The following is a 72,089-nucleotide window of genomic DNA, read 5'->3' as shown; positions in this document are numbered from 1 at the left end:
ACAATTTGACTTCCTCCCATTCACAGTTGCTTCAAAGAGAATAAAATACCTAGGAATCCAACTTACAATGGATGTGAAGGACCTCTTCAAGGAGGTCAATGAAATAAAAGAGGACACAAGCAAATGGAAGAACATTCCATGCTCATGGATAGGAAGAATCAATATTGTGAAAATGGCCATACTGCCCAAGGTAATTTATAGATTCAATGCCATCCCCATCAAGCTACCAATGACTTTCTTCACAGAATTGGAAAAAACTACTTTAAAGTTCATAGGGAACCAAAAAAGAGCCTTCATTGCCAAGTCAATCCTAAGCCAAAAGAACAAAGCTGGAGGCATCACACTACCTGACTTCAAAGTATACTACAAGGCTACAGTAACCAAAACAGCATGGTACTGGTACCAAAACAGCATGGTACTGGTACCAAAACAGCATGGTACTGGTACCAAAACAGAGATATCAACCAACGGAACAGAACAGAGCCCTCAGAAATAATAACCACACATCTACAACTATCTGATCTTTGACAAACCTGACAAAAACAAGCAATGGGGAAAGGATTCCCTATTTAATAAATGGTGCTGGGAAAACTGGCTAGCCATATGTAGAAAGCTGCAACTGGATCCCTTCCTTATACCTTACACAAAAATTAATTCAAGATGTATTAAAGACTTAAATGTTAGACCTAAAACCATTAAAATCCTACAAGAAAACCTAGGCAATACCATTCAGGACATAGGCGTGGGCAAGGACTTCATGTCTAAAACACCAAAAGCAATGGCAACAAAAGCCAAAATTGACAAATGGGATCTAATTAAACTAAAGAGCTTCTGCACAGCAAAAGAAACTACCATCAGAGTGAATAGGCAACCTACAGAATGGGAGAAAATTTTTGCAACCTACTCATCTGACAAAGGGCTAATATCCAGAATCTACAATGAACTCAAACAAATTTACAAGAAAAATACAAACAACCCCATCAAAAAGTGGGCAAAGGACATCAACAGACACTTCTCAAAAGAAGACATTTATGCAGCCAAAAAACACATGAAGAAATGCTCATCATCACTGGCCATCGTTGAAATGCAAATCAAAACCACAGTGAGATACCATCTCACACCAGTTAGAATGGCCATCATTCAAAAGTCAGGAAACAACAGGTGCTGGAGAGGATGTGGAGGAATAGGAACACTTTTACACTGTTGGTGGGACTGTAAACTAGTTCAACCATTGTGGAAGTCAGTGCGGCGATTCCTCAGGGATCTAGAACTAGAAATACCATTTGATCCAGCCATCCCAATCCCAAAGGATTACAAAACATGCTGCTATAAAGACGCAAGCACATGTATGTTTACTGCGGCACTATTCACAATAACAAAGACTTGGAACCAACCCAAATGTCCATCAGTGATAGACTGGATTAAGAAAATGTGGCACATATACACCATGCAATACTACGCAGCCATATAAAAGGATGAGTTCATGTTCTTTGTAGGGACATGGATGAAGCTGGAAACCATCATTCTCAGCAAACTATTGCAAGGACAAAAAATCAAACACTGCATGTTCTCACTCATAGGTGGGAATTGAACAATGAGAACACTTAGACACAGGAAGGGGAACATCACACACTGCAGCCTGTTGTGGGGTGGGGGGAGTGGGGAGGGATAGCGTTAGGAGATATACCTAATGTAAATGACGAGTTAATGGGTGCAGCACACCAACATGCCACATGTATACATATGTAACAAACCTGCACATTGTGCACATGTACCCTAGAACTTAAAGTATAATAAAAAAATTTAAAAAATAAGAACAATTAATGAGTTAAATACTATGGTAGGTTAAAAGTTGGTGAAGCCTAATTCCTGAGAAAACAGGCTGTCAGACTCAGTGATTTGCATTCAGGAGTGTTTTGGAGGACTCTCTTGGGAAGAACAACTAAGAGAACAGAAGGAAATAGGTACAAATAGCCCAAAATGATAGTTTAAGGACTAAGTTTAATGACTAAGAGATGCTCATTGTGCCCCCTGTTGGAAGTTTTCTCCCTCTAAGAATATGACAAGTAGGCTGATAGAATCTGCATTTGGATACTTTCAGACTGATTCTTGATTCAGGACAGGAGAGTTAAGGTAGTGCTGTATGAAAACTGAAAAGTATACTTTTGTCCATTCAGAGTGAATACAAATGGTTTCTTGCCCTGCTGTCTGAAGAGGTGGAAGAGAATACCCTGGCTAGATCACTTATTACATACCATGGACCACAAGCATTGTTAACTGGTTCCAGCAGAAATAGCTTATCTAGCAAAGCAACTGCACCTGGGGTTTCCTTTTAATTGAGTTACAGTAAGCCGTAAACCCAGGATCCATCTGAGTTTTCTAGAGACCTGTTTGGAAAATTAAATGAAAATATAATGCAAGTCGCTAATCTTGAATCTATTATGTCTTTAATAGTGGCAATAATTTGCTTACTCTCCCCTGGTTTCAATAGCAATTCATCGATGACCACTGTGAGGGGCAAGTTCCAGTGACTTTGACTTTTTGTCTTTCCCACCATGATAGCTCTTAGCCTGTGGCCAAAGAACAAATGTGGGGTATTTTCACAATCTAATTATGTCTATTTCAATTGTTCATTCAGAGACCAAGTGAGTCTGCAAACCCAGTCGTCCCAGCGAATCCACCATGAGCCACACCTGGGGCTTGACTCCATTTAATAAGTACCATCCTCTCCCACGCAGGAGAGTGTTGCTGCTTTGGGCCTCCCAGGTATCTATGTCAGCTTGGACCTTGTGTCTAGCAAGTCTTGAAGTATGTTTTTCTTTCTCTCTTACTTCACTGTACAATTACCCAAGTAAATGGCAAGGTCCAATTGGGAGGGACTGGGAGAATCATTACTGTGTACTTTCTGTGGTGTGGCAGGTTTCTTCCTTCTGAGGCAAAAGTCTAGCCTGCAAGCAGCAATTTTGAGGTCTGCAAAACTAGCTCAGATTTGGAATCTGGAAAAGGTATTGAAACATTTTATTTGGGTGACTTCCCTCAGCCTCCTCATCTTCCATCCTTTATTTTGGTTGTATACATCGTGCCTTTGTTGGCTGCACATATGTCTTACTGTACCTAGACATGCTGTATTCTGTTAACCACCTCTATAGCTCTCCGCAGGTTCTCTCTCCTGGCTGCCACTCTGATGTTGCTGCTCATTATAATAATTGCCCCAACTGGTGTCTGACAATTCAGCACTGCTGCCACCTGGTCTCTATTAATTAGGGATCCTATGAGTCCCATTGCTATCAGTGAGCCCAGTTATTAACAGCATCTCTTACCCTCATCCCTGGCTGATAGAAGACAGCCACCACTGAGCTTCTCAGTAATGCCCATGCCCTTCTCACCAGCATATGCCTTTTTCCTTTGGTAAATGAAATTTCCTCTCATGGATCATAGTGGTCTGGTAGGTTTTCTGACCTAGTTAGTGTATCCAGTCTAGCATGCCCACTTCTGTGAGCCCTTTGATCCCTCTACAACTGTAAGATAAAGTAGTTCTGGCACTTCAACCTCACAGAGTGTAGTCCATTACTTTCTCTAAGCTTCTAGGAGTCATCCTAGTACCTTGTTTGCTCCACATCCCAGAGACCTTGCGTAGGTTTTAAATCGTGTAACCTGGAGAGTGTTCTCACATCAATAAACCCTCTTTTATCCAGCATCCTCAGAATCCAGTCCCATGTATACTCTCCTGGATGCTGCCACTATACACTGGCTAGTTTTTGCTTCAGGTTACAATCCCTTTGCTACTTCAGCATGTCCCCTGATGGGTTAGGTTGTGACTTAACCCAGTTATTGGTTTACTGTGTGGGGCATAGGGGATGGAGAGTGGTGGTATATCCTAAAGACAGCACAACTGGTCTCAAAAGGAAGACATCTCAAGCAAAGGTAGGCCAGCCCATTAATTAGCAAAGAGGAATGTATCACTGTGACAGTCTCAAAGAGTTCGAGAGAATCTGGAGATTCAAAGTTTGGAAGTGCTTCAATCCAGATATCCACATCGCAGTTTTCAAAGTTCTACCCTTTTCAAATCAGGGACCTAATCTTGGCATAGCAGATCCTAAAGTTGAGGATTCCACTGTTTAAAGAGTGTGCTGCTCTTTAATTAAATGTTGAATCTCTAGCTTTTGCTCTCCACTGGCCACAACAGACCGTTTTTACATTAGTTGTTAATAACATTCACACTTTTCTTGCCATTCTCCATGTATCATTGGCCTGAAGAAATAGCCATCTAATTCCAAATTTCTTAAAATTACTATTATCCCTGAAAAATTCAAACCCCTGAGATAGCTTACCTGCCAGTGAATTCCTCTTAATGCCTATCTGTTCCCAGTTCCACATCACTGAAAATTTTAATAATTTCACTGCAACTAAATATCTGGACCTAACAACGTTCCATCTACCCCCACTGAAGGAGTTTTTATTGGCAGCTGGCCAAATAAAATCATGAACCTACAAACATCCCATTTTAGATTCTGCTTTCTAGGATCAGTTCTAGTACAAAAGTCATAGGTCAATTTTCATAGAACTCTGATATCAAAAAAGCTATGTACACAAGGAATATTGGATAGAGATGTCAGAAACAATTGCGAGGTATGAGAGGAGAAGAACTGGTCAGAAGGAGAAGCTGAACAGTGCTGCAGTTGGAACAGAAGATTCAGCTAATCCTACAGGAAGTTCTAGAGTTTGGCTGGCCCATTACAGTTATTCCAACGTTAGGCATGGGGGACAGACCATCAAGCCTCTTGCAAAGGCTAATCATTGTATGCGGGCTGCCCCATAGGAGGGACATAAACTTCAGTGAGGCTGCTCTCTTAGGGCAATTGTTGGAGGGGAACTCAGTTTAGCTTTATAAGTCACCACCAGCAATAGGGGAATGAGTGACTCAGTCTACGGGAGTAAAGGAAAAATCTAGGCAGTGCAGCACATTTTAACTGAAATGTTGATAAAATCTATAGGGAAAAAATAATTATGTGCAGAAGATCACAATGCCTGAACTGGGGTGAGAAGAGGAGAAGTGGTGGACTTTCAATAAAGAGTGGTAAAATGTAGGTCTTATTGAAAAAATAACACTTGAGGAAAGACTTGAAGTTAGTCATGCTGAAACCTGAAGGAAATATGCTCCTGGAAAAGGGAATAACCAATGTAAATCTCAAGAAAGGAATCTGTTAAGTGTGTTGGAAAATTTGAAGATGGGAAAACCCTAAAACTGCAAGTTGCAGAATTATGGTCACCATATAATAGTATTGCTATGTATATGTAAAAAATATGTACAGAATTATGTACCCAACCAGAGAGAGACAGAGAGTTTGAGTATAAGTAGACTTTCAAATCTACCTGTAACTTTTGTTTCACTTACTTTTGAAAATTCTAAAGAAATGGAAAAAAATATTGATGTTTTAAAATCTATGTAAAGATTATATTGTATTAATTATATTACTCCCTATTATTTTTAATATACATGTTATATTTCCTAACAAAGAGGAGAAAAATCAATACGGGTGCTAGAAACAGACATGAACATTATACATTATTAGATGAGTGAAATAAGATATCCTGGCTGACCAAGAATTATTTATATGTAGACAGTGCTAAGCCTAGTGATAATTTGTGTAATTAAACTTCGTCTTTTTGTCATCAATTTTGGCCCTACTCTACCCTGTTCTTCTGAGCTACCAGCCACATCCTGGCTTATATATATTTTCAGATTCAGTCTTTGTAAGATTTTTAATAAGATAATAACAGATTATTATGGAACATAATTCATTTTCTATTTATAAAACTTCAAAATGTTAAAAAAAAGTTGTGAAAATTAAATAAGGTATATTTAAAATGCCAAAATTACCACAGAAGAAATTTAAGAATTTGAACCCAAAGCCTATAGCTAACATATTATGAATAAGGGGAATTTTGATTCATCTCCTGGAAGTTCAGAACCAGAAAAGCATACCAAATGTCAACAGAGTTTAAAACACTGGAGAGTCTCTCTCAGCTACACTTGAGGGAGATATTTAATCTTATTTTCCTTATCTGGAAAATGGGAGTTGTTAAGGTATGCATCAAGTAAGGCTATTGTGAACATGAAGAGATGGGTACAGATGAAAGCTTTGCCCAAGAGCTCACTAAGCATTTGCTGTTACTGTTAGCAGCAGATTAACATATACTAATTCTATCCTCTTCATGAAGTTTGACCACACTCACAATGCCTATCATGTACTCTGCATGAATCCAAGAACACATTTCTTAGCATTCTGCTCCTGAGCGGCTAAAAATCCACTGCAAAGGTATACATTCATTTCTTTCAGATTGAATTATCAATATTGCTTTCAACCAGCTTACCCTTCTCTTGCTTACTTAATTGAATTCAAGCCAACACATACTCATTGAGCATTTAATACATTACATATATTAAGTCCTAGACTTCCCTCCTTGCTTTCCAAAGCTAATATTTCAGATATTTACCACGGATTTTATGCATTGAATCTGCCCTCACTTTTGCCAGATACTCCTCACCTCTTGTTTCAATGAAAAAATACAAATAATCAGAATTGAAGTCTGTTTTTCATCCCTGCACCTCAGAATTTGCCTTTTTATTCCCTCATTTTCTCTTTGCTGCTTTAGCTTCCCTTTTTGTTCCCTTTTCAGAGAGAGAGGAGAGAGAAAGATTTATTATGAGAAATTGTCTCTTGAGATTATGGAGGCTGAGAAGTCCCATGATCTGCTATCTGCAAGCTGGAGGCCCAGGAAAGCTGATGGTATCGTTCCAGTCCAGGCCACAAAGTCTGAGAACTAGGGAAGCCAATGATGTAAGTCCCAGTCCAAGTCCAGAAAACTAAGAACCAGGAGCACAGATGTCTGAGGGCAGGAGAAAGTGTATGTCCCAGGTCCCAGTTCAAGAAGAAAGAGACAGAATTCTCCCTTCTGCCGCTTTTTTGTTCAATTCAGCAGTGGATTGGATGATGCCTTCTTGCACTGGTGAGAGCCATCTTTACTCAGCTTACTGATTCAAATGCAAATCTCTTCCAGAAACACTCTCAAAGACATACCCAGATATAATGTTTTACCAGCTATCTATTAGCTCAGTCACTCTGACACATAAAATTAACCATGACAGAGATAAAGAGTAATAAGAATGACCCCAAGATTTTTGATCTGAGCAACTAGAATGATGGAGTTGCCATTAACTGAGAGTACATTTTAGGGTAGTTAAGGGAGAGAGGTGTTCAATTTTAGATAATTTAAGTGGAATTGTAAAGTAATAGATACAAAAGTCTTGACTGGAGATTTACATTTTGGAGTGTCTAGGGCACAGATGAAATTTAAAGCCGTGAGATTGGATGAGATCAGAAAGATTGTGAGTGTAAACAGATAAGAAAAAGTAGTCTAAAGTCTAAACTCTAGGTCTCTTCAGTGTTAGGAGGATAGCAAGGTAGGAGATAAATCAGGGGATTGGTTTTCTAAAAGCCCTAGAAAGAGAACATCAAATGTTGCTAATGGGTAAAAAAAGAGGAAGACAGAAGTTGATCTTTGAATTTAACAAGATACAGTCACTGGAAATCTTGAAAAGAGATGGACTAATGTCGGTTCGACAGATAAGGGAAAAAGGCAAATTGTGACGTTGGTATATACCATTCTTTTAAGAAATTTAACTGTCTAAGGAGTGAATGGGGTGATTGGTAGAGGGAGAAAATGTGGGTTAAATGGTTAAAAATGTATTCTAATGGTAATACTACAGTTGAGAGGAATAGTTTGATGATGACAAAGGGGAAGAATTGCTGGAGTGAGACTCTATGTGGGGTCCAGTGAGAATGGGAGAGTGTGTCTTTAAATGGAAACATACAGAATGTTTCCATTTAAAGACACACTCTAACTAACCTGCACGTTGTGCACATGTACCCTAAAACTTAAAGTATATAATAATAATAATAAACATGCAGAATGTATTCCAGTGGGAGGAAAGGAAGAATGTCTGTATACAGATACTAGAAGATAAGTAGATATGATAGCAGGAGCTCATGGAAACTGCTATTCTAGTAGTTTCTGTGAACACAGTGAAGTAGAAACTTGCATAAAGAACAGGGAGGTGGTATTAGAGGTTTGTGAAGAGACGATATAAAATAGAAAGAAAAAGGAAGAGTAAATGTAATATAATTGCTCTGCAACATTAAAGGCCCACTTGAGTAACTACCATGAAGCTAACATGAGACTTAGATTTGTAAATATTTTTCCAGCCATGTGTGGCTATTCAGGTAACGGAATGGAGCAGGCATTCCTTTACTGTGTTTACTTTGGTTAAACACAGCTTACAAATCCCAAAGTGAGGGTTTAGCCAAGAGATAGCTAAATGAATTGAGGTTTAGGAAAGGGAGTGTTCAAAATGATTGATCATGGAAAATTTAGAGTGTTTGAAAGGGAACGTTTATAATGATTGACCAAGCTGAGTATGTAGGGAAACAGAGGCATGGGAAGAGGAGGGTAACAGTGGCAGGATCAGTGGATTGTAGGTTCAGTGGGAGGGACCACTGAAGGATATTTGAGAGCCAAGGATTTGAGGAAGTGATCTACAAATATAGGAAGTGATGAGTAGACAGTGGGTCTAGAGTGTGACCACAGAGTTTAGTGACAGAAGGGAGGTGGGAGAAAAGAAGAATCAAAGGGAGGTGATCAAGGAGGCAAGAGGACTCGAAGAATTATATGGCTAAATACTGAAAACACTCAGAATCAAGGAAAGAGTTGTGGTGGTGTGAGCCAAGAGTTACAGCTAAAGTTTTCATAGATTGAGGAGAGCCCTTCAGTCCTTTAGATGATTTAAACAAGGAACAGAAGTAGGGAGCATAGTCTTATGGCATTACTGTTACAGCAGTGGAGAACGGGGCTTGAATAGCATGGAACAGTCTGGAAATGACAATGAAGAGCAAGAAGGAACCTTCCCCGTGATCACCATTTGAGAGCACTACAGGGCATGCAAGTGCTTCCCAAAGAACCACATTTCAACAAGAGCAAGATGAAGGGAATTTTCAGAGAAGTTATTGAGAACACGGGGGCTTTGCTGATGGCAGACGCTCATTCTCAAGAATCAACAGTGTCAGGAGATGGCTACTAAAAGGTGGATATATGGAGCTATATATAGAAACTGGAATGTGAAAATCAGCAATGCTCTAGGAAGCCAGGGTTTATGGCTGTGACTGACACAATAGTGATAAAGTGTATAAAGAGATGAGTCCTAATGGTCTTTGGCCAGTATTGGAGGAGGTAAGTGCTGGGGAGTATGCAAAGGTTAGAATTTATGAGATTCTTTTCTCCCATAAATCATCCTGATGACAGTGTGAAGACCAGAAAAGGGATGATCTTGACTGCACAGTTATCCATGTAACCATTAGGTCTTTGAAACTGTTTACTGACAAGTTTTTCTTATTGCCGCATTTATTGGTTTCAATCTGGGGCAAGCTCAAATATGTAGCAAAAGCCTCTAGTTTTTCTGTTTTTCCACATAAAATAAATAATAATTTCCCATAAAATAAATCGTGAAATAACCATAGTTTTGGCACACAAATGAGCAGAAGCCAATTTTGGCATTGTACTCCAAGCAACAGTAGAAATAGGAGTTTCCCATCTCTTCCCAAACCAACCAGTGGTTAAAAACTGCTCTGAACACAACTCTAGAATTGCCCCTAGAAGCTTCTCTCAAGCCTTTGTAGACCTTTCAGCATCAATGGTTCACTCAATTTAGGAATATCCTTTCTTTTGGGATTTTTTTTTTTTTTTTTTTTTTTTTTTTTTGGTTAACATCACCCTTCCAGATGACTTTTTGTGAATCACCCTTCTTGTCCTCTGAAGTTCATCTTTCCTTCAAATAAACTCTAGGTTTTCCTCAAGTTGTCTACATTGTCTCCCTCCTATTCCATCCTGTTGCTGGGATCTTTATCTAAAATGCTGCTAAGGGACAAAATGTCTCACTTCCTCTAAATTCTCCAATGTAAGTCAGAAGGATACTTTAAAACAAAAATAAACAAAAAAACACAAGTGAGCATAGACATCCTGAAATAAACAACATTTATTGGCCTCTTTTTACTCCTAAGCAAGTCTTTTTCCTCAGCACAACCTTAAAGGCTATATGCAATTTAACAGTATTCTTCTTTCTGGGTCTCATTTCCCATCACTTCTCTCTTCTTGATGTCTCATTACTGCAGCTACAATCAACAACATACCATTTCTGGGCTCTGCTATGCACTTGTGTTCCCCCAGCTTTTGCTTACACCCTGTCCTTTATGCCAAATATTCTTTCTCCCCTTCTCTGTTTGTTAGTCATTCCACTTCGAATACTTCTTTTGTGAGGTTTTCCTCAGGAGCATCCCAGACCTCCAAATTATCCAGTCCTTCCTCGTTGCTTTTAATGCACTACATTGATACTTACAATATAGAGATTTTCAGGGTCTGGTTTTTATTACACTCTACTTACTTAAATTCTTCTTTTATAGAAGAGGTGAGATAATTATAATATTAGGCCTGTCTGTGTGTGTTTCCTGTCTGAGTACCCTCTATTAAATTATTAGTTTTTCAAGGAAGTTTCTCATTCCTTCAGTACTTGACATTATGTCATGCATATAACGTGTTCAAAAAATACTTATTCAATTAAAATATGATAAAGAATAATCCAGGCTGGAAAGAAAGAGTAAATGGCTGTTAGTTGAATTAAGATGATAGTAGAATATAAGTTCTATAAGGACAGGGATTTTAACACGTTTTGTCTTTTAAGAATGCTATAAAAATATATTGAACAAAAAAGATTAATTTAGGAGATTTCATACTTAATATTTAACACTTAATCTGGAGCAACATACAGGTATTACATGAATATTGGGGTTTGCTACATCCCAATTAAAATGCACTTTTGAATAAAATGGTGGCTATTTTTCTGACAGTCAATGTTTAAAAAAATCTGAACAGACATAAAGGAGAAAAATGTTTTCCCAAGTATAATACTAGAAAAAATAGCCATTCTTTCTCTTACAGAACTTTAAATTTTAAAGAATGCCTATGTTTCTTAATTCTATTCAATTTTTAAAATCAATCACTCTCGTGCTGAATATTTTTAAATGAATATGACACTTTGCATAGATCCCATAAATAAACAAAACGTGCACAGCTTTGTTTATGTTAGGAACCTTCTGCTAAGTGTTGCTTCTATTTATTTACTTTTAAATTATGCCAGATTTTTGCAAATTTGAGTCAGTTTGGGGATCAACTTGAAATTTTAAGGACTGGCTATTTACTTTGCTTCCGATTACTTGCAAATATGTTAAGGTAATAGTTTTAACGGCCAGTAGAAGGTATACGATGAAAATATACAAGATGTACTTAATTATGGAAATAGATGTACCTTGCCATTTTTTAAATTGTTTCTCTTAATTTCTTTTAACTTCCTCATTCTCTTTGCTTTCTCCTCACATCCTATAGCCCTATGCCTTATAGATCAAGCTCAGATACTCCCTGATTTATGTAACATAGTATAAAAGGTCTGTAATGATGAACATGAGATAAGTTTCAATAAAGATAGGTCAGTAAATCAAAACTTTGCCAGGAAAGCCATGTTGCTAAAAATAAATCCTGCTTATAGGCATTCATAGCTGAAATTATAATTCATTAATTAACTCATAATAAAGAGCTGGCATACACAAACTGACTCTCTTATTATATGTAATCTGGCATGCTTCATGAGATTTAAGGCTGGTTAGTTTTTCTAAGATAATAGAAATCAAGTGATAATAGACTTATACAAGACAGCAGACACTGATATTGGTCTCACCAACAACCATCTAATCCCCTATCTTCTTCCTTCTTAACCAAATCATGGCTATGTTCAGGTATTTCCTATCCTTCACACTGTCACGTGTTTCAGAATGATTCCACCTCTAGTTCCAGGGCTGGTAGATACTTATTAAGAATAAGACAATCTCATTCTCTTTGAAAATGGTTGGTTTATGTGTAGTCACGTAACCCTATTTTGGGTAATTGGATCTTAGCAGAAGTCAGTGGTGGTGCTTCTAGGAAAATTCCTCACTCTAAAGACACAAACACATAAAAAAAAAGAAAGTCCTTTTCTTTTCCCGAATGGATTATGATGTTGGAGCAGTAACTGTGAGGGAACTGCTTGAAGGAAAAATAAGATAATAGGAATGATGAACAAAGAGATGGAAGAAGCCTATATTATGTGTGACATCTATAAGTCACACAGGTTGTTCCTTGCCTGGAGTCTGCCCTACAAGAGACCTCATCATTTAAGCCAGTTTGAGTAATTTTCTCTCACATGTACTCAGAATTCTCGAAACCTTCTTTCTATCTATTCTTTATTAAAGAATAAAGTTATTTTGTTTTCCATAACGAATGAATATACCTGTCTGGATTTCCTCTGCAAGGAGATTAGCATGCAGTAAAATATCTAGAGGCTAGCTTTTGTTGGACATTCTTCAAGTTTTGGACTCTTGATACTTGGTAAAGAAAGGTATGTAAATCAATCAGTGTTCCCACTGGGCAACAGAGTTGTTTCTTTTTCACTAATATAAAGTAGCCAAGAATTACAGGAATAGGATATGTTTTAAAATAGAAATATTTTAAAGGAAATGCCATCATATCATCATGCATTTTAAAAGAGCCAAGTTACAAATAGGTAAAAACAACTGCTCTTTCAAGCAGTGCTACCATTATAAAATGTTAGCAGATAACAGAAAGGAACTGGGGTCTGAACAGTGTCCCTCTCTTTTTAAAGAGTAGTTATTCCCAAAGAAAGAAATACAATGTTATTACGACTATCCAATTCACATTACTAGTCATTTTGTTGATATTCAATGAAATATAACTCCTGATTCAGTGGTAATGAGTTCATACAATTAAAAATTTCACATTATTTACATCCTATTTGAAAATTAGTTCGTATTGGAATATGTTTTAGGTGAAATCAGTTCACAAAAAAGGGATAAAGATAAAATTGAATATGGTTTTAATATTAATCTAAATATAATCTTGTGGGATATAATTTCAAAGATGAGATGCTAACTTTTTAATATGAATAAAGGTGGTTGCAATGTTCATTGCTTTACTTAATTGGCCTATAATGGGAATACTGATAAGGCCATTTCTAGCCCCTAGAATGCCTTCTTTGCAAATTAGACCCACCAGAACATGGCTTGGCAAGCAAAGCAATGGGCTGGCTTCCAGCTCCTACTTGCCCATTTGGCCAGGCATTGTCGTGCAGTGAACAGCTAGCACAAGTGTACTTAGATGCCTTGAGTTACAAATTCCAATGCTTAGGTGGGCAAGTGTCAGACAGCAGAGAATGCTAAAAGTGCCAGCAAACTAGAGACTCCATCACTAATAATAGCTACAGCTACTATTTCCAGGATGGAATGTAGACACAAAACTTTCAGAACTTCCAACTTATGAAAAAAACTGGGAGTCTAATTCAGTTTGTTTAACACCATGGATCCAAACAAAAGGTGTTTGAGAACCAAATTCAAATTGTTAACTGGCAGTTTATAACTGGACTTAAAGGAAGTATGTAGCCACAGCTACTTGCTCAGATACTACTGTTAATCCCAATCCAGTTAGATTCAGAAATGTTGAGCTCCTGGAGGTGATCGTGCAATCTCACAAAAGTGGGACAGAGCCTATGTTTTACATCCAAAGTAAGTCTCAAGTAGCAAAGACCATAGATGTAGATATGGAGGGGACAGAAAAAAAAAACAATAAATGTTAAATTAACTCTGAAGGAGAAAGAAAAGGAGTGTGTAAAATTAAGTACTAGTACTATGTGGGGAGAACATAGTTGTGATTTTCAGGTAGTTTGCTTTTTATAGTACTGTTCTACTAAATAGCTACAACACTTTGCTAACATTAATTAAACCTCACAAACCTTGTGAGATAGGTAATTACTATAATTAAACCGATATTCCAGATCGGTAAAATGAGAGGTAGAATGCCCAAGATCATAATGATTCTATGACCCAGGTTGGCAGAAAAACTAGGTGTTCTTACATCATGTTACTCCCCTAGAAGGGGCTCTCTCTCTCTTTTTGCTCTCTTTCTGTTTCGATTAAGAAGATATAATGATAGGATAAATAAACTTGATCACTGAGAAGTTAAACTGCAAGTTGGTCAGGGAAGCTCAAAGACAATCTAGAAAAATGCCTAAATGAATGATCTGTATTCCATAAATAACATATATAATGTGCAAATTCCATTTCAATTAATTGCATTTATTTAAAAAATTGCCATTCAAATTGCTGGTTTAGCTAAATGCATCAGTATATCAAGAAATCAATGCACGTAAAGCATTCCCCATACTACACAACAGCATATAAAAGACTGTCATTAGTTTGGAAAGAGAACACAACAGACAGACAGAAGGAACTCTTCTTGTTGCTATAACTACGGCATAACAAAGGTCAGCACTGGGAAGGAAAAAAACCTTTCTGGACTGAACGTTAACAACTCAGGGATACTATCTTGAATTCTTCCTCTCAACAAAGAAAAATAGAACTCCTTTTTTAAAAAGGGAGTTAATTGAAGATAAACGAAATGGAAACACGCTTTAAAAAAAAACAAGCATGAAGAGTGGCTTTGATTTCAAATAAAATATTGAGACTAATATTAAGAAACCCGAACTTTTGCAAATGGAGATATCTAGGTTACACTGGAAGTCTAAAATCTCCAGGGGAAAAAATATAATTTTTGTGTTCACAACAATTTTGTAAAAATTTCTTTATTCTACTTAAAAATGGCAAATTCGAAAATGGTGATATTATAAAATAGGAAATGGTTTAAGACAGATTTAATTTTGGAGTTTCACAGAGCTTAACAATATGACTTTTATAAACCTAATTTTATGTCTTTACAAGGTACATTCTTGGAATAACTCTATTATTAAAAATTGAAGATTTTTTTTTCTAACTGGGTAAGTCCTGTCTAGCAATTTGAAGATTCAGAGGCCTCTTAATAAAATGTCCAGTGTCTGCATGTAAGCTTGTTTTAAATAAAAGATCCACTTCTTCCTGTTGAGTGAAGTATTAATAGAACATTGGTTTCCTAAGTTACTGAGTTTGGAGTTTTGATAGAGAATAGGAAGAATTGAGATAGGGGACTATGTTACTTGATTTCCAGTGTCCTATAAATTCCGTCTAAGAAGACTTGCGTGCAGAAGAGAATGGCCGACAGCAGAAGGAAGTGACACCGCCACATTCTGGACTGCTGTCAGGGGAACACGGACTACTGGCACACTGAGCACTGTGGACAAAGTGTTTCCTGGTTAGCTCTTAACTACAAATTTCACCACAGGATTTCCTCACTTTATATTACTTTACCGTTACTTATCTATCAGAAGAGATTTATCTTTCCAGAAGGCACACAGGTAGTTCTATGATTAAGGAGAATTTTCCTGGGACAAAGGCCAGTATGGGATGCTTTGATTCTGCCAGGCAAAGGAAAAGGGAGACCCCAAAGAACAGCTTGGGGCCCATGTTACAAATCTGCGTTTAGATTTGTTAGTGCCTGGAAGCTATTTACCATCACTTGGTGTGTTGTAGCAAAAGTGACCCATTGTTTCCTTCATGAGTAAATACTTTGACAAAATCTGGAATGTTATTGTTTGTATTTTCTAATAATCCAATGAACAAAGGATACCAAATATTTATGGGAAAGTACAAGGAAAACAATAGCTAATAAAATCAAGCTATGTCAGTGAGCCTGTGGAAGAAAAAATATTCTTCTGGAGTTTTCCCTTTCTAGCCTACCAGAGAAAGTTTGGATTTCTGTGTTTGGGGATAGCACTTTCCATGGAGTGTTAGAGCTGTAGTTTTATAGAAATGAGAATTTATATGATGAGAAAAAATATCATGAGTAAACTAAAATGGGGCTAGACCAAATTTGGTCTTGCAAAGAACAATTCTAAAAATTAATGCCCAAAATAATACTTGGTACATATTTGTCTAGTGTCCAAACCATATATGAAAATATATGAATGTGATAAGCTTGATTAGCTTAGTTGATTTGAATATGGTGTTAATGAGACCAACGTAATGGGTTTAACCCTATGAACCCATTATTTTCATTATCCTCAATTGTCACAGTTTTTGTCCTTAACAGTGGCCAGCCATTCCATAAGTGCCTCCTGTTAGTCATTAGAAAGACAAGGTAAGAAAGTAAAGATAGCTGGAAAAAACAGCTCAAAGCACGTGACCTACTGTGTTGGCAGGTTAAAAGTACCAGCTTTGAATATGAAGGTCAGCATTGTGATAACAACGTATCAATATTTAATTAGAAGTGAAAGAAAACAACAGGTGTGCAGAATATTGATTTTAAGAAGTAGCTTCATCAAATCCCAATCGTTAAATCACAAAGACAACTTCTGAAAACATTCTGAAAATGTTAAATTAAGGGATTTAAAAATATTATTTCATTATGCTATAATAATTTTTTATATGCAAAGATTTCTTTTATGGAAATAATAGTACTTCGTTTTAGCTCACAGTTCATTGTTAAAGATTTTCTCCCCCTCTGGAATAAGGCAAATGAAGTTTTCTGAGCTAAGTGGATCTGCTGGAATAGTGGGTTCTTGGAAGGAATACTAGTAGAGTAGATTCAAAAGATGGAACCAGTTGGAGAAGGGCTTCATAAAATTAATTTTATAAATTTTGCACTTTTATCCTATAGGCAATGGGGAATTTACTTCCATACATTTTGTGTATACTACATTATTTCAATATGCATGACTCAGAATATTTGGAACCTGCCATGTGGTAGGCATAGTAGGTATGAGATGGGACACAAAGCTGAATAAGACACAATTCCCAATGTCAAACAACTCAAATTCTGGCAAAGGAGCCGGGTAAATAAAAATCCTAGGTAGATTTTTGGCCAGTCAAAAGAGTTAAAGAAATTATTCCCTATTTGTTTTAAGGGAATATTCCTTCTATAAAGGGTGTGGTTATTTACTATATCCAGTGAATTACTGTGGCAAAAGAGGTGGTCCTCAGAGCCCATGAACATGAGTTGAGATGTGAGTCCTTGGCTATTAGGTAAGAAAGCTCCACACACCTTTTCTGACCTTCATGTTGTATATTTTCTTATGACTAATAGGAAACATCTCATTTGTGGAAGGTTAAAAATTACCTCTTGGTTTGAAAACACCAGCAGACAAGCTGCAGGTCCCCAAGATTTATCTCGGTTAGTTTATTTTTTATTTATGCTATTTTCTCTGATTGTATTGCTTCTGCTTTCTTTATTCTTCAGTAAATTCTTGCTTGAATATTCTAACCTTGTCTTGGCTATCCTACAAGTATTTAAGAAAGCTTAGTTCTTTCACAGTTGCCAAACTTTCCCTAAAGTCATTAAGACTGTTTTCAGTGGTAATCAGCAAAATAACTTCCACGGAGCAGAGGAATTTCAAGGTTAGATTCACGGCTGTGTGGTCTACTTAATCACTTCACCAGATTATTCTCCTTCTGTGTTACTCTGCGTGGAAGATAGCTAGCTGTCCCTCAGAATTGTTTCTCTACCCCATAGTAATAAAGCTGCATCTTGGAGTTGGCTTCCCAGTAATCTTTGCAGCTAGGTGTGGCATGTAACAAGTTTTTGACAATTGCATGTGAGCTACAGTGCTATGTTCCACTTCAAGACCAAGACCTTTAACAAGCCATTGTAGCTCCTTCATGCCCTTCTGCCAGCTTGATGTAGTTGATGAGCAGTCCTTTGGAGATAAAATGTTCCAAGATAAAAGGAATCTTAATCTATGGATCACTCATAGAGAAGAATGGTCTCTGATCTGAAATTCCCACCCTGGATTGTTACATGAGAAAACATATACTTCTGTGGATTTTGCATTGGTAAATTTTGAGGTTTATTTATTTCAACAGAATATGCTACCTTTTTGGATATTCTGGATAACAATGATGATCATGATTATGATGGAAAGTAGCAGTACTTTAAAGATATTTGAGAGCAGTACAACAAATTTATGCTGAGTGGGGATACTTTTTTTGGGTGATGCTCAAGTTGGGATTAAAAAAAAATTCCCATCAGGATGTCTATGAAACCTTTGAACTCTCTCCTAGTTAAGATTTTAAAAAATCATAAAGCAGGGTAAAGGCCCAAACCACTTCCAGGTAATTGGAAGCTGTAATGGGCATTTTGCAGAGAAAACAACCTCACTTTTTGGTATATTATATAAAACTGTGGACTTAAAGAGAGTTAACAGAGAACTGAGTGTTCTCAGGTATTATCAAAACCCTGATATATCATTTTAAAGAAGACAAACATAGACTAATGTGAGACATGGTGCATATATGTGTATATACACTAGTATAAAAAATTAATGGATATGAGATAGATGAGAAAAAAGATTTCCCTTGATCATATTTGGCTAAGTATGCAATCAATTCCCTGGTGGAAAGGCAACAGAATGCTATATCAGAGCCATGATGTATATTGTTTATAATTTATTTTATAAATTTAATTGATCCCATATCAACTAGGGGCCTACAATCATAATTAAATCTGAGGTTCTAGTATCCAGAGAAGGTTTATTGATTGATTAATTATTGATAGTGAGACTAGGGTAGAGGTTATAAACATAGGGCTTTGGAATAGACCAGACTGGGTACAAATTTCAAACTTTTTACATACTAACTTTGTGACCTAATCTAGGTTACCTAATTTCTCTGGGCCTCAATTTCCTTGTTTGTAAAATGGAAATAATAGCCACTTCACAGGATTATTGCAAGGACAAAATAGAATATCTGCAAATTACTTAGTGCAGGATCTGACACTAATGGGTCATTAATAGGGGCTATTATTATTAATTATTAAGACCGAGAATTCTGTAGTTTTCCTTTATCAGCTGGAAAGTAAAATTCACTGGAATTTAGAACACATTTTCTCTCATGTGTTTAAGATTTCATTTTGAAAGTAAGCTTGAAGAGTCCCAAAAAGGAAAGCATGAGAAAAGGAATTTCCAAAAAGGAAAATTTCCAGAAAAGAAAATTTGGCAAAAGAAAGCATGATGTCTTTATTTGATTAAAAACATTGCTTATTTATAAACTTCAAAATTTCTAACATTGGACTGATATTTTAAATATTGTGAAAAGATGTTTAAGAATCTATCATTTTTCTAGCATGTTTTCACTCATTAAAAAGTGACTACATTTTCCTGATAAATTTCCTATGAAGCTGAGCTAAAACAAAATAATCAAATGGAAAATTTGCTTTTTTGCTTTTTAACGCATTAGCACAAGAATAAAAATATCTTATTAACTTGAAGAATTATTAACCCTCCAGTTATTTTGTCTATAGATGTCACATAACCAGTAATAATCAAACAGCCTATGCTTTAAAAAAATTACAAAACATGTATATTAATCGATGAGTCACAAAATATACCTGTTTCCTATTGCAATAGTAGCCCACTCTTGAAATAACACCTTCGTTTAGGCATACACACACCACAGTTTTAAACTTGCTATCAACAATTTATCCTCCATAGTTGGTAATGTCTTGATGTGGTCAGTCTATCTTTTGAAAATTCAAATACAAAATGGTTTAAAATGTCTTTTCAGCATTTTTTTCTTATTAAAGAAACAAAACATCATATTTTCCTCACTTATCTGAAAAATTAATATTGCATTACTCTAGAATAAACACTTTTAATTTTAATACAAAACTTGTACTCTGCTTGATAACACCAATTTAAATAATCTTTTTTCTCCCCTACTCTTTAACTTACCTTAGCCACTGTTTTTCTCTTAGAAAAAAAATTATTCAAAAGTATTCATAATTCTGTATCATAACTATTTCCACTAGAGTATACTTTAATAGTAGGATAGCATGTGTCCACAAATATTTTATTTGAGGCAGCAACGAAGAGGTTAATTTACAGCTGCATTTATGAACGTGTTTTATTTATATTTGACGTGCCGTAAAATATTTATGTTTCAATTCATAAACTATGTTTTCCCAAGTGGCAAGAAGTGAAATGTTAATCACATACTATTCTAAAATAGACTGAAAGACAAAAGTTTTTGTTTAAGTAAAGTTTGAAATTAAAAAATAGGGCAGTGAGTTAAAAATCTGATTTATTCTTTGGAACTACCAGATGGAATAGTAAAAGAGGAGTTTGGGAGGAGAGAGAGAAGAGAAGAGTAGAGAAGACAGACAGAGATTGAGATGGATTCTGAGATTGGCCAAGCATCATACCACCGATTTTTTACATTCTGGCATAATAGTATTTCGAGGGTCTGAAGAACCACACCGGTCCGTTTTCCCTTACTTTAAAGATCTAAATGGTATTTTTGTTTAAGTCTTCCTGGGTACACCAGGAAATTTATTTAAAACCATGCCATTGGGTACGCGAACTAAGAGCATTCTTCAAACAAACATGACCTTTTCTCTGTTTCTTGTATTGCTCTTCTCAACCCAGCCAGAAATCCCAGACAAGTTTATTTACACACACACCCGCACACGCACACACACACACACCCCACACGCAGAGTGGCGGAAACGCCCTCTTTCCAACCCTTCCAAACAATTATCTCCGAGAGCAAAAGAAAATAATCAACAGCCCTGTGTGCTGGGCTGAGCCGGAGAGCCGGGCGCGAGGAGGGAGGGCGATCCGCAGGCGAGCAGGGAAAACGTGGCTCCTCTGCCGAGGAGAGGATTTGTGAAAAGGAGTGCTGGCCCGCGTGCGCCTCTTGTTCCCCGTGTAATTTGCAGCCAATCATCAGTAGGTGTCCACGTCCCTGCGTCCTCCTCACCTCGGCGCCAATCACCCCCACCCCCGCGCCCCCGCCCCCAGCCTCCACACCTCCTCCCTCGCCTTTCTCTGTGGCTCCCCTCCCCCAGCAACCGCACACTCGCACACACACAAACAGAGAGAGAAGGGGGGAGGGTGAGAGAGAGGGAGAGAGAGAGAGAGAGAGAGAGAGGAGAGAGAGAGAGGAGAGACTCCCCGGCTCCCTCCCTCCCTCGCACACAGCGACTGGAGACGGACGGAGAGCAACGCGCTGGGAGAGGAGAGACCACCGACAACAGCCCCGCGCTCTCACACATACACTCACACTCGACTCTTTCCTCTCCCCCCACCTCCTCCTCCTTCCACCCCCACCACTAACACCATCTCCTCCTCCTTCTCTCTGCAACAAGAAAAAAAAGCCATTTACAGGTATTTTTTTTGATCCGCATATTTATTTATCCCCCCCTCCCCAACAGTTTGTTTACAAGTATTAAAGTTGTAATTGGGAGCTGCCAAGACACATCTGGATTTGTGTTTCTTTGTGTTAGGGGGTGATGTGCAACTAATTAAAGGCAGACTGGCAGCGTCTGCAAATTCTAAGGCTCCCCAAATAAAAAGAGACTGGTAAGTGATTGTTCTTTCTCTTTCTCTGGCTTTTTTTTCTCTTAAATGTTTGCTGTCCGTTGGGATTGTGAAAGTAGATTATTAATGCTGGACTCCAGCAAGAAAAAGCGTCGCTGTATTAATTTATTAATTAATCTGCACCCGCCCCTCCTCCTGAATGTTAAATATGACCTTTGATCTCTATGTCTCTGGTAGACCAGACATACAGTATTAGGCATGTAAAGTCACATTGTTTAAAGGCAAAACAGGATCATGAAGTATGGATCTCTAATTTAGCTTTGGCATAGAACTATAGTTATTTGTGTGTGTTTTATTTTGTTTTTTAATAAAATCCAAACAATAGCTGTGGCTTAGATACCTTTTTTATGATCCAGAGATGCATTGATTAAACAATAATGACCTGGATACTGGGCATAATCATTTTCTACAGTTTCTGGTGGTATTAAACCTTGAGGTAGGAAGAGGGGTGGTGATGGCAATCAGAAAAGCAAGGAAAGCTTGTGTTTGGAAACACCACTCTAAGACTCTAAAAAAGGGACATTAAATTATTTCTTTATTTGGAACAAGGTCAAAAGACTAAAACGTTGAAAATTTTCCCTCCACTCAATGTGATGATATCTAATGCATGGTTGACATAACTAGTTTTTACTGAGTAGCAGGTATTATGGTCTTGCAGTTACAATGTGATTCACAGAAACTGAAGCTATATGCATATTCTTGCTGTGTCTTCCCCCACCCCTTCCAAGCATCAAGAATATTTAGCCAAGAGCATTTTGGGGGCACCTTTTGTATTGCCCTCAGACCTCAGAAGCGAGCAGTTTTCCCCAATGCGAAACCACAGAGGTGGTTCCTGAGTGATTAGGGACTTGCTGTGATTGAAAGATGCCTGCAAGCTTCTAATCCAGCCTGGGGTGAGGTTCCTTATCTTGATTTACTTTGCCTAATAGGGATTTGTTTACATAAACCCCTCTTTTTAGAGCACCTCATCAGTAGGTCTTGAAGTTTTTGCACTTGGAGTTTGGGCATAACTGGTTCATTAACCTAATTATAAGCATAATTACTATAATTGATAACCATTTTGAACTCTGAATATTTGAGACTGAGACTATTGGGCCCCCATGTAGAATTCCCTGAACTCTGCATTCTAGACCAATCTATGGGCTTCAAAAGATGTCACAAAAAGATATTCTGGCCAAAAAATCTGGAAACAAAGAAACTGGTTTTTTAAGTGAATATACACTTTATGCCTTTGCTTTACTTCTTAAAAGGCTGTGATGTACTTCTCCCTCTGTAATAAACAACTAAAATATCTCTTCCTAAAGCATAATAATGGCCTGTAAGCAAGGAGATGAATGCAAATACCCAGTTAACATTAAACTTTCCTCTTAAAAAGAGCAAAATTAAAAAATAATTTTGATGGTTATTTTTCTCTGGCAAAGAACACCTTAAAGGCTTCCCCCCCACTTTTACTCAATGTAAAAATTAGTGATTGTGAGAGATCCTTTTCAAAAAGTCCCATGCTTTTTCTCTTGTCTTGGGAAGAGACAGCAATCTCCATTAGGAATGATTAGGAATGTTCTTACAGAGGCTGCAGGCACTTGGTTTAAAACCTGAGACATTGCTGATATAAATAAATATGTATATATGTAATTATCTGGCCTATCTTTATTTTCTACCTTAAAAAAAACCAAGTAGAACACCACCCTCTTACCCCCACCAAGACCCACCACCAAATGGCTTGTACAATTGAGACCTGTCCTTGGTCCATTGAATTAAGACCCTAACAGAGCCAGCTGTGCTGGGATTCAAACTAATGACCGCAGACACAGAAGGACACTGTGGCAGCTGGTAGTTCTTTTTTCCCTGCCTCTTTAGTTCAGATTGTATGTGGGCAGTCTCTTAGCTCTCAGTTGTATTGTGTTTGCTTACAGTTTATACTCGGATGTATTGTAGACTTTCTCAGTACTTCATTTGCTAATTTCCTGTTCATTTTCCTCATAGGGCCATTGCTGTTTTCTACTTTACAGCATTTGCATGCCCAGGCAGCACTTGTTCACACATTTCATAATGTTTAAATGCCCTCTGCTTATAGGTAGTATCGCCCTCCCACCCATGATTTGCATGTCTTTAGCACTCCAATTGCCCTTTTCCTTAGGCGTTTGTCACCCCCGTCTTCCCTCTTTCCCTGGGTATCCTGGCTATTAATACATTTTCTCAGGAGGGTTATAAGAATAGGGGGGAGGAGCTGTGGTTGCTGTGGGGAGGGAGGGAGCGGGGGTTGGGAGAGTTGGGGGGGACGGGTTGGGGGGGGTCACGTCTTGATGATTCTTATGCAAACGACCTGATGGAAGAATGTGGGAGCTTTCGGTGTCTGCGGTGGGTTAGTGAGGGAGGTTGTTTATTTATTTTTAATCTTTTTCCTCGTGCAGCTCGTTGGAATGACTTTCTTTATTTTAGTTGTAACAGTTGGAGGATAATGCAAAGGAAGACGCTGCCTGGGAATTCACCGTCTGTGGAAATGAGCCCCAGAGAGGAATAAAGCAGCCCTCACCTTGCTCTCCCCACCCGAACCCACTTTCCCCACCCGCCTCGGCCCCCACCCCAACACCACCATCACTCCCTTCCCTCCCCCCCACCTTTCCCCCTTTTCCACCCAGGTGTCGGACCAGGCGGTCCCCACTTCCACCCTGCACCCCTTCTTCCCCCCCTGCACCATGAACACCAATGTCTGCGTGGAGCCCGGGCCGAGCCCGGAGGCCCCGGGCTTGCCCAAGGAAAGCCACTTGCCCGAGGGGGCTCTGAACAGCCTTGTGGATTACAACTCGGAAATGGAGCGCTACCGCTCCTTTGCCACCTCCTTCTACAAGACCAACGGGGGCGCCTTCCCACAGGCGGCCAAGATCGCGCGCATCACCACCCCCATCTTCCCCAGCAGCGCCGCCGCCGCCGCGGCCGCCGCGCGCATCGGCATGTCCCCCTGGAACTGCGACAACGCGGCCACCGCCGCCGCCGCCACCGCCATGCTCTGGGGCAGCGGCGGGGGCGGGGGCGGTGGCGGGGGTGGTGGCGGCGGCGGCGGCGGCGGGGGCGGGGGCGGGGGCGGGGGCGGTGGGGGCGGCAGGAAATCCTCCTCTGCCGCCGCCTCCTCCTCCGCCTCCTCCTCCTCGGCGATCCTCCCCGCCGGCGGTGGCGGCGGCGGCGGCGGCGGCGGCGGCGGCGGCAGCAGGACCAGCATGCACCACCGAAACGACTCCCAGAGGCTGGGGAAAGCTGGCTGCCCGCCAGAGCCGTCGTTGCAAATGGCAAATACTAATTTCCTCTCCACCTTATCCCCTGAACACTGCAGACCTTTGGCGGGGGAATGCATGAACAAGCTCAAATGCGGCGCTGCTGAAGCAGAGATAATGAATCTCCCCGAGCGCGTGGGGACTTTTTCCGCTATCCCGGCTTTAGGGGGCATCTCATTACCTCCAGGGGTCATCGTCATGACAGCCCTTCACTCCCCCGCAGCAGCCTCAGCAGCCGTCACAGACAGTGCGTTTCAAATTGCCAATCTGGCAGACTGCCCGCAGAATCATTCCTCCTCCTCCTCGTCCTCCTCAGGGGGAGCTGGCGGAGCCAACCCAGCCAAGAAGAAGAGGAAAAGGTGTGGGGTCTGCGTGCCCTGCAAGAGGCTCATCAACTGTGGCGTCTGCAGCAGTTGCAGGAACCGCAAAACGGGACACCAGATCTGCAAATTTAGAAAATGTGAAGAGCTAAAGAAAAAACCTGGCACTTCACTAGAGGTCAGAGGAGATGATTTCTTGTTTCCCAGTCTCCCCCCTTCCCTCCTCACTCCCTCTCCCCTTCAGGGATTCTTGTCTGGCTTCAAGATGCAGTACCCCTTCTCAGAAGCTTCATTCAGGTGGTAAGAGTTGTAGGTGGTTTGCGAAAGGCTTGGCCTCTCCACCACCCGCCCCAGCTGCACTTCACGTGACACCGCCCTTCTGGTAGAGTGCCCTCCTTTTCATCCCTGGGGGAAAAATAATGTAATTGGTTTGAAGAATCAGAAGTTTCACATTCAATATGCTCAATGTTTTCCCTTGGTGGTTTAAAATGCCCCCTCCTCCTCATTAAAAAGGGTGGGGCATCTTGCCCAAAGGACTGGACACATCACATCCTATACAAGTTTACTGGCTAAGTTAGTGGCCCATTTATAACAGTGAGGACACAGTTTGTGGCACACAAGCCCGTTCTCATTAAAAAAACGGTAACAAACCACACAACAGTATTCATCGAAGTTGAAGCACCTGGATTCAGAAGGGGATTTCCTACCCTCTTCTAGAATCGTTTTTCTACTCATCAAGGCAGAATGTTTGTTTCCTATTTTATTTTCTGCATATCTGATATTTTTGGAGAAAGCTGAAACTGTAGAAAGCGGATTTCCACCTGCAAATTTTAAGGAGATGTGACTTAGAATAAAGGGATACAATTAGTTAATTTCAGGGCAGATAAGAGTGATTTTGTTTAAAAATTATTTTATATAGTTTTAGAATGAATAATTTCTAAAACTCAGTTACAAAAAAAGTATTTCCCTTGGGCTTTGCATTGGACAAAGTAACCATTTTGTGGTTACAAAGTTGGTGTATACACCAAGCACAGTTTTGGTTGATACCTTATATGGTCAATAATAGTTTCTTTTACCTATAGGTCTTTAAAACAGATATTGTACAGATGCTCACTAAAGTAATTGTTAAATTAGGTTATGAATTATGCTAAATACAATGATACGTTTGATAAAAATTTTGTATTATGTCCTGATCAAAACAAAAATGGGGAAAAATGAAAAATCACAGGTAAATGACTTCGGTGGTATATTAAACAAAGAAATCTGGACAAGTAGTTATAGTTAGTCTCTTGATAAAATTTACAGGGTAGATAATTAGATGTTCATGTATACATGAGACTGTAGGTGGTGGGTTTAGCATTCTGTGCTTTCACATTTTAACATTCTGTGGAGTGAATTGCAGGATGAGAGTGGCTGTCACAAGTTATATTAGGGTTATCTGTACATTCTTTTAAAAATTGTGAGTACTGCTTAGAGGAGTTTTCTTTATGAACTAGGAAGCAGTCTTTAAAAGAATAAAGAGAAGGGTTAAAGATCTTTGGTACAGGTTTGAACACAAAGAAGATACAGTTTTTTTTTAACCTTTAATTGCGTAAATCAAACTAGATAGCCCTCTAGGATTCTAAAAATATCAGAATTATGTTGATGTCATTATTGGGTATGATCAGTTTCATCAAAATATTGCATTTATTCTTCTTTATAAGATAAATCAGCTCTTTTTGGAAAGTTTAACTTTACTCCTGGATGGTTTATTACATTTTCTTTGGCAACTTTCTTTGTGCAAAGGTAATAGCAACTATAATGCAGGTCCATGTATTTTCTTAGGTGGCAAATAATAGCTTTTGAATCTTCTTTTCCGGATTAATTTATTGTAACTTCTAAGGACTATGGGAAATTAAAATTCAGTTGATACTGAAATTCTCTATTCCCAGTTGATAAGGACAACATGGCTTTTATTTTTCCTCTTGAAATGTAGTATCTAGAATTATAAATTTGGTTCTGCTGTTAGGCCTCATCTTTAGCTAGACTCATGGCACTACTTGCATCCTAATTTAAGATATGTAGTAACTGAATAATTCTGATTTATTTAGTAAATAATTACCCTGGAGGAGTTTGATATGAGTACCAATAGGTTTTCTGCACAAGTTTCTATGCTGGTGTAATTTTTTTATTTGATGCTTTTCCTACAAGCTTGTTGTGATATTTAAATTCCTTAGGCATTTTGATAACAAAATCCCATAAAACTACATTTTCTTCTTTTTAAAAATTCTCATGCACAAAAATTCTGTTAATCTTCACAAGGTGGGGTATGGGTAGAATAGGAAGCTGATTTTTTCCTTTGAACTCTCAAGGTGATCTTCTAACTTCAGACCCCTTCTATCAGAGCATGGGCTGTGTTTCAAGGCTAAGATTATTAGCGGAATGCTATTTGGCTAAAAGAAATAAAAAGTTTTTTTTTTCAAAATTGTATAAGATCCTGTCTAGATCATTAAAAAAGACAATGCCATCATGACTGCCTTAAACCTATGTGCAAATACACAGTTATGGTTGTAGGAAACCAGCTGAGCACATGTCAGAGTGACAGGGCTTACATGACTGAACCAAAGCTGGAAGACGAATTGCAGGAAGGTGAAAAGTCCCCCTGCTGACCTGGTTTCTCTCTTAAATTTGGTCCATCCTCATCTGGGAAAATGTTTTAGAGATTAGATGGGTTCCTGGCTGAGGGCAGTGATTTGGGGACTCATTGTGGATATCACCTGTGGGTTCCAGATGTAAACTCCATAGCTAATATTTGTTGGCTTTGAATTATGGGTGCCAATTAACATCTGGATCATAATAATAACATATATTCTTCTTTATCACTTCAAGCCTCATGTGCCACTCTTCCCTTTGACTTGTTCTCATCCCAAAGACTGGAGACATAGTCAGATTTTTTTTCAGGGTGAGAAAACTGAAATTAAGACAGACTCACATGGGTATGCTGGGACTCTCATCCGGATTTTTTTCAAAGCCTCCTCCCTAGTGTTCCTTTTAAAACTGCCTTCTATTTTTCTGCTTAGTCTCACCTTAAGAGCATCTTATGATGCCCTAGAAATGTGTTTATAAGATCACCCCTTGATCATATTTGATATGATAATGCACACAAAACATTTAGTTTTTCTGTTATACTGTGCACTGTGTATTTGCATAGCCACTGTTCATTAAGTCAATTACTCTGTTAAAAAAATAGCCACTAATTGTTCAAAGCAGTCATTACAAATGCTCTCTGCCCCTTGTGTGACAAAAACTGTTTTAAAAATTTCTATCCTAAATGAAAAATATTAAGTTCCTCGATGTTTTAATAAACGTGGTCATATAGGAGATTCTTATGATAAGTTACATGATAACACTTTGTCTCTTGCAAAGATAATCCTTCAGTATTTATATTCACAACAGTTACATTTCGAATATAACTTCTAACTTTTAAAAATATTCCAATCTGATATGGCTCAAGGGATAAAATTGTCCCATGGGCAACCCCAGCCTCTTAGTCTCTGAACATTGTTCAGGTGACATGATTGATCTCTGTGGGACAGCATTAGAGACCACACAGATCTGGTTTCTCTCCCATTAGTTGATTTATGGAATTACATTAGTAAGCAGTGCCTCAGGAGGTTTCCCTTCCCCCACTCTTGGCTCTCTTTGCAGTAAGTTTCACACTGCCACCACTGAGACTTTCCCTGAGCTGGAGAAGAAATTAGAGAGGGCAGGTTATAGTGAAGACATTGAGAAACTGGAAAGTCAGGAAGAAGGATGGTTCCATTTTTTTCTTTCCTTTCTTTTATCTATTAAAAATCTATCTGCCGAATGTACAGGCCAACAGTAATTTTTCCACAAGTTAAGTTGAGCTTCTAAGGGGGTTGGCAGAAAAAAATTCAAATGCTGTCTCAAACTTGATAACTTACTTCAGAAGAGTGTAATAGGGGAGGAGGGACATACTGTATATGCTGTTAAGTTCTAAGAGCCCCAACCATAAATGGCAATTGTAAAACTCTGGACAAAGCACCATCTGTAATGAGTGCAGGAAGGTGGCACCTGCCTCTTGAGGAAATTAACTTGTAGACCAGATGTAAAATAGGTGTGTCACTCAAACTAAGAGCTTTTAGTTAATAAAATAAGTCAATAATTGGACATATACGTTTCTGAGGTTTGGTGACTTAAAAAAAATCTATGGATAAAATGCAAATGTTTTGTGTCTTAAATGGAAACATCCACCAGTTTTTCTTTTATGTCATAATTTTTAAGAAATGAGTTTTCAATTTTTCATCTCAAGAATAAGAAACTTACCAGTAGAAAAATATTTTTATTTTAACCAAAAAATGCAAATATATAAATGAGTATGAAAGGGAAAGAGGAAATTTTTCAATAAAATTTAAACAAAATGATAGTATATTAACATTAGAATGTAACATATAATGTAGGAAAAAGCACCTCAATTTTATAAATAATAAGGAAAAAGCTTGGAAAATTTTATCTTTGACTAAAGCCACAAATGAATTTGTGGCCAAGGCATCAAACTGCAATACAAGTTCAATTAGATTATTTTTCCATCACTGGATTTAATACAAGGGAGTTAAAGTTGTTTTTTATATACTTCAAAATATCATGTGGTACCCACAGTAAATACATGTAATTTTAACTGTCAGTTTAAAAACTTACAAAGCGTACGTACATTTTTAATACTTCCTAAATGAAAACAGTACCCTCACCCATCCAACCATCATGTAAATTCTAAGCCATGTTTTAGATGGCAATTAGGAATAGTAAAATAAAGTAATTAAAATTCATTTGTAAATTGTGCTATAAGAATGTTTGAAATTCAACCGTCATCAAACAAAATATAAGCAAGGAAACACAAGGCATATAAGAGCAAATTAAAAAAATAAACTTTAGGTTTCTGAAAAATGTATCTAGTGATGAAAGAAATAAAAGTTGTGTGGCTTTTCAAGTTCTTAAATAATTGATTACTGAAGTATTTCTCTATATTTTGTTTAGTCTCAGTCATCTACTTTTCTGAATTAATAGTTAAGTTTTGCATAGTCAGACTTATAGATTGATAAGTACAGAACAATTTAATAAAATAGCCTGTAAGACTGAAAATTGAAAGGTATGCATAGAGAACAGGATTTGATCCATATTTGCTCCAGTTGGAACATTGTTTAACAGGTTCCAGACTGAAGATCCATGGTGGGGTGGAAACATTGTTGGAATATTCTGGATACAAAGTATCTTTCTGGATACAAAGTTAAACATTATACTATTTAAGTGTTTCTCAGGCATAGGTTGAAAGTGTGCTTTTAAGAAAGTCTTCTAAAATTGTTGGTGCTCTTAGAATTTACAGGCCGGGCGCGGTGGCTCACGCTTGTAATCCCAGCACTTTGGGAGGCCGAGGCGGGTGGATCACGAGGTCAGGAGATCGCGACCACGGTGAAACCCCGTCTCTACTAAAAATACAAAAAAATTAGCCAGGCATGGTGGCGGGCGCCTGTAGTCCCAGCTACTCGGAGAGGCTGAGGCAGGAGAATGGCGTGAACCCGGAAGACGGAGCTTGCAGTGAGCCGAGATCGCGCCACTGCCCTCCAGCCTGGGTGACAGAGCGAGACTCCGTCTCAAAAAAAAAAAAAAGAATTTACTGCTCAACCTCAACTGGTCAGATTGTCTGAATATGCAGAAAACATTTCACTTTAATTTGCTCTGAAAAAGCTTGACATAATGTCCTACTATTCAATATGAGTGGATATGCTTTAATTTCTTAAATTTATTTTACTCCCATTATGCAAAATACCAAAAATAAACTCTTGCATTTGTCATATAGAAATATCGAGTTAAAGTCGTAAGTTAAATTCAAGATTTATTTAAAAGCCCATGTAAATATACAAATTGGAGAAAGGACTAATTCTTTTATAGTTTTTCTCATATTCCCAGATTAGTTTGTAAAAAAGCAAAAATGAACTGAAAATAAAATCTAAATTTTATTAGTAATGTGACTTTTTGTCACTGATCAAAATGTCAGATGATCTTAGCTGGGGAAGTAGGACATTCTAGGAAACATCATCTTTTATAAAAACTTGTTTTCAAGAAAGTATATATTTTTTGTAATCCATGTAAATTTTAAGAATTTTGTGCATGTGTAATTTTGTTCCTTCATTTGTGCTTCAGTGTTTCTGCCCATTTTTAACGTACTTTTAAATCTAGCATTTTGCTATTATTCTTAGGATTTTCAAAATATTGGGGGAGGGGCATAAGGGTGATTTTATCCTTGAGTCGTATCTTGTTCCATCACATGCAAACACCTGTCCTGAAATTGAATTATTCTGCAGGGTAATCGAAAAGCCACCCTCCATTCAGCATCATATGTTTTCTGTTGTTTATTGAGTTATGTTATACCATACTTCAGATGCGACAGCCATTTAATAATGTTGAAGACTGAGCTCTGCAGGGGCTAAAAGGATCCCAGCAGGCTTGTTAACTTCTACTCTAAAACATTATGAGAAATATTTTTTCTTCTGTGAAACTTCTGGGCTTTCTCTTAATTTATTTTAAGAGTGTAAGAAGCCATAGCTAGGTATGAAATCAAGCCTGCTGAATTTTTTGGTTTCTTCTTTCTTAATCTTTAACCCATTTATTTCCCACTACATTTTTTACTAAAGAGATTGTGGCAAAGCAAGCAATTACTTTTTCAAAGACCTCATATTCAAGATGTATTTCTTTGGTTTATATAAAACGATATAAATTATATTCAGGAAATATGCTACTAAGCTCCTAGATTTTAATTTCTTTTTATTTAAAATTATATGTGGTCCATGTGGCCACATAGGTAAGAAATTGTGAAAAGAGCCACTAGTATCAAGTAACTTAACAGTTGAACAATGTTAGGTACATCAGCATAACTTCTCTGAACTTTATTTCCTCATCAATAAGATGAAAGTAATATCAACCTACCTTATAACATTTTAATATTATATGTAGTTTAATGTTGTTGGCAAACTAAAAGATGCTATATAATTTCTCAGTCCAATTTTAAAACCATCAATAAAAATGGAGGATAAGGCAACTGTATTTATAGATAACAAACCAATAGGTTACTTATAGTTTTCAGACATTAAAGCCCTGATGTCTATTCGTGGTATGTGGTTTTTGAATATTTGTTTTAATTACCCAGTTGGCAAAGATATGGCTTGAGTTTACTTGGAAAGAGATAAATCTAATTAAACATGTTTCCTTGTTCCTATACTTGCATTGTCAAATGTCTTAGGAAACTGAGCATATTACCCAGTGAAGTCAGTCAATGTGGTGAGCCAATTTCAATTATTTAGTGCTCTTTCTCCTTCCTTGCCACAGACATATCACCACTATTAATTTTTATATATTTTGATAGATGTGTGTGTGTGTGTGTGTGTATGTGTCACGTTTCTAACCCAATACTTTTATTTGACTTTTTTTTCCAAGACACAGAGATATTCTAAATGTGAATTTGTGAGGTCAAGAGAATAATTATAAGAAAGAAATGAATTCCAGTTGGAAAACATATGTAACAAATATTGGAAAGTGAACATATTTAACAAATTTGGAAAATTTGAAAAAATATACATATGAGTGTACATAGGAAATAAAACAGGTAGATATGCATTTTTACATAAAAAGTGAAGTAGCTGTATGAAGTTTTTCTGTTTTTTACTAAAACAGAATATTTTTAAAAATGAAGACAGTTATTAAGCATTAAGTGGAATAGCTGGTGTTTTTCTGGGGAAAAAGAGTGATAAGCCCTAAAAGATTTGTAATGCTAACCAAGAAAGATGAGAAACAAAGGAGAAAGGAATATTTAAGCCAGAATCCAATGCAGTGTATAGAAAGAACTTTGACAAGATGGAATTATGGATGTATGCTTTGCTTCAGCTGTTATAAAAGCTTTTTAGATGATGGAAAATATTTTTTAAAAAGAAAGATAATTTTTTTTTTAATGACTTGACTCAATACTTTTGGTTTGAGAGTCAGAGCTGAGGCTTGAGTGGAGTGGCAGATGAATTAGAGATAAGGAAAAACAGATTGTGTTATAGCTGATGTTATTATTTTTACTTATGCATTTGAAACATTTGGTAGAATAATTCCAAAGTGTAACTAAAAGAGAATACTTCCAAGATGGGTGGAAAATGGTATCCCATTTGTGTCTCTTCTGCATTAAAATTCATATTTTAGAAAACATTCTTGAGAAAGTAAAGTGTCAGACTATGGGAGAGACGGTGCTGAGAGTGCTGCTTCTTGCCCAAAGACTAAAAGACAGAAACAAAACACCCCATACCAAACCACAACTGGATTATTGATAATACTGTAATGATAGGGATCAAGTAGGATGAAAAGAGAAAGGGATATATGTTTGTAGATTAGGAAAAATTATGGACATTTCTGTCTATTTCAGCAAATCTGGCAAATGCCAGAGAAGATAGATATATTTTCTCCAGAATTTAGAGAATGAAACAAGATTAAATACATTTTTAAGTGAACAGAAGACCATATAAATTTAATCGTGTGGAAGTGGCGAGAACTAGTGTTGGTGAATCAATGGTAGAAAAATAACTATGCTTGGGAATAACTTCTCTATTGGCAGTGCTTTTTTAAAATAGATTAAATTAGATAAGTGGTGATATTAATGAAGTGAAGATAAGAAAAAAGGATAAAATTAACAGTCATATGTAGGTGTATAAGAAGTGAAAAGTTGTGGAGTCTTCCATTAAACATGAAATATTTTGTGTGCTCTACCTTTAGTCCATGAAAAAGAAGAGAGAACTTTGGCTTATTTCCATTGAAAGAGAAATACACTAGCTCTTCTTTGTAATGCTGCTATATGTAGAGTTAAATTCTTTATGAAGTGGAGTGGTTTTAGATTTTCCTCATATGATTCTTTTCACATGAATTCATTTTTGTATAGTATGGAGGTGTGTTTATCAAACTGCAGGTGACAGTATGTTGGTGGTCCATGAAACTAATGTTTTAACTTACCATCATGATTTTTTTAGAAAGTAGATTAGAATAAAATGGAGCAGAAAATATATGAGTTTATCACATGTAGTAATAGCAAGTATTGTTCAACTTCTGTTTCAGTTATGTACACTTAAAGAAATGTATGTGTATGTATGTGCTGAGTTGCTATGTAAAATGTATTTATAACTTTTAGTTGCAGTCAAATTTGAAAAACATTAATCTAGCAACAGCAACATCACTATTGAACAAGTCTGTAGTGAGGAAAGAAATTATGTTTGAACAACGTTAACAAGATAAAGAGTAAAATTGAAATGTTTCTACAAATAGTGTATTTTTACTTATTCCAGGCAGGTCTATATCTATGCTGTCTATTCATGAATATATGGTATTAATTAGCACATAGTAAACCCTTGATAAATTCAATTCAATTTAACAGATGTTTAGGTGGAACTGTTATCTTCCAAGACTTAAGTTCCATGTATACATACATACATATATACCAATATATATGTAAGTGCATATGTACATACACACAAATCCTGGTTTAAAGAACCCTAAATGTTCTTTATTCCTGCTCTTTTTACAATACTCATGTAATTCTCTAGCTCTGGGTCTTAGTCCTTCATCCAAGGTACTTAGTTCCATATATATATATATTTTTTTTTCTTTTTTCCCTTGAGACAGGGTCTTGGTCTGTTGGCCAGTCTGGAGTGCAGTGGCATGATCCCAGCTCATTGCAACCTCTACTTCCTGCATGCAAGCTATTCTCATGCCTCAGCCGCCCAGGCAGCTGGGATTACAGGCATGTGCCATGATGCTGGCTAATTTTTGTATTTTCTTTAGTAGAGATGTGGTTTCACCATGTTGGCCAGGCTGGTCTAGAACTCCTGACCTCATGTAATCCACCCACCCCAGCCTCCCACAGTGCTGGGATTATAGGCGTGAGCCACAACACCCGGCCTCCCTATTTATATTTTTAATTTTCAGCCCAAGAAGTGGACAAATGGCCACATTTAAACTAACATTGAAATTTTAGAAAATTCTGGAATCAATCTCACACCTATTTAAAAGCCTTAGGATTCCTTGAGTCATCCTTGGTTTAGTTCTCCACATCTAGATAAGTAACACAGACTAATATGATCTCTGCCTTGCTACCTCATGTGATTCCGTAGTATTATATTTTCTGTTTTATTTCAAGGCATATTTTACAGACTGCTGGAAACCTTTGTTTTACCTGAATAAGAGAAAAGATTATATTGGAAGAAAGTAAGAAGGGAAGGAAGGAAGAAAGGATGGAAGGAAGGAAGGGAGGGAGGGAGGGAAGATAAAAGCAAGGAAGAGAGGAAGGAAATACAGGAAGGTTACAGAATTGCTGCTGTTTAAGGGAAATCAGAAAGGGGTATATTGGCAAAAAGAAATGGCATACTTAAGGTCATCTTGAGTCTGGTTTCAATAAGAAATGGGAAGCAATAGTTAATGTCTCAGAATTTAGGGAAAGGTGTCATGGGTCTGGGTTTAGATCCACTAGAACCACTAAGCATTTTTTTTTTTATTTACCATGGTGGAAAAACTAGTTTCAGGAAAACTAAGTATGTTTATGGTTTTTTTAAAAAAATATTTTTAAAAGTAATTCTCAAGTCTGCAATCTGCAATTAGAAACATAGACAGGCCAAGATGGGAAAACCAATGCTCGAAACTAGTGATAGTGTTTAGGGAGCTCAAAGCTATCCAACCCCTATAATGAACTGATGGTACAAAATGTCAGTGTACTTTTTAAGTAATCATAAGGAGAATTTCTGAGAAAATACAGAATTTTGCATATAAAAAAGGCTACTGAAAAATGATGATGAGAAGGATATCAATCACTACATCTTATAAATCCTATGGTGGAAAACTTATTAATTTACTTTGCTACTTAGTTGACTATCTGAATGTGGCTATGTTCTACTGAGTATATAGATTTATATACTCTGGATGGAGCACATGATACTTATAGAAAAAGAGGTAGTTCATGAAAACTTCCTGAGGAGAAATTAGAATCTAAATACTTGAGAATTTTTTCTAGCACAAGAGCAAATGCCTACCATGATGTTATGGTAGTGGAAAATGCTTAATAGTATTTATCTTCTTGATGAAAGTAGATGAACCAAAGTATATTTCTAAACAGTTAAGAAACGTAAAGACTTGATAAAAATTAAATTAATTATTGACCGTATACTTTTCAGTTTTATTATTTTAAAAGAGAATTCAGAGAAAAGACCAAAAGTCAAAGTCAGAGTGATTGTTAATTTGAGCATTCCATATGATGGCAATTGAAAGGAAGGAATAAAGGGAGAGAGGGAGGGAGGGAAGGAAGGAAGGATGGAAGGAGGAAGGGAGGGAGGGAGGGGGAAAAGAAGGAGGGAGAGAGGGAGGGACAATAAAAGCTACATTTTATTATTAGAACTATAGTTTTAATCAAAGTAAATTATTTTGGTGATAGCATCTAGTTGACCGAAATATTTAGACTTAATGTTTTCTAAATTCCTCTCAGTAGTTCATAAACATAAAACATGCTGTGAATTTTAGGCTGAGTCTCTCTCAGTGGTTGGATAGTTCATAACAGATTCTGAGCCACATGAAGTTCAGTGACTACATCCAAAATGCTACTTGACTTAGCCTAACAGGAAATTTTCTATTAAACTTATTTTCACTTTTATGTAATTAAGAAATAAATATTTATCAGATCTCAGAACTATAATAATAAAAGAGATATGCCATATTGATTTGCTTATGGAGGCTAAATGTAACTACTTTATTTTCGTATAAATTAGAGGGTGTCCAAATCATAGCTTTGATAGGTTAAACATCACCTCTTAAGATTTTTTAAGTGACTTCTCATTTTCTAATATTTTACATGAATATTTATGTTTCTCTTCAATAAAAAGGGATAAAGTTAATACAGTTTCACTGACTGCTTTAAAATTAACCAGATCTTCAAAATTGTCCAACCACTTGGTCTGGAAAAGGCTGCTCATTGTTTTTCAATGGCTAATTACCAATGAACTCACCTAAAGCTATACTGTTGCATTCAACAGGAATTACTTGAGAAGAAGTTGAATTGTTGAACTTTTATACACACATATATATTCATATCATATATATATATTTATTTAGAGTCTATAACCATATATATTTATACATATATATACATGCAAATGAAATATGAACATACGAATATATAAATAAAATAATTTCAGTCATTCTTGAAAGTATAGTATTGATTTTATTAACCTAATTTTTACTTTTTAGATCTTAATTTCACTTCTAATTTTCTTTCACATTCTCTCTTACACATAAGGTTAAATATATAAAATTGTTTTGATAAATGCCTTTTAAATTTGTGAATTATTGAAAGATTTTCCTCTTATTGCTTACTATGGTACCACCGTACTATATTTTATTTTTATATGGGTAAGAACATTTTAACCACTGAAGTACCCACTTATAATACACTACATTTACTTGTTAGAATGATGTGGTTTGAAGTATTTTTACCAAATTTAACTGAAATATAATTATATACACATAGCATTATCAAGAGACTTGCTTAACTAAAGTAGTTACATTAGGCCTTTGGCCAAAGTGGGTACATTTTTTGGTCGCTTCTGGGGACCAGTGTTAATCGTGGTGTTAATCTGTCTGTCATTTTACCTCCCACCAACCCACTCCCACTGTGTACACACATTCTCCTTTGGACAGCTGTCTTCATGACAGGTTTTATCACCATATGGACTTGACTTAGTGCCTTTACAACATAATGTAGAAAGTCATCTTTCCATTTTCAGAAGTTAGCTAGGTTTACCTTCTAAAGTCACACTGTCACAGTCTAAAATCATGCTGTCACAGTGGTGACGGTGACTGTGGTGATTGCAGTGTAGGAGTGCAAGGCAAAGAGAGCAACAGGAGCAACAGCCAAGGGAGAATCGATTATCAATGAAAAGGCCATCTCTAGTTCTCCATCATTAATTGGAGAAATCTTGGTCACAAATGTCAATTTGGAAACCAAAATATAGAATGTTTCTTAAAATCATATTTAAAGCCTCCAAAAGTTATGTCATAAAAATTATCTAGTTATTTGGTGCTTTCCCCTTTTTAAATAGGGGTCTAATATTCCAGTTAGTGGATGATGTTGAAAGTTGTTTTTAATTTATATTTGGATAAAGACCAAAATAAGGTGTGATTATACCAAAGACATACAGTTATGTAATAAATGAATCTGGATTATTAAAAAAAATAATCTGCTATACATTACAGACATAATATGGATTTATTACAACAGAGCAGAAGAAAAAAGTAAGTGAGGTGTAATTTAAAAAATGGAAATAAGTATATACTTATATTACTCCAAATATTTTTAAATTTAGATATTATTAATAAAATGTTTTGTTTATAATAGCAATAAATTATTGGACTGTGTGATTATCATTAATAGTTCTCTTATACTATTAGCCTATATTTTACCGGTATTTTCTAATAACTCTATTATAGTTACTAGACTATGATTTCTAAAACATAGCATTTACAAAAGGAATATAGAAAAATCTTTCTGCTAAAAACTTGTGGGGGAGGTGTTCACCTTTGCTAGGTATTACTTTATATCATAATTATTAATTATTCAAAGATTCATATTACTGTGTATTTGTGTCAATCAGTTTGTTCACATTCACAATACTGTATATGTAATACAATTTCCAATTTCTCCAAGTAGATTTTGAAATTTTGTTAGTAACATAATCGAGAACCTATATAACAATGTTTTAGCATTCTTCGTGAACCGAATCAGAAAAAAAGGTAGTTTTTTTCACCATAAGGAACCTTCTTGCATTTGTTAATCTGGAAATTTCTAAAATTTGAAAGTTTTATATTTAGCCACAAACAAAATCTATATAATTGAATAACTAAAGGCAAACAATGGGGTCCATTATTATGTTTTGTCATATTTATTCGCATACTTTCTACTGCAAAATTTCAATGATTCATTAAGGTCTTCGCAGTCTAGTGTGAAATGATAGACTTGAATACAGTGAAGGTTTCCAGTATCAAAGCCTTAGAGGCCCAGGAGTCTAAGAAACTTATAGTGGGACTCCTCATAATGAAAACAATATTTCAAAAGGTTATACAATAGGTGGTATTGGCTAACTACAGCCTGAAATTGCCTTAAGTTTGGTTGGGAAGAAAGCATGCTTCACAATTATATGGGAATCATAAAATGATTTCATGACTTTTGTTTCTTTAATAATAAATGGGAAAGCAGGAAATTATTTTTGATTAGTATAGAAATAATGCCATCCCCAAATAGTGACCTTCAGTTGGAAATCAGTAGAATTTTGAAGGCCTAGGTGAGTCACTGAAATTTTCAGATTCGAAAGTATATGAATAAATATTGGAAAGATAGGTTTAACTTTAGTTATAGACATTTCTAGTTTCATAATCATGATCTCAATTTAAAATTGTATGTATTTAAGGTGAATTTCAGCATCAAAAGTTATCATTAATTTCCTCTTTGAAACCTCAGGTCTAACATTATTAAAAATTTTAAGTGGAATTTTGTAAATATTGCTACGTTTTTACACACTGTACCTAGATATGAATGGCCAATCCACATATCCTCATATGTACAGAGTTAGAGATCCCCCATTTTCAGCTTTTAGGAGCTGATGTTTTATTAGACTTGACATATTTCTAACAAGAATATGTAGATACATTCTTCACCTGAAGATACCACTTTCCATGTGACTGCTTCACAGGTATGAGAAGAGAAACATGCTAAAATCCTTAAGGTGAAAGCTTTTCGTATTCTTTATTATTGTAGGTTGTTTAATTATTTCATCACTGCTGATTTAATGAAAATCAAACTGAAATATATATATATATCTGCCAGGAACATTATTAATTTTTAAATTTATTTTTAGAAGTAAATATAAAATGTACTTGGACTTAGGTTTTATCATTCTTTTATTCAAGGGAATTCCCTTATTTTGAATGTAATTTAGGGAGAAACAGAAGACTCCTTTAGACTTGAAGGTAGTGTCGTACCTGGTTTGTGTAGGGGTGAATTCTCTGGAACACTGTGCTTTATAACAGTACCGGAAAGAGAGCTGGGGCTGCAGGTTTCTCCACAGGCCTCCTGGGAGCAAGACGGCTGTTTGTCAGTGTTTGCACCTGCATGAACAGTGAAGGCTGCCTTAAACAATGCTGATCAACTCAATTCTATTCTTTACCTCCCCACCCCCTTCTCTTCAGGGGAATCTGGCTTTCCTGTCACTCAGGATAAAGATCCCCTGCAAGCATCACTGAGATCCAGAAAGTCACTGTAATCTCATCAAGAGTGTGAATCCCTAGCTGGGACTTTGAATTTATATAACCCGAAGGTGGCTGGTCAGGGTATTTAATCCCGCACATTGATGTGCTGAGCCCCCGCACCATTTAAAAAGAAGTCTTCTTACAAGGATAACCTCATTAGTTGACAGAATGAAAAAATATGTGTCCCCAAATTAGTACAAACTTAGTTAGAAACCTGTAGTTTAACTCAATATTTTATCTATTAAAACATTGTTGCTTCACTCAGCTTGGCTGAAACAAACTCAATCAGTCCTAAAGTACATTTCCATTGTTCCTGATGAAAATTGGGCAGCAGATTAGATATACATCTATTTTGGGTAGGCTACAGGACCCTAAAGAGTTTTGACACTTTTAAAATCCTGAAATACAACTGTTAGAGAAACCTTACTATTTCTGGTGTGTGCCTTGATTATTTTCTAATTACTGCACCAGTAGTTTTCCTAATTTTTCTCACATATTTTATTTGGTGATTTCCCAACTAATCATTTTTAGGCTTCTTGACCTCAAGGATCTTAATATAAGGAAGAAATAATTTTTAAAAGAGGCTTCCCTGCTTACCTTCTCACTTCTCCTGCAATAAACTGTCCATATTCTTACATCTGGGGATGCATACTGGTCTCAATGTATGCATAGTAATATCACGATGCACAGTAATATCAAGTAAGTGTAGAAAACCTTTGTTCTGCTTTTCTCGTGTTTGCATTGTTTAATTAATTTTTACTGCTAACAGGTTTTGAGAAGTGATTATCTTTTTTTCCCACACCAATGACCTTTGACACTAAGTGGCATTTTATAAGCTTGCTTTTTCTAAATGTTGCAAATAAAATTGAGTAGCTGAAAGGGGCACAGGAAGAGCAAGAATTGGAAAAGAGATTTAAAAGTATATCTAAGACATAAGGACTTCATCTCATTTAAAAAATGTACTCCATATATTTTTGCTGTTTATCTTCGTAAACATATATGTTTATCAAGATACAAGATTACATAAGTATATATTTATAATCTTGTTTCCAGTTGGCATCTGAGAGTAAGTTGGCATCTCTGTGTCATACATATACACATAAATGTGAATATATATGAATATATATGCACATGTTTATTTTTCATATGTGAATCTGTAACCATAGATCTATAATTGCATGAATATGCTTGGATCTAACTTATCTCGTTAGAAATGACTACATTTATATAAGTGTGCATACTTATATAAAATGTATTCTTAGTTGGCATCAGCCAGTAAGTTAGCATCTGGTGTAAACTTTTAAGTTTTCATTTATTGCTTTTCTGTGTGTATAAAGCATGAATATTAGAATGGGCATGTTCTATTTCTTATTACTTCATATAGCTTCTTAATAATGATTAAATTAATGTCATCAAAGCATATAATTATTACATTTATCCAAAAGTTAAATTTAGAAAGTAGTAAAGGAGTTTTTCTCACCAACTAAATCAAATGATAGAGATTCAGGTATGCATAGTGAGCTGGAAAGGAGAAAACTGATGAAACCATCAAGAGTAAGGCATACATGTTAATAAGATCAGTACAATTTCCATGAGAATAGTGAACTTTTTTGTTCCTGCTTTTAGAAAGCGCTGCTCAGGTAGATTTTGTTCTGTATACGTATATGCAAACTTGGAGTAGGAAGATAGTCATTTATCAATGATTTGTTCTCAACACGGTCATTTTGAAATTTATTGTGTTTGTGGTGAGGGCAGTCTTTTAAAAAATTATTTTAGTACGGATAGTGAAAAGCAGGTTTGCTTTCCAAAATATTTATTTTATTGATTTCTAATTGACATCCTAATCAATTAATACTTTTATTATTAGATGACATAATTACAATAGGACAATGTCAACCAAATAACACGTGTGAGAAAGTAAATAAAAGCTAACTTCAATTATTAGAGGGTTTTTAGTAGAATTTTGTGTTTATTTTCTGAAATCCAAAAATCACGTGCTATTAACAATGTTTTAGGATGCATTACAAGGAATGTTTGTGTATGTATGTGTTCATGTGTTTTTGTTTACCTAGTAAATATATTGGCACTTACATTCAACACATCAATTTATATACTTATTTATCCTTAGCAGCCATCTTAAGATTTATACAGGCTTGTTGGGCTAGTCTAAGGAATATACAGGAATACAGGAGAATGTATTCTTAGCTTGTTGTTTCTTGCATACCTTCACTGTATATTCATGTGATTGTTTTATGTATATCATTAGAATACATTTTAAGGAAGGATATGGCATGAGGAGTTATTGGATGTTAATGTACATAGAAAATTCAAGCTTAACTACCATTTACCTAACAAGAAAACCTCGTAGTAACTATAAGCTTTTTGTTAAAATGATTGCTTATGCTTTGGTGCTAGCTTGATACTTCTTTGGAGAAACCATTTATAGTATGTTTACAATTCCATAGGGTAGTTATGCTTCATTGACTATCATTGGTTAGTAATCAATTTACTTTATATATATATTTGTTGAAAATACAAACTCACTTTGAAACAGTGATGTATTTTATCAGTATAGTTCTCACTAGCCTATAAAATATGTTTAGGATTTAATGATTGATAAGTGTTGCAGGTAATATTGATACTTGTTATTATTCTGCCATTTGAGAAAGTCTTCAGAATAAATTACTTAACTGAATTTTGAACATCAGCTTTACATAATTGGATATGTATGTATATATTGTGATTTTTATACATAAAACGGTGGCTTAAATTTCAGTTTCAGTTTTTGATTGCATTTTTGGTAGGGTGGTTAGAGGCAGAGTAATTCAATCATAGTCATTTTAAAATGCATAGAATGCTTATATGTCTCACTCATGTTTAAGACCATGTGCATAGCTGATTGTGTCTTTAGAAATACAGAAATACAAAATAAATATCTATCATGAGAAAGGACTAATGTAGAAAGCTAACCAGCAAAAGTGAATCATTTCTTTCTTCATTATGTGATTGTGGCTTCTTTGTGTATGTTATCCTGACGGTAAGATGATCCACTCAAAATGATGTAGGCATTCTGCAAGGCAGATATAGATTTTAAGTACCTGTGCTGACTGGTCTTCCTAATATTGGTTAAGAGGTTGAACTTTACCTTTATTCTGCTTCCTATACGTGTTTCAGGCTGCATTTCCTATATTTTTAAACCAATGTGTTTTAATCAGTATATTCAGCAAGTTAGCATTAAATTCAATATTCTGATTATTGTCATGTTCTAAGATTGAGCAATTCTTCTTTTTATTAAATGTTGAAATATACAAGTCATTATGTTGTATATTGGTAACTAAAAATATTGCTGAAGTGTAAAGGAGAAAAATCTAATTTTATATTGGCATAGAAAGAAAGCTTAACTTGTTTTCTTGCTCTTTTTTTATAGAGAACACCTGTTCCCAGCGCTGAAGCATTCCGATGGTTCTTTTAAAGCAGTAGTAGATCTTATTTTCAAGGCATTTGAAAATGAAGGGCAAACTAATGTCTTCTTTTAAGAAACTGCTTAGTCCACCACTGAAGAAAATATCCAGAAATTATTTTCATTTTACATAGAGGGGTTTCTTCAAAAAAAAAAAAGAGGAAAAGAAAAGAAAAAAGACATAAAAATAATGTGGGAGCTTGGAGAATTGGCCAGTCTATCTACTTTCAATACGCTGATTCTTTCTTTGATGTAATTTAGCTATAGTAGTGAAGTTGTTGTCTATTTTGAAAGTGGCTGTAAAAAATAAGTTTGGGTAAACCCCTGCTGTAAAATCATGTATCTTTGCAAAGTACATATCTATACTTCATTTTCAAATCTATGTGTTTCAGTACTGTAAACTGTACAGATAGCAGCTTGTATTTTGTGTGTTTAGACACAAGGAGACAATCATGTCTGCGCATCTATGGAGATTAACAGTTTGTACACAACAGTATGGTTCTGCAAGTTAAATCTGGAGCAATAAATTTTAGCTTTAACTATTTTTTGCCAGTGGTTTAGAAGCAGCAACAGCACTGGCACCATTTTGCCATGCATCTTTCCATAGAGACTTGATGCCAAGTTTTACAAGATGAAAAGATTATGACGCATCCACCAATTACCTTCAGTTTTATTGTTATAAGAGGGGAAGATGTTATGAAAGTTTCAATTAATCTTTTGAGCACTATATTAGAGTAGTGGTTATGCACTTGCATTGCTTACAAACGAGCTGTACAGAAGGGTATACCTCCCAAATACTTAGTGTAGTTGACTTGTCTTGGGTTGCACTGTAAGGCAGAGTACTCAGAGTAGTTGGAAAATGCAGAATCAGTTGTATAATTTTTTTTTTTATAAAAACAGTGTTTTTTAGGCTAAAGAATAAAGTATCATATCTTAGGAGGGGAAAATTTATAACTGACTTTTTTCCCCAGCCTAACATGGGCTGTATACGTTTTATTGTTTCTTAATTTTTTTCTTATTTTTTCTGTAGGAAAAAAATCTTAATAAAAACTACCCCAATGTTTTAACTTCATGTATGATATTAAATGGGTAGTTTTAACACTTGAACATGTTGAGGGCTTCTGCCTTGAGGCAGGGCTTGATATATTTTTAATTTACAAAGAATTAAACATATTCATAAAAGTGAGGCATTTTATCTCTTTTTATTTTCTTTTCTAATAGCCACCCAGTTGGACTAGTGGTCTTCCCCTGGTCCCTCAGTAAAATGCTCCATTGCTGCCATTTCCATTCTTGTCACTTGATGCTTTCATTCCTGAGAAGGCAGGGCTACAGTCTCTGGAATTTCATAAATGCATGACATACCCCTCCCCCCACAACTGACACACAAAAGATCTAATGCTTCATAGAACCTGTGCTACCTTTTCATGTTGGAGTTGGTTTTCTTACCACAGTCAGGGTTCTTAAGGCCATCCCATCAAGACAAATATTTACATTTCATTTTATTTTTGTTTGTCCCAATTATAAAGACTAATTTTCAGTTTCAGGAGTAGAACAGGGTTTAGCAAAAATATGTGGAGTATCAAAGTTACTTACTGCAACTTTTTGTTCTTTGTTCACTAGCCAGTTGATTTAACCCACTAAATCCATTAGCTTGCTGAAAAATGTTAGCAAAGTAAATCACGAGAAGAAAGATAATTTGAGAAGAGAAAGGGTATGGTACAATGAAAGAAGCTGTAAAGATTAGGAAAGACTAGTAAGTGAATATTTTTAAAAATTTAGTTGTAGATTTCAATGGGATATGATAAGACAGAAAAGATTTTTTAAAAAGCAGAAAGAGTATTTCATGGTGAAAGTACTGGGGGAGGGTGGACAAAGCATGCACACATGCCAATTTGAAAATCAAGTGTGACTTACCTCACATAGAGTATGAATACATGGTCCACAGTTATGGTCAACAAGCGTTTTCAAGAAAAACTCATGATGTATTACACCCATTCATGTTTAGAGATGAGAATTAAATGATTATAAGCTAAAATGTGCTGTATACTGTATTAATTTTGAGATAGCTTTCTACTTGATGTATATTTCTTTGAGGGTTTCTATCTAGTTAGAATTTCAGCTTCTGCTCTGGGACCAATGAGAGCTGTATGAGTTTTTTTTTTTTCTTTTTCCATTATTTTATTTTTTGGTTTTTTGTTTACCAATTTGCTAATTAATTACAAGTAAGTGAAAACTTACTTTCACACTTGAATGATAAGCTTGCCTTGCTCTTTGGAAAATGATGATTGTTATTACAGAAGTGAAACAAACTTCTATTCAGGCTATATTAGGCATACAATAACATAAACATCTCATAGAAGTATACTGAGAGTCTAAAATACATTCTAGTGGTGCATGTCTTGTTGTGCTTTTGTTTGTTTGCTTTCTAAAAGAACTAATGAATCTGTATATTGTAAACTGTGGTGTTTTACGTGTCAATTCATTTTTTTAATGAAAGAAAATTTGTTGATTACTGAAATGAGAAAGTGTAGCTTTTCATTAATTCTCTTATGTTTTTATTCTTGATATTGTTCTTTTATACCACCCACTTTTTAATGTTTTTGGTTAAACTCCATTTATATAATGTAGGGTGCATATAAAGTTCTCATTGGTGATGTTGAAGAAAGAGATGACTCTTCTGGCCTTTCTCTAGTTTTCTTCCTCATATGTCCATGTACTGAGAACTTGTAAAGCTTATCATTATAAACCTAAGGCAGTGATTTGAAGGTTTACATTTTTCATGATTTTAAAATACCAATGAAATGTAACTTTTAAATATTCCTCACTGTATGTTTTATATTCACTGTCAAGAAAATTCAGAATGTAGATTGTGTGGACAGCTATACACAACTTAATAATTATATATCACATAAACTGAATAAAAAACTTTGTAAGAGTGGTCTACGCACACAGGATCTTGTCCTCCCTAGGCGTGGATAGAGAGATGCCATAATCTGCCAGCATTTGGGGAGAGCATGGTAAATACTTGAGGCGTTGATACATAGTGCAGTGAGCCAATTTCCTTTTCAGTTGTCACTCAGCACCATAACATCACGAAGAACATCATTAATGCAAACCTCTCACTAAGCCTTCAGACCAAAGTGGCTTTCCGATGGACTCTGCCTGTCTGTCTACAAGTGGAGTCAGATTCAAAGTAGAAATGTATCCATCCTTGGGAAAGAAAATAAGAAGTCTTCCCCCACTGTAGGAGTATATAAAAATGTCTCCTGGTTGCTTAATTCCCAACACTCAATTTCCTTCTTCTAAACACATTTATAGAGAGTGAGAGATGGTGGACTTATTATGAATTAATATCAAGCAATCACTAAAAGAAAGGAATATTCTCTTCCTTTTAATCAGAAACCCTGATAGGTAAGTTGTGCAATTAATGCTAAAGCATGTAAAGTCTTTAAGTTGATAAGTATCTGTAATCAAATAATGAAAAAAGGAAAGCAGTTAAATGAACACACTATTCAGGGTCAAATATGTTCAGCAAAAAGCTGTAGTGGGTCTTTGATCATGGTTAGATTCACAGTGATATCAAACAGTTGGTTCTCATGTAACAGCTAAATGTTTCAGAATTTTTTTTATTAAATTTGGCATTTCACACTGAGATCTGTATTCCTAGTGAGTAAAAGACAGCTACTATATTAGGAGGGATTCCATTTTCACAATTGCAAAACAGATATTTCAGGAACATAGGCCACAAAATGTACTCCTTTCACAGTGTTCTCCTCTTCTGAACTGTGCAGTTATCTATTAAATTTTCTAATAGATATTTGTGTAAGGTGTATGTATGCTTGTGCAATTATTTAAAAAACGGTTTTGGAAAACAGTGTATTTATTAAAGAAAATTACTTATGGGGCATGTACAAAACTGTAAAAAAAAAAAAAAGTAAAAAAAATCACATTCAATTTGCCCAGTAAAGTTGTTTTTGTGAAATTTCTGTGTTGTTGAATAAAGGACTTTAGTATTCAAAATATCTCTATTTTTCCATGATAAATTTTCATTTGTGGGATTTTAAGCAATGAGCATATGATCATAAAAATTTAATTTTATTTATGATAAAAAAGTTTATAATTCTACACTTGCCCTTATGTCAGCAGAATGAGTGCATTGTATAAGTCTTTCATAAAATATTCCAGGGATTTTTTTTGTTTCTCCTTATATATATTTTTTCTCATATACTGAAAGAAAAGAAAAGAAAAAAGAACATGATTCCTTATCCATTTCTAGAGAATATATTTTTGTTGAAAACTGAAAAGGTGTAAATAGAGGAAGAATTGAATGCACCCAAACATCTCTCCTTCCTTCTGCATCATAAGTGTGCCAGGAGAAAACATCTCAGGCATTTTTTTTTTTTTTACAATGAATGCAAAGTCTTGGTGATGCTACTTGAAAGCATTAATGTGCGTAAGAAATTTGAAACACTGGAATTCTGTCTCCATTCTCAGCAATACTCCGAGATGAAATTTTTATTGTGTTACTTTTTTTATTATGGAATGTTGTGGTCCACACATGTCACTCATTAGTCGATAGTGAATGTGCTTAACACTTACTTCACTGCTTCTCAGTACAAGGTCCAGTTTTTTTGATGCCTTATAAACTACAAAAATATGTAGAATATGGTTTTATATCTTGGAAATATTTAATATGGCTACAAACACAGAACTTCATACAATTGAAAGATTTCATGTCTATAGAATATTACACCATATTAGAACATTTTTATACATTTATGAAACATTAGCATGTGTTCTGTTAGTATAATACCAAAAATATATTAGGGCTAAGGCAACAGAATTGGAATACATGTGGTGAGAAAAGATAATTAGGTAATTTTTATTATGTGAGTTCCTGAATACTCAGTAATTTTCAGGTAAGTCACTATGCTTCTGTATCATATTTTGGTATAAGCAACAACAATATGGCAAATAGATTTAAATGGATTTTCAAGGTAATACTCATTTTTTAATTTAAATCATCAAGGATACAAATACTTGGATGTTCATATGTAATGATAAAAGAGAGTTTGAATAAACCAAAAAGGCAAGCGGGGCAAGGAATATCTGTAACTTATTTAGATATTGAGTCTGATAATAATTTCATATGGATTTTGCACAAACGTATTTTTTTCGAGTGTGTTTATTGGTGAAAGTTGTTTTTGTTTCTGTATTTTCTACAGAAACTGCTTTCCATTTTTTTCCCACTCTTGTCTTTTCTTCTTTTTTCTTTTTTAACTTTTAATTTCTGGGATACATGTGCAGGTTTATCTATTTTACATAGATAAACTTGTGTCATGGGGGTTTGTTGTATAGATTATTTCATCAACCAGATATTAAGCCTAGTACCCATTAGTTATTTTTCCTGATCCTCTCTCCTCCCACCCTCCATCCTCTGAAAGGTCCCAGTGTGTGTTTTTCCCCTCTATGTGTCCATGTGTTATCATTTAGCTCTCACTTATAAATGAGAACATGTGATATTTGGTTTTCTGTTCCTGTTTGTGTTAAGGATACTATGTCTTTTTTTATTATTATACTTTAAGTTTTAGGGTACATGTGCACAATGTGCAGGTTTGTTACATATGTATCCATGTGCCACGTTGGTGTGCTGCACCCATTAACCCATCATTTAACATTAGGCACATCTCCTAATGCTGTCCCTCTCCCCTCCCCCCACCCCACAACAGGCCCCGGTGTGTGATGTTCCCCTTCCTGTGTCCATGTTTTCTCATTGTTCAATTCCCATCTATGAGTGAGAACATGCGGTGTTTGTTTTTTTGTCCTTGTGATAGCTTGCTCAGAGTGATGGTGGTTTCCAGCTTCATCCATGTCCCTACAAAGGACATGAACTCATCCTTTTTTATGGCTGCATAGTATTCCATGGTGTATATGTGCCACATTTTCTTAATCCAATCTATTGTTGTTGGACATTTGGCTTGGTTCCAAGTCTTTGCTATTGTGAATAGTGCCGCAATAAACATACATGTGCATATGTCTTTACAGCAGCATGATTTACAATCCTTTGGGTATATACCCAGAAAATATTATTTGAAGTAAACAAACACAATGAGCACAAATTTAAGGTTATATTTGCATACACTACATAAGTAGCATAGTTATACAGAAAATTTTTGCTTATTTCAAAATTTTGTTTTTAATCTTTTATTCTAATATCTTGGCTTGTGAGCTATCTTTGTGCCTTTTAAAATTCAGATTTTGGGGGCCAGTTTGTAATTCAATGTTTCTTAATTTCAATGTATTTATATAAAATGAAGTATCAACCAAATTATCTTTTTAGGTAGGTCTGTGCTTTGTTTACAATATGTTACTTACGACAAAAAAAATCATTCTGGTTAACAGGTGTTATGCTTTCCCAAATTGGAAGCAATGTATGTATCTCTTTCCAAGAACACTACTTTTAAAACTATTCTTATGTCTAACATAAGTATAAAGTATTTTTAATACTGAACTGAGTTGCATGACTTCTTTAACAGTTAGATGGTAGGAGAATATCTTTGCCTGGTTGGAGGTATGATCTTCTCTTTACAAATTTTCTGAAAGGTAATCGTCTATTTAAAATTCTACAGCTTCCAGAAAACAGTATAGTTGTAAGGGAAATTGGTAAAGAACAACATTTAAATGGTACTAGTTAACTGTTGATACTGTCCCAAAACAAATGTAACTAAAAATGCTTATTAATTTTATCTTTTAACAACTTTTTTAAAAAGTTGTTTCCATGACTTGCCTTATACTTTTATTTAAAACATTCATATTGAATTAATATATGGATGTGCATATATGGACATACACACACACAAATGTGTCTGTTTGTGTAGGTAGATCAATCTGTGCATGTATGTGTGTGTTTTATTCAACAGAGTTTAGGCCATGCTCTAGAATAGCTGAGGGCCAGTCTAGGTTATTAAGAATCTCTAGTAGAAAGGATTCTGTCACTATTGTACAGTTGAAATTAAATTAGGTGATTCAGCATTTTATAATGCTTGACCTATTCCCTGGGAATTAGAAAATTTGGTGAGGCCACATAAACTCTTTTAGGCTTGTTAGGTATGCTTTAATGAGTTGCCACTTTAGTTCGCTGTATCCTATTTTTAGCCACTTGAGGAATTTTGTTGAAAATTATGTATATAATTTATTTCCCTAATGCTTTATCTTCATATAATTTGAACATTTGGGGCATATTTATATCCTGTAGGGCTATTTGTATAGTTGAACATCAAGTGCACATCCAATCACTAATATATAACTTGATCCAGAGCATATATGCTTTAACTATACAGAAAAAGCCTTTATCTCAAAGGAATTCATGGTGTCTTCAGATCAGTACTGAGAAGAACATTAGGAACGTTTTGTTGTATTGGCAGACTACCAGTTGACGTAATTTCTCATTTATTCAACAAATATGATTGTGTGTCTTCAATGTAGCAGCTACTGAGGATATCAAGATGAACAAAGCAGGATTCCCAACACTTTACCATCACCATGGAACTCAACCAAATGGCTGAAACAAATATACAAATACATAATAACTATGGAAAACATTTGTTGTGAAAAGAGCAGGCAACATGTGGTGGAGTGGTAGAAAATAGTATGGTGAAGCTCTTCGATTTCAACATTTTCCAGCTGAGAGGAGGTAAGACTTGAACACTCTTAGAAGTAAAGACAAAGAGATTAAGAATGGCAGGAAAGAAGAGAGGATAAGTGCAAAGTGCTGAGAAATACTTAGTCCGAGCTGCTATCGTGTCTCATGGAGATTACTTTCATAGCTACCACAATATTCTCCCTCCGTTTATTCTTATCTGTCTTCAACATATTTTCTGTGCTTCAGCTTGAGTTAACCTTTTAAAACAAACACAACACACACACGTTTATGTGATTCCATGTTTATCATCAATGACTTCCCATTGTTATTAGAATAAAACCCAAAATGCAGTCTATAAGGCCATTTTTGGTCTGGCTCTGCAATCTTATTACATATCATGTCACTCCTTTCTCTCTCTAAGCTCCAGCCACTTGGACTTTCTTCCAGTCTCCGCAAGTGCTATTTATACATGTAAATAAACCTGGAGTTTCCCACATTTGTAAGATGGAGACCATTCTGTTCACGGTGCTCTTTATTGTCACCCAGGCTGGAGTGCAGTGATGCAATATAGCTCAGTGCAGTGTCAACTCCTGGTCTCAAGCAATCCTTCTGCCTCAGCCTCCTGAGTAGCTGGGATTACAGACAAGAGCCACCATCCCTGGCTACTCAGAACTTTTTGATTCCTTTTTTAGAAGCAGTTCCTTCCTAATTATTGTGACTGTCAGAACTCATCTAATTTTTTTTTTTTTTTTTGTGAGATGGAATCTTGCTTTGTTACCTAGTCTGGAGTGCAGAGGCAGGATCTCAGCTCACTGCAAGCTCCGCCTCCTGGATTCATGCCATTCTCCTGCCTCAGCCTTCCAAGTAGCTGGGACTACAGGCGCCCGCCACCACGCCTGGCTAATTTATTTTATTTTATTTTTTATTTTTCTTTTGTATTTTTAGTACAGACGGGGTTTCACTGTGTTAGTGAGGATGGTCTCCATCTCTTGACCTCGTGATCTGCCCACGTCGGCCTCCCAAAGTGCTGGGATTATAGGCGTGAGCCACCGTGCCGGGCCAAAACTCATCTATTATAGGCTCTCAAAGTACCTTATACCTCTTCATAGCAATTATTGATGAATCATTTCATTCAATAAATATTTACCATGTGCTCTCCATTTATCTAGGCGACTCACAGTTTCCTTTCTAGTGGAAGAAAAGATGTTATTAACAAGTAAGTAAATATACATGCACACATATAAATGCATATATACGTATATAAAATATATATACATACAAATGTCATATGGTAATATGTGCTATGAATGCAATTTAGGAGAGGAAATGAGATTGATTAGGAATACCTGTAAGGTGAGAAGGTAAGGAAGATGATTGGAATTTTAAATGAGTAGTTAGGGAAAACCTAGCTGAGAAGATGACATTGGAAATAAGATATGAAAGAAGCAAGGAAGGAAGCCACATGGATACCTTGGAAATAGCCTACCTGGAAAAGGAAATTAACGAATATGAAGACCTCATGACAAGAATGGGTCTGGAATTTTCAGGGTCCAGAAAGAACCCATTGTATCTGAAGTGCAGTGAGTAAGAGAATAACAAAAAATATGGTTAAAAATGAGACAAGATTTTGTAGTGCCATGTTAAAGACTTTGACTTATACTCAGTGTGAGAAAGGAAATCTTTGGAGGTCTGATTAGAAGAAGGCATAATCTGATGTATATTATGAAAGGACAGCCTTGGCTACTGTGTTCCGAATAGACTATAGAACATCAAGGGGAAAAGAGGGAGACCAGCTTGGGGAAGCTAATTCTGTAATCCAAGTGAAAAAAGATAGTGGAAATACGGTGTTAGCAGTGGAAGTTTTAGAAAACAAAAAGGTTGAGTTCTGCATATAATTTGAAAAAGAGGCAACAGGATTTGTAGACAAATCAGGATTTACGTATGTAAAGAAGAGAATAATTGATAATGACTTCAGGTTTTTGACACGGATAACTATAAAAACACAGTTGCCATCTACTGAGAGGGGGAAGGCTAAATTTTGTTTATGGACATACACAATTTAAGCTGTTTCTAACACATCCAAGTGAAGATATCAAGTATACAACTGAATATATGGACTTAGAGTTAAAGGGACATTTATAAACTGGAGATACAGATGGTATTTAAAAATAATGAGCCTGGATGAGATTATTAAAGAAGTGATTGTGGATATATATAAGAGAGGAAGGTCAAAGTCAGACCTGGGGCTCACCTACAACAGTTGTATCGTCATCCTCCCTATAATCATCACATGGTTACTGCCCATCTGCCTTACTGAACAAAGTAGAGAATAAGTGGAAACCCAAGGATAAGTTCTGCAAGTGAATTATTTCAGTTCTTCCTTTTCCTGGTAACCCATATTCCTTTAACTATGAGTTACCCCAATCTTTACCCTTTCTCCACAGGTGGTTAGCTATTCATCCCCCTCAATTTATCCTCTCTCCACTGCATGTAAAAGCATGTAGTTGTTTATTTATGTTTATCCATACACAATATTCTGATGCAATATTTACACTGTACGTGACAATATTTTTCTCCTAATGCATATATAAATCCATGAGTTAAAAGTTTGATGCTGACTGTAATTTGTGTATTTAAAAAATTAAGCACCATTCTACTAAAATTTGTATAACACAATCTACCTGTCCTTGTATTCTTTGTTGGCAATTCCATTAAAGGAGATGAGATTATTATTGCTATTTAACATCTCTGGGCACTGAAATGTTTGAACAGAAAAGTGGGTAGATGTTAAAAACTACAAATTGAGAATTGAGATTAATTTGGGTGTACTCCCAATCACAAGAAAGGGATAATATGATTTTCAGTTTTGCCTAAACTTTCCTTACAAGGGAAGAAGTTGGTTCATGACTATTGAAATATTCAAATGCAGTGTTTTCACTAATTACTGTTCTTGTTCTTTTACCCTCTAGACTTTACAGAGTTTATTGTAAACATTTTCACTAATAGCCAAAATGCATTCCAGGGGGAATGGTTAGTATATAATTATTTCTTTATATTTTATATGGAAAGAGAAAGTATTTTGGATCAGAATTTTCTTAGACCTAAGTTTGATTTTAAAACATGCTATCTGACAGAATCTCTACATGGCACAAGATCTCAGTCGAATCCTTACCACTTGAGTTCTGAGGACTAAAGAGTGACTAGCTCCAAATCCCAAAGAACTGAATAGTAATTGTTGCAGCCCATTAAATTCCCAAGGACCTCAATATATCCGCAACAAGAAAATAAGCAATGACTACAACAAAAACAGAAATGGTTGATTTCACAACTTGGTAGAAAATGTTAAGAATGTTACAAAAATATCAAGAATAAAAAAATTCGAGTTGTAAAAGAATTTAGGAATAAAACTACAATCTACACTTTCTTTAGGAGCTTGGGCCACATTGTCACCATGGATGGCTACAGAACTTCTGAGGCTTATCAACAGATCCCATAACTAACAAATACATAAATATCCACAGCACTATATCACTTGTATAAGTAAGGGTTAATTTACAAGCTGAACTATTAAATGCAATTCTCACACTGACATTATAACAAAATTGTGAACCTGAGAAGATAAAATATTTCCCAGTTTATGAAGTCTGTCATAGACCAAGTTCTTAAATAGCTAATTTAAAGGAAACTGGCACACAGTTTAAAGATGTAATTTGAGTCATAGTTGATGATATACTTTTACTTGTTTAGCCTTTTATGCAGCTTGTTTGCATTCCTTGAACAGATTTGCTGTTTCTATTCTAACTGCATTGTGTATGGCATGAGAAATGCTGATTAATTCTTGTGGGTAATCATCACACACGCTGCCAATGTTGTACATTTATATCTTTCATTTCATAATCTATGTATACTTTCCTTATGTTATTAGTGGAAGTGGCATATAATAGGTAAATAAACCTGCTCTTGATTTAGATAAAAAATGACTGTTGATCCTTTCTATCTTTAAAAGAAATTCCATTCGATGGGGAAATCTGGCATAGCCGTTATTTGCTTCAAGTAGCTTTAAATAGAATTCTTTAATTGTCTCTACAGCTGCCACCCACAGTAAACTCTAAAATATCAATTGTAATTGAAAGATAAATTTGCATTTTTTAATGACATCAAAAGTTAACATATCTTACTTTATGAACTCTAAGAAAGTAAAGGTATTCAATGCTACTGGAGTGTCCCTTGAATAGACCTTTTGGATCATTTTGATACTTATATTGTAGGTGAGTATTCCATCTACTTACTTGTAAATAGAGATGTAACACATGACTTCCAGGTGAGCCTACTTTAGTAGAGTACTTAAAGGTTTGTTTAGAGAATAGTGAGTCAGTAAATAGGTTTTAAATGATGGGCTATAGTTTGAAAAGGCATTTCACTAGAGGTCCTAAAGTATTTAAAAGGAAATAAAGTGTGCCACTCCTTACTTTGAGGTTTATAGTCAGATTACAATTTACATCAGAGTTATGTAGTGAAAGAATGAAAAAAAAACAGAGAGTATAAAAAGTGAATTTTTCCTTATCTTTATAATCTTATTCCTAACTTTACCAGCCTTTTGTTGATGTGCTAAAATAGAACCACTAAATCAGATGGTTAGACTCCATATAACTAGGCTTCCTGTTGTCTAGAAGAGTAAATGGTTTCTATGAGAATGAAGCTGTTTAGAATATTTTATTTCATACTAAGTTACTCTGTTAAAAAGGTAGAAAGTGTAACTACTCACAATGGATGAAACAATAAAGGGGACTGCATCTCAGATGACCGAAATGTCCTGAGGAAAGACTAAAGTAAAACTCATGTTATTTTATCCTATTCTCTTTGTCTTTTCAGTACTCTCAGCTGGCTTTATTCTGAGGCTTTATTTATGTCTTTTGTGGCCTCTAGCACTTTGACAATTTATTTTCCATTGCTAAGAATTTCTGTATAGGGAACAATTTTTGTTCCTGACAAGTTCAGAAAAAAATCTCAGAATTAATACTGGATGGATCCATTTGGCTGAATTGGATCATGTGTTCAACCCATAACTAGCTGCAAAGGAGGCGAAGCAAAGATTTGGTTAATCTTAGCCTGTCCCTAAAATTGGGGCAGCGGGTACTGCCTCTTCTATGACATTTACTGAGAATGAAAGAAAAGTAGTTCTCCAGGGAAAACCAAGGTTTGTTTATTAGAAACAGAAATAAAAATTGATAGTGAGCAGGAAAAAAAATGAATGAAAGGAAGCAAAGAAGGAAGAAAAGACTAAAAGGGATAAACAGAAGAAAGAGAAAATAAAGGAAAGAGAAGGAAGAGGGAAGGAGAAAGAACAGGAGGGAAGAAAAGACAGAAGGAAGGAAAGAGAAATAATATGTGGCTCCTATATCATGTTATATTGAAGGGTTAATAGACAAGGACGCAGCAGGAGGGAGGAGGCAGAAAACTGAGCTCTTAGCTGGAATTCTAATAGGATCATTAATTTCTGTATAATTGTATGATAACCCTATTTGGTTAACTTGAAAGATCTATTTTTATTAATTAGCCATGTATATGCATAAACACACACATACAACACACAGGCAGACACAATACCATTATGTCTATGATTGAGTCTACATGAACACAACACTATTTCTGGGATGAAGAAAACGATTTACAATGAGTTTGATAGCCTTTTCAGCAAAATTCTATCCATTATGATCACGCTATTCCTTATAGAAATGTGTGCAAATGTTGATTGTGTAGAAGATGAGCAGTAGGTTTATATATGAAAACTTGTTTTCAGAGAACTAAGACAAGATAAAACATCCTAAAATACAAATCAAATTTTAGCCACCAACTTTAACATGCATTTTACACAGATTCTTTTGTTGTATTTGCTGCCTCATGATTGAACCTACACTTTGCTTGATTCGGCCCAATGAGTATAATTGAAGCCAAAGGTTTACTAGTTTCAGCACACTTTAATGTTGTTCATCTTTAACTCAATTACTTCGCGCTCATGAGAAAATTCTTATTTATTATTTCTGGGGCAGCAAAATTATTTTCCTATTTTATGCTACTATTTTATCAGATAATAAAACTGTATGTAACTCAACATGTGAATGGTTATACCAACATTGCTAGAAGACAAAGATGGCAAAATTGGAGAAGGTAAACCATGGCTGGTAGTGCTAGCTGACTTAATATGTTTGTTTTTTGTTGAAAAGGTCAAAACTAAATCCTGCATACATGAGCTTGCTTCCACTTTGGTATATAGGGGGTTAGAGAGTATCACTACCAACTTTACAATGAAAAAACCTAGACAAACAGCAAATTCATGATTTTTCTTGAGCCTATGAGAGTGCTGATGTCACATGACACCAACTGGCCCCAAGCCTAAGAAGAGGCATCTACAAAGAGAAGAGACATGTTGTACCCCGACTTACCAAGAAAAGATGTACCTAAACATTAGCTCTAACTGAAAAGTGGAACAACATGCAAGACCTGATTGGCGACTTCGGCAGAGAGATGGAGACGATGAGGAAAGCTCAAATAGGAATATTACAAATGAAACACACAGTAACAGATTAAGAATGCTTTCAGTGGTGCAGCTGAGGAAAGAAGAATCCATGACCATGAAGAAATGTCTCTAGAAATCCCCCAAACTAAAATAGGATGGGAAAAAAGAGAAAATCCGGTACACAAAAGATACTTTGAAGTAATGCTACATAATATGTGATATGAAAGAATGGGTATAGCAAACTCACATGTATAAAATGGAAAACTAAGTTTTTGAATGACTTGGTTCTAATTTAAAAAGCAGATGTCAGAAGATCCTTGGAAAATAAAGACAACAATTTCTTTAGCAGTTCAGGTCCCTTTTACATAACATTTGGTCATTCAGGCATGTGTGACTTGTTTCATTGACAGATGTCAACTTCCATTAGGCCATAAGGAAGCAAGGAAAGCATTTGACTTCATGCTACTTTACCACATGAAAAAAATACCTAGCCTGAAGTGTTTTAACAGAGATGGCTGTAATTCCACTGAAGTTTGTTTAGGTATCATTTCCTTGTCTTTTTCTCTCTTATTCTCTACAGATGAACCTAATTAAAATGGCCTCTTTAAGCAGTAAATGACACTTTTAAGTAAATTGGCTTAAAAAAAAGAAGAACTTACTGACCTATGTAACTGAAAAGCCCAGTAATCGGCAAGGCTGAGTCTGGGTGTTAAGGAGATATTGTCAGGGGTCTTTCCCTCTGTCCCTCACCTGTGCTTTACTCTTTTTAGTATCATTTTCAGGCAGAGTCTCACTCTCAGTGACAACACGGTCAACAGCAGTTCCAGTCATACCATATTTCAGTTGCAACTCAGCAAAAGGTTTCTGAGAGAGAGAGAGAGAAAAAAAAATCCTCATTTGGCTCATCATAAATTTTTTTACCTATCCCTGAATCACTGATACAAGGAGACAATGCAGTCTTCAAGCAGGACAGGTGAAGGGAATGTGCTCACTCCCTCCCCACAGAGCTAAGGGTGTGAAACCAGCCCACCTGACCCAACAGGACTGGCAAGAGAGGATGGCCAGTGTATGGAGAAAAAGTAGAGAGTTGTTACTGTGTCCGGAATTGGTGGGTTCTTGGTCTCACTGATTTCAAGAATGAAGCCGCGGACCCTCACGGTAAGTGTTACAGTTCTAAAGGCGGCGTGTCGGGAGTTTGTTCCTTCTGATGTTCGGAGGTGTTTGTCCCTCACCTGTGCTTTACTCTTTTTAGTATCATTTTCAGGCAGAGTCTCACTCTCAGTGACAACATGGTCAACAGCAGTTCCAGTCATACCATATTTCAGTTGCAACTCAGCAAAAGGTTTCCGAGAGAGAGAGAGAGAGAGAGAGAGAAAGAGAAAAAAAATCCTCATTTGGCTCATCATAAATTTTTTTACCTATCCCTGAATCACTGATACAAGGAGACAATGCAGTCTTCAAGCAGGACAGGTGAAGGGAATGTGCTCACTCCCTCCCCACAGAGCTAGGGGTGTGAAACCAGCCCACCTGACCCAACAGGACTGGCAAGAGAGGATGGCCAGTGTATGGAGAAAAAGTAGAGAGTTGTTACTGTGTGCGGAATTGGTGGGTTCTTGGTCTCACTGACTTCAAGAATGAAGCCGCGGACCCTCGCGGTGAGTGTTACAGTTCTAAAGGCGGCGTGTCGGGAGTTTGTTCCTTCTGATGTTCGGATGTGTTCGGAGTTTCTTCCTTCTGGTGGGCTTGTGGTCTCGCTGGCTCAGGAGTGAAGCTGCAGACGTGAGTGTTACAGCTCATAAAAGCAGTGTGGACCCAAAGAGTGAGCAGTAGCAAGATTTATTGCAAAGAGCAAAAGAACAAAGCTTCCACAGTGTGGAAGGGGACCCGAGCGTGTTGCCACTGCTGGCTCCGGCAACCTGCTTTTATTCTCTTATCTGGCCTCACCCACGTCCTGCTGATTGGTAGAGCCGAGTGGTCTGTTCTGACAGGGCGCTGATTGGTGTGTTTACCACCCCTGAGCTAGACATAAAAGTTCTCCACGTCCCCATCAGATCAGTTAGATACAGAGTATGGACACAAAGGCTCTCCAAGGCCCCACCAGAGCAGCTAGATACAGAGTGTCGATTGGTGCACTCACAAACCCTGAGCTGGACACAGGGTGCTGATTGGTGTGTCTGCAAACCTTGAGCTAGATACAGAGTGCCGATTGGTGTATTTACAATCCTTGAGCTAGACATAAAGATTCTCCAAGGCCCCACCAGAGGAGCTAGATACAGAGTGTCGATTGGTGCATTCACAGACCCTGAGCTAGACACAGGGTGCTGAATGGTGCATTTACAATCCCTGAGATAGACATAAAGGTTCTCCACATCTCCACCAGACTCAGGAGCCCAGCTGGCTTCACCCAGTGGATCCCGCACCAGGGCTGCAGGTGGAGCTGCCTGCCAGTCCCATGCCGTGTGCTGGCACTCCTCGGCCCTTGGGTGGTCAATGGGACTGGGCGCCGTGGAGCAGGGGGTGGCACTCGTCTGGGAGGCTCGGGCCACACAGGAGCCCATGGAGGGGGTGGGAGGCTCAGGCATGGCGGGCTGCAGGTCCTGAGCCCTGCCCCGTGGGAAGGCAGCCAAGGCTGGTGAGAAATCCAGCGCAGCGCTGGTGGGCTGGCACTGCTGGGGGACCCAGTACACCCTCTGCAGCCGCTGGCCCGGGTGCTAAACCCCTCATTGCCCGGGGCCGGCAGCTGCTCCGAGTGAGGGGCCCGCCAAGCCCACGCTCACCCGGAACTCCAGCTGGCGCACAACGCGCAGCCCCGGTTCCCGCCCGCGCCTCTCCCTCCGCACCTCCCTGCAAGCTGAGGGAGCCGGCTCCCGCCTTGGGAGCCCAGAAAGGGGCTCCCACAGTGCAGCGGTGGGCTGAAGGGCTCCTCAAGTGCCACCAAAGTGGGAGCCCAGGCAGAGGAGGCACCGAGAGCAAGTGAGGGCTGTGAGGACTGCCAGCATGCTGTCACCTCTCATTACTGCAATAAGGAGGAGTATACGCAGGGCAGGCAATCACAGTAACTGTCCGCTACATGGGGAAATAGAAACTCACAATGTGCCTGGCACTTAAATTTCTTTAAAAAAAATTTAATTTTTTATTTATTAATTTTTTATTATTTTATTATTTTTTAATTTATTAAGTAGAGAAAGAGGAAGTAACTACACAGCAACTGGAGCCTATGATATTGTCGGAGAAACAAAGCAGTATTCTCAAGTGTTTGAATCCATACTCTAATTGTTGCCCAACATGTCAGTATTTAATGTAGAAAAAAAATAACTAAAAGAAGATGTTTGCTTTATAAAGATATGACTTATATTTGGCTCTTGTGAACACATGAAGGTTGTTCCCTCTTGCTTTCCAATTTAGAATAGAGAAAATAACTGTATAATCTAAGATAATTTGGCCTTTTATATTAATATAGACAAATAGATTATAAATGTATGAATAAAAATAAAACACCTAAAATAGGTAATGCAAAGAAAGAATAATTTATTGAATTCTGAGTTAAGTTTCTCTTTATATTCAAAGAGTTAAGAGACTTTTTTTTTGGATTAAAATAGGCAGACCTTTGTTACAGATAACATGAAAAGTTTGATCCAACGGACATTATCATGAAATCTAAGAAGTATAACATTTAAATATACTTGCAAGAAATTCATGGTTTCTTTTATTTGTGATAATGAATGCTTTCAAAGTAAATAAAGCGGATTTTTTTTTAAAAAGGTTAGACTTAATGGATCTATATTCATATTTACAATTTTCAAATTGTGAACTCCTGACTCATTAGTATAATACACATACAGGCACACATGCATACATTACATAAACACTGATTTTTAGAAACAAATGGCATCCTAAAATGGAGACTTTTATGTTTACAGCATTGATAACATTAAAACATGTACATCTTAAAAGCCTAACTGATTGACAGAAAGGATTCTTATAACATTTAATAGTGGATAGTTCAAATATAGCTACTGCAATTTTTATTGGTCCATAATATTTACTTTAGTTTAATACTCAATCACCCACTTGTACACCTCCTCTTTAGGATTAAAAGTCACCTAAGTGGGTCACCTACATTTTTCATCCCAGAAAAGGTAACTTTTTAGAGTTCATATCACAAAATGCAAGTGTCACAAACTTATATAACTATATAAAATATGATTTTTCTCAAACTATTACTCCAAAAAAAGTGGACACCAAGCAAGCATACATCTGAATAAGCCTTATCTGTATTAAAGGTTGATGGTATCAGCATGACATAATTTCAATTTATTTTGCTTTAAAAAATTGATATATTTATAAATTATGCATTTTGTAAAAGAAAAAAAAAGAATGGAAAGTACGGAGGGGAAACAAAAACTAAACTAAACTGAACAAATTTTAACAACTTTGAAAGAAGCCTACCCTGTTGAGATCTCCCTTGCACCCCAACTTCAGCCCTGGAAATATTTTTTATCCAATGGCAAATAGTACCCCATTAATTGTTACTTAATCGTATTTTGTTAGGCATCAGCAGATCTGTGGTGACAGGAAATTCATTTGCAAATGTGTTAACTTTTCATATACAATCTGGTAACATTTCCTTAACTTAAATGGACTCTTGTCCAATCTCTTTTATTTCACCAGGGCACTGCTAATTGGAGTAAATGAAAAAACCTCCTAACTGGGCCTTCACATTTCTCAAATAGGTCCAAAGCAAAGCAAAAGAAAAAAAAAAGAGAGAGAGAGACTTATTGAGCTCCTTTATGTGCCATTGCTTAGTCAAGCTTTTTAATATAATTATCTCATACATCTACACTAAACACTATTGCATTATTACCTCACATTTTTGAAATTTTAAGCAAGTTTCAAATGTTTGATTTCTAACCCTTTTTTTTATTTCCCTGCCCTTGAGCCCAAATTATGATACTGACAACAAATTTTGTTTATGTTAAATGCTAACTATAAATCTCACCAGTTTTCTCACTAGGTTAAGATATGATTCCTCAGCCTGGGTTTATGGTGCAAAACCAGATCCAGAGCTTAGTTTCCAGCCTCATTTCCCATTTTTCTCTTATAGAAACTGTGGCTGTGTTTACTTTTTATGTTAGTATAGGTCCACCTAGAAGCAGATAATAGGACAGGATAAGAGGCAAGAGATTTATTGCCGGAAGGAGCAAAACGTTGTGAGAAACTTTCAGGACATAATGGATGTCTGACACCTGTGAGAGAGGTTAGGATGGAAGGCTGAGTAGGATGAGTTTTGGATTATAGCAAAATTCCAAGAAAGAGCTGCCTCAGGCCAGGTGCGGTGGCTCACGCCTGTAACCCCAGCACTTTGGGAGGCCGAGGTGGGTGGATCACGAGGTCAGGAGATCGAGACCACCCTGGCTGACACAGTGAAACCTGGTCTCTACTAAAAATACAAAAAATTAGCCGGACATGGTGGCGGGTGCCTGTAGTCCCAGCTACTCGGGAGGCTGAGGCAGGAGAATGGCGTGAACCCAGGAGGCAGAGCTTGCAGTGAGCGGAGATTGTGCCACTGCACTCCAGCCTGGGCAACAGAGCAAGACTCCATTTAAAAAAAAAAGAAAGAGCTGCCTCAGCTGATCCACAAGATAGCTCATTCCCTGGGGGCCTTTGTCAGGATGTTACATCTGGAGAATGTTAAGTCTAGAGAATGTGCCCCCAAGTCAACGAATTCTTCCTTACCCAGTCTTATTTTCTAGCCCTTATGATTAGGCATTTTCTAAATGCAAACCCAAGGATACTTTGCAGGCCCTTGATGGTACATGGTACATGCCAGCTAATTCTTGCAAAGTACATTGAGAAATGCTGTAGGAATTCCACTGCATGTTCTGAGGAATCAGCGGATTGTGCAGAGCCAACATCCTCAGGGTCATGTCCCAATCCCATATTTCAAAATTCCATGTTTTCCAAACCAGGACCCTGAGAGTCCAGCATAACAGAACTGCCCTTGCCAAGCATTCTAAGGTCTCTGGATCTCATTGACTTTATCAGATCTCTGACATACTACTTAACTGTGCTTTTCTTCCATTCCAAGAGAAAAAGGCTTTTGGTAGGCTATCAAGAGTTTGGCTTTCTCACTTATTAACTACTTGCTAGTGGCCCTCAGTTTCTTACCCTCTGCAAGGAATCAATATCAATACAATTTAATATTAATTAGCCAACTTGATTCTCTTTCAAAGGCTTGAACCCTTATACCTGCAAGGTAGATCATCACCCAGTGAAATCTTCAGCAATTGGGCCTTGTGTCAAGGACTCTTCATGATTCACCTTTCACTGAAAATGAGTGGTTAGTGGGCCATAGCCAAATCCCCATGTATCATGTCTTTTCCACATCACTCTCATCTCTCTACCATTTCCATTAGTTGGGGTTCACAGAAAACCAGACGCCAAAAAAGAACTGGACAGATGAGAGATTTAGGGAGGAAATAAGCAGCAGAATGTGAGGGTAGCCTTTAGATATTATATGTTTGTTAGCTGTGAGAGGAGAAAGAGAAGAAAGGGGATTGGGTAGTTAGAATCTCTTACTGTAGTACAGCCCAATAAAGATTTGGTTAAGCTGATAAGGAGCCTCCTGGGGACAAAATCCATGTTGGAGAAGTCCCATACATTGTCTTGCCATGATCAGTATTGGATGGGGACAATCATTCAATACAAAGTGTAGCATTAGTGTGAATGCAGAGGTGGACCTAGAGGAAGAGTAGTTGAGGCCATCAGTCAGTCATGTTCCCTATAGCAGGAAATCTAAGCAGCACAGTTTTTGTTTTCTTTTGTTTTATTTTGTTTTGTTTTGTTTTGATTTGTTTTGTTTTGTTTTGAGATGGAGTCTCACTCTGTCGCCCAGGCTGGAGTGCAGTGGCTGGATCTTGGCTCACTGCAGCCTCCGCCTCCCACGTTCAAACAATTCTCCCTGCCTCAGCCTCCCAGGTACCTGGGATTACAGGCACCCACCACCACACCCGGCTAATTTTTGTATTTTTTATTAGAGACGGGGTTTCACCATGTTGTGCCAGGCTGGTCTTGAGCTCTTGACCTCAGGTAATTCACCTGCCTCGGCCTCCCAAAATGCTGGGATTACAGGCATGAGCCACTATGCCTGGCCTGAGCAGCACTTTTTTTTTTTCTTTTCTTTTCTTTTCTTCTTTTCTTTTCTTTTCTTTTCTTTTCTTTTCTTCTTTTCTTTTCTTTTCTTTTCTTTTCTTTTCTTTTCTTTTCTTTTCTTTTTTTTCTTTTCTTTTCTTTTCATTTTTTAGACAGAGTTCCACTCTTGTTGCCCAGGCTGTAGTGCAGTGGTGTGATCTCGGCTAATTGCAAGCTCCACCTCCCGGGTTCAAGCAATTCTCCTGCCTCAGCCTCCTGAGTAGCTGGGACTACAGGCACCCACTGCCATGCCTGGCTAATTTTTTGTATTTTTAGTAGAGATGGGGTTTCACCATGTTAGTCAGGATGGTCTTGATCTCCTGACCTCGTGATCCGCCCACCTCGGCCTCCCAAAGTGCTGGGGTTACAGGCGTGAACCACTGCGCCCGGCCAAGCAACACATTTTTACGTACACTGCTGTGACCATTTCTTTAGCACATCGATGGTATAGTGATTAAGAACATAGATTTGGGAGTCAAATTGCATGAGTACAAATACTGCTGAGCTACATACTAATCATGAAATTTCAGATGAATTTACATATGTGATCTACTGTTTCATATTTAAGTTGATAATAATAGTTACACTCACAGAACCATTTGGAGAGATTAAAAAGTCATTCATGGAAAAGCTGTCATTATGATTATGTCCACAGTTCAGTTATTCAACAAAAAAAGTAACTTGTTTCCTTTTTTCGTTACTGAACTCATTGTTTTCATGTTGATCTTTCATCCTAGCTGGTGTTAGAAATGAAATCTTAGGTAATTCTGTTTTCCTCAGTTAGTACAGTGATTTTGAGCCCTATTGTTGAGGCTCAGAAAATGATACCCCAAAACATGGTGCTTTGGCGTGCTGAACCAAAGAGGCAGCCTTAAGGTCTCTCTCTGACTTTTCCCAGGCCCCCTGTCTCTCTGATGCTCTTACTTTCCTGAAGCACCAGGAGTGACTTTCTCTGGAATTTCCTTATCTGACTAGGTAAGTAACTTTCCTAAAGAAATGGAATTGCATTAAGCCACTGCTTCTCTAAGAATCTCATCAAAACAAACAAATAAACAAAAAAAAAAAAACAGGAAACAATAATCACTGGAGAGAAGATAACTAAAAGTCATCACTACACCCAGACAGATTTTCATCTATTCTTCTGAGAGCAGCTTCTTCAAGAGACTACCTAAGAAATTGTATCCGCATAAAAAGACAACCTTTGTTCCTGTGTAGTTCCACCTCTAGGTTTCCCTAACTTGTCAGTCTCATCCAGCTTCCCAAGAGTATTATGTGCAAAATAAAGTCTCTCTACATCTCTCCCAAATATAGAAATTTTGAAAGCCTCAACCGTGTGGCACTTCTTTAAATCCTATATTTTGTGTATGGCTCTATGTTAGTCTGCTTTAAATACATTTTGTATGCCTTTTTCTCCTATGAATCTGTCTATTGTCAGCTTACTTTCAGCAAACCTCTAGAGGGCAGAAGGAAAACATTACCTTGGCCCTTTCACTATCTAGAATCAGACTTCTGTGGTTCAAATAGTAACTCTGCTATTTCTAATTGAGGGACTTTAGGCAAATTACTTCTCTGTGACCTCGTTTTGTCATCACAAAATGGTGAAACTGAGTGATAATTCCTTCATAATCTGGTTATTACTCAAATAAAATTTGGGAAGAATAATGCCTGGCATTATTAAGTACTTGATCAAGGCTAGATCTTACTATTCTTATTTTTATGTTTAAATAGTCCCATCTTGGTTTGGGTATCTCAGTCCTATCTAGGCATTTAATTATACCTTCCAAAGTTAGGGTAGATCAGAATTAGGGGTTCTTTCCAGAAACCTACCAGCGTCTAAGCCCTAGCTTCCTCCTGGGTTATTTTTCATTTTACTTAGTGGAATCCTTGTGTAGTCTGTGTAGGGAGGTCTGGTTCTTTATTCCTTGTCTATGGAATAAACTTTATGCCTTTAATGGTTCAGGACTTAGCTTCTTCCACTGCAAAATCCTTGCGTTTTTATATTTAAAGGCTTTGGGTTTTGAAAATACAGAGGGTTTTCTTTGCATATTGTGATATCTCTCCCCTAATGTGAGTGGGAGAATAGGAAAGGGGACAAAAAGTAAAATAAAATATATTATAGGGGGCAAATCTTAGTTAATATCTCAAAATATTATTCCTCTACAATGTTTCTATTTAGGTTCTTCTTTGTTCCTGAAGTTCCCTTTGGCACCAATCAGAGTTCTAAGTTGCAATCCAGAAGCCTGCTTTTCTTGGAAGTACTCTTGAGTCACTTCAATTCAGAGTGATTTTTTTCTTGTAACTGTATTATGGTGGTCTTTATCACACTCATTTAAAATAGCCCAGTATATACTCTATTTCTTCCACTAGACTCTATACTCCTTGTGGGCTAAGAATAAACCTTATTCATTTTTGAACCCTGTATTCTCTTCTGTGCCTAACATAGGACCTGACACATAGAAGTACTTAAAAATGTTGATCATACTGATTAAACAAATTACAGGAAACTCGCTACAGCAGAGGCCTAGAGTTCTGTCTGAATCTCTGCCTACATTCTCTGGTATTCTGGAAAGGCCTTATCTATTACTGTGGATCATTGATATTGATGTAACTAGATACAACATATTAATCTTCATTTCAGTTTTAGAAATAATAAGCAGTCTATGTGCCAGCCATTTTGCCAGGCTCCAGAGAGGCAAAATTTAATAAAGTCTTGCCATCCAAACTAGAGATTTTTTTAAATGGGCAATTTAAATGATGTATATGTCTAGCACAGAGCCTGACACATGATACTTGTGATAACTTTGTTGGAGAAGGAATGAATAAAGAACTCTGATGGAGTTATATGTGGAGGCCTAGAGCCTTTTGTTTGTTCCATGGAAGTCTTGAAGCAGGTTGTAACTAAGCTGAGTCTTGGAGGATGGATAGAAGTTGAGCAAGGAAAGAAAAAGTAGAAGGGCTGGCTTGGCAGCATAAGCAAGAACAGAGTGGTATCAAACAACAAAATTAGGCATTTTATGTAAAAACGGATTTGTTTATATTTTAGCCAAAATACATTTTCTTTGCAACATAGCCTCATGGTTTAGAGTATAAGCTCTAAAACCAGATAGCATAGGTTCACACCTCAGTTCAACCACTAACTTACTCTACAATCCTAGTTAAGTATTTTAACCTCACTGTGTCTAGGCACTTCACCTGTAAAGTTGGAAATAATGTCAACTTCGTAAGGCTATCTTGAAGTTCAAACAAGACAATGCATTTAAAGTAGTCAAAATATGTCTAACAAAAAGTGCTCAGTTAATTTTAGCTTATGAAGATAAATATTGTGTGTGTGTGTGTGTGTGTGTGTGTGTGTTTCAGAAGATGTATTTTCCATTTAACATCACTGAAATTATCATTTTCCATCCAGAGATTCTCAGGAGGGAGACGGTAAGAAGGAAAACTGAGTAGAATCACTTGGGGTTCTTTAAAAACAACGTATCCATTTGGCTATCTTCCTACACCTGAAATTCAGAAGTAATGTATCTGCTAAAGTGAGTCATTGTTAGTGAAGAGGGAGTGTAGTGTGTCATTTTATGCAGGGGCATTGGCATAGAGGATGGCTTTGAATTAATTTTATGGATGTTCTAGATACAGAATATATACAATTCAGTTCTAGATTAAAATAGCTCAAATATTCGACCTCAGGTTTCTTCATATTTTAAAAGTTTTATTGCAAGAACTATGAAAATCACCAAGGAGGCATATCTAGTGCCCTAAGCACACTGTGGCATCAATGATTTCTACTTAAGTACTCCAGAATTAATTCATTATTTTGCTTTTTTTCTGATTAAACAAGCATGTTTCTCAAACATTTCTCTACAATTACTCTAGGGAAAATAGAAATAAATAAATACAAATAAAGAATACAATGATTTGACTCAAAAATCATACTTTTTAGAGTTAAGGCAAAGACATTCCACGGTGATAAGTATTATTTTAAGCAAGAATAATTTTTGGCCTAACTTTCATCTTTTTTGTTGGAGGTAGTTGGGAAGTGGTGTGGTATACAAATGTGGAACGTGTTATAATTCTTTTCTCAGCTCAAACCCATTAATTCAATATTCAGAACCTGTTCATTTTTCATCTAGGTACATTAGTTATATTTACAAAGACTTTCATCGAGTTAAAAATGATTAATCACTAAGATTTTATTTCCACATGCTTGATTCCTAACTTATACCAAAATTTTGATCAAAATAAGCCTCATCTCTTTAGTCAAAAAATTTTAATATTCATTAAGCACCCACTATGTGTCTAACACTTTAAAGTAACTTCGTAAAGTAGAATGACTCTTGAAACTATTAATCTGATTTAGATAATAAAAATATGATATGCTCCTCTATGTTTTATTTTTTAAACCATATAACTGAAGAAAAATATGATTTAAAAAACTGGGATAACTGGATATTATGACATTATAGTTTGACTGATATGTAATTAATTCCTAAAATGATATCCTTTTTTTATCTTTCCCTGTAATTATAATACAATGTAATGACCCAACAATACAATTTAAGTATGGCATCTTGATGTGCTAGAAATTGCCATCGTTAAGCTACTGTTTCAGTCATGCCCCCATATTATAAATAATTATATATAATAATTATATGTATATATATTTGTTTCTTTTTTCTTTCAAGACGTAGTTTCGCTCTTATTGCCCAGCTGGGAGTGCAATGGCATGATCTCAGCTCACTGCAACCTCTGCCTCCCGGGTTCAGGTGATTTTCCTGCCTCAGCCTCCTTAGTAGCTGGGATTACAGGCATGCACCACCATGCCAGGCTAATTTTTGCGTTTTCAGTAGAGATGGGGTTTCACCATGTTTGTCAGGCTGGTCTTGAACTCCTGACCTCACGTGATCCATTGCCTTGGCCTCCCAAAGTGCTAGGATTACTGGCATGAGCCACCGTGCCCGGCCAATGACATCTTAAATTTGCATAATATTTTACAATCCTCAAAATGTAAAAGTTTTCAAAAGTTTCCTTTTAACATCATGCAAATCAAATAAAAAGTAGGCTCCATCAGAAATAGTAATAATTCAGGATTTGAACAATTAATGTGTGCCAGGCTCTGTGTTAATATGCATTAACTATGTATGATTTAAAGTGTCTTAACTCTTTTAATTATCATAAGAAACCTGTGAAGGAAGAACAAGCACTATCTCCATTTTAGAAAAAGGAAACTAAGACTAAAACACCATTAATGTATCTCCTATGTGGTAGAGCAAGAATTGACACAAATGTATGTCTGACATCGAAGCTTACATTCTTGAGCACTGTGTCACACTGCCTCATATAATTTTTCCTTTCTAACTTGAATGAAGTCATGTATTTTTTCATAGACAATAACTGGCTGGGATATTTTGACACCTAATGATTAGAAGCTTAATCGACAATTTGATTTATTTGAAGCTAGTTTCATATACACAGAATGTTGAAATGATAATAAGTTTAGCAAAGAATTAATTTGTACATGTACAGTTAACGAGAGACATCTCTAACTAATTGTTAGGAATTCATTATTCTGGATTTGAATAGTGTGGGTCCCAAACCATTTTTTCTCTTCTTTTGGCCTTGTTTTGTTGTTTTCCTGAAGAGCCTTCATTGTCCTTGCAGATCCTGCTGGGTGAGCAGACTGTCATTTCCTGGACAATCTTTCCAAGCTGGCAGACATGCTATTCCAAGGCTCTCACAGTTGTTATGAGTTTTGTGGGCGATTTACAGATTCCTTCTGCAGATATCTCATTTTCCTCCTGATACTACTGCCTGCTCTCCTTGCAGTAAATCCTTATTATCTCACTTTATTTCTCCATTTTCTCTTTCCTTTCTAGTCATGCTGCTGCTGCTTTTCTCTACCTGTCACTAAAACTCACTTCTCTTTATCCCTGTGCTGTTGGTATTCTTATTTAGACACCACTTTTGTTATGTCTACTTGTTTATTTGTGTTTGTATGCAGGCCTTCCTAATTTTTTTTCCATCTATCCTCCATAAACATCACCTTTTTGTTAGAAAAGACCACCTTCTGGGTAGCACCACCAGGAATACACTTCTCCCCCAGGAAATATGACAAAACCTTTTTTTCCAGTGCTTCCTGTTCTTTCCCTTTAAAGCATTTCTCTGCTGAAGCAGCTAAGTGGCTGCACAACGTAATCCTGTATAAAGCTGGCAGAAATGCTATTTCAGAGCATTTGTGTTTAACCCTTTATTGTCCATTTTTTACAGGTTTCAAAGGCACATGAATAATAATTCAATGAACTTTCATTCAACATATACCATTTAAGCAATTAGGATCTGTCAGCTCTTTCAAATTCTGTACTATATATATATTTTTTGTTGTTCCAGTGTGCTCTGGATTCCCCGAAAGCTAACTGTATGGACTACATTAATAACCTGCATGCATTTCCCTCCAGCTTCTGGACTGCGTTCAGAATATGGGAAATACTGGCACGGAGGGAGGACACTGAAGCAGGAGTATTTATTGCCCTAGTTACTTTCCCTACAGGGTTTACTTCAGGTTGGCAGCATCCCTGTAGAAAAGGCCACAGCTCTTGGGCCCCAGGAAGCCCTCTCCATGTAATTATCTTCTCTGTGTTCTGTAATTACTCCCTCCCCTTACTCTTCAGTATGGCTTCTCTCTATATCAGCTTCCCGATTCTATCTTGTTCCTTATTGGTTTCCCAAATTCCTGCCCATACTCTTTGAGAGAAGTATCATTACTGAACACTCCTCAAATTACAGACTTTGATTGTGGCATCTGTCTCCTGAACTGCCTATGCAGATTGGATACACCATGAGGAATTAGATACAGTTGTTACTTTTAAGGAACTTGAATAG

General features: G+C 36.6%; 1 protein-coding gene across 2 annotated transcripts; it reads left to right on the top strand.

Moving 5' to 3' along the window:
* Positions 1-21,047: 21,047 nt before the first annotated feature.
* CXXC4 (CXXC finger protein 4) lies at positions 21,048-47,888 on the top strand. 2 transcript variants are annotated; one of them, XM_030819180.1, is made up of 4 exons: positions 21,200-21,241; positions 21,361-21,436; positions 23,894-25,221; positions 43,834-47,888. In XM_030819180.1, the coding sequence occupies exons 3-4, from the start codon at positions 24,151-24,153 to the stop codon at positions 43,876-43,878; spliced, it is 1,116 nt and encodes a 371-aa protein (XP_030675040.1). In that variant the 5' UTR covers positions 21,200-21,241; positions 21,361-21,436; positions 23,894-24,150; the 3' UTR covers positions 43,879-47,888. The 2 variants fall into 2 exon arrangements, with proteins under 2 accessions (XP_003257512.2, XP_030675040.1); XM_003257464.4 differs by lacking the exon at positions 21,361-21,436 and having other exon boundaries at positions 21,048-21,241.
* Positions 47,889-72,089: the final 24,201 nt, after the last annotated feature.

Source organism: Nomascus leucogenys, chromosome 9 (assembly GCF_006542625.1).
Source record: "Nomascus leucogenys isolate Asia chromosome 9, Asia_NLE_v1, whole genome shotgun sequence".
NCBI lineage: Eukaryota > Metazoa > Chordata > Mammalia > Primates > Hylobatidae > Nomascus > Nomascus leucogenys.
Note: the sequence above shows the minus strand (reverse complement) of the source record. Positions and strands in the feature narration are given on the sequence as shown.

Bases quoted from the DNA above. Each gene is read 5' to 3' on its own strand.
- CXXC4 (XM_003257464.4), top strand. From the start codon at position 24,151: ATGAACACCAATGTCTGCGTGGAGCCCGGGCCGAGCCCGGAGGCCCCG. The intron at 25,222-43,833 runs GTCAGAGGAGAT...CTTTTTTTATAG, and splicing joins AACCTGGCACTTCACTAGAG to AGAACACCTGTTCCCAGCGC.